The sequence below is a fragment of the Sceloporus occidentalis genome, unplaced genomic scaffold, assembly GCF_023333645.1.
Source record: "Sceloporus occidentalis isolate IW3139 unplaced genomic scaffold, rSceOcc1.0.p SCAF_13, whole genome shotgun sequence".
NCBI lineage: Eukaryota > Metazoa > Chordata > Lepidosauria > Squamata > Phrynosomatidae > Sceloporus > Sceloporus occidentalis.
Genome location: NW_028316993.1, coordinates 12,442,614 through 12,503,561, shown reverse-complemented (window position 1 = coordinate 12,503,561; position 60,948 = coordinate 12,442,614). Strand labels below are relative to the sequence as shown.

Genomic DNA, 60,948 nt, shown 5'->3' with positions numbered 1-60,948 from the left:
AATAGCTTCGTGTGTGCAAAGTTTTCCTCATCCAACAAGAATGTCGTAGAGGTATTTGAGTTCACTAATAGTAAACAAAAAATGTTAAGCTTTTTATACTAAAGTTCCAAGCTCTGCTCATTCACTGTATGAATAGAACCCAAAACTTAACCTCTTTCACCCCAGTCCTGGGAACAGAGTTCCTTGTCTCCATAGTTTTTCACACTACCCAACTCTAGCATTTTGATCTCACTTTGACTGCTGTGGCTGCATCCCATTGGGATATTGGGTCTTTGCAGTTTGGGGAGGCACTAAAAGAGCCTTTAGGCTGAACATTCAGCCTGAAGGAAGCAGAAAGGAAAAGAGGGGCTTGTGCCACTTATTTGCAGCCCCCCTTCCCATCCCGCTTGGCTCAGATACTTTGAGCTCACACACACATGCACACACACACCAGCTCAGAGGACTCCCTGCTGGCTATCTAGGGCACCGGGGCACCATCTGTCCGTGGCAAGATTATTGCAGATGAAATAAGAAAAGTCTTATCCAGAGATTAAATATTTAATAGATGTGCCTATTCCACAGGGAGGAACTTGCTTCCAAGGAGAGAGCAGGCGCATTGCACGTTTGGGCGAAGGGCAGTGCTACTGTCTTGTCACTCCACTCCACCTGGATTTCTCTGGCATGTTGCTTTTGCAAGAGGGTCTCATGTTCAATGTCCAGCATATGGGTCTTACTTGGGATGCTCAGGTGAACTTCACATTCTTCTACTCTGTCATGGGCAGTGGCTCTTTCCTGATCTCAGAGGTTCTGGGTGCAAACCTGTCTGGAAATCCCGCTTGCATCCCAGATAGAAGGCAGCTGAGGCAGTGTCATTAGTGAAGGTGTTGGACTCTGGGACATATATGCAGGAACACTATTAACTTGTGCCTCTGGTCCAGCTCCGGCCGAATGCTGCAATCGCCAGGACTGAGCCTGGCTGCGAATTAGTCCAGGTGCCAGGCAATCCCAACCTGCCACTCTGTTGTAGTCCTGTTTATATCTAAACTTGTAAGAGAAAAAGCTTGTGCAAGTTTACCAAGAGCTTACCAGTATTAAAAGATTTGAAAATACCAAAAGGATCCTTAGCAGTAGTTTCCCCAGCCAGCTGTTTTCCGCCTTTGCGACTTCACCTGGAATCGGGCATCCATCTGAACAAATTCTACCATGAAAACCCCATGATAGGGTTTTCACTTTAGGATTGCCATAAGTCACAAATGACTTGAAGGCATACAACCGCAGCAACCCCACAACAAATGCAAATGAAAACCAGAGTGGGCTATATATACTGTTGGCCGAGAGGAAGAGATTTGCATGTTAACCTGTGTATTGTTCTGTTTCTGAATGGCAAGGCCTACAGGTGTCTATTTAGTTAATGATCCATAGAATCATAGAGTTGGAAGAGACCCCAAGGGCCATCCAGTCCAATCCCCTGACATGCAGGGAATCTCAAAGCATCCCCATTGACAGATGTCCATCCAGCCTCTGTTTAAAGACCTCTAAGGAAGGAGACTCCACTACACTCTGAGGAAGGAGTTTGTTCCACTGTCGAACAGCCCTTACTGTCAGGAGGTTCCTCCTAATGTTCAAAAGAGATTCCGCCTCAACATTAGGAAGAACTTCCTGACGGTAAGGGCTGTTTGACAGTGGACCAAACTCCCTCAGAGTGTAGTGGAGTCTCCTTCCTTAGAGGTCTTTAAACAGAGGCTGGATGGACATCTGTCAATGGGGATGCTTTGATTGAGATTTCCTGCATGGCAGAATCGGGGTTGGACTGGATGGCCCTTGTGGTCTCTTCCAACTCTATAATTCACCCAGCAGACAATGGATCATTAACTAAACAGACACCTGGACGCCTTGCCATTCAGCAACAGAACAATACACAGGTTATCATGCAAATCTCTTCCTCTCAGCCAACAGTATATATACCCCACTCTCTTCCATGCCACCATTCTCTGAAGATGCCATCCACAGATGCTGGCAAAATGTCAGGAATAAACTCTTCCAGAACACGGCCACATAGCCCGAAAAACCCACAAAAAACTATGGAATTCAGCCATGAAAGCTTTTGACTTCGCATTAAACAATGATACTTTTATGGGGCCAACCAAAATGTACATTGTACATGGTGCAGGCTTTTGAAGCGCCACTGGATTCATCAAGGAAAGGCATTAAAAATGATATGGAAGGAAGGAAGGGAAGGAAAGTAAAAAGAGGAAAAGGAAAGGAAGGAGAGAGAGAAGGAAGGAAGGTGGTGAGAGGGAAGGAAAGAAGGAGGGAAGGAAGGAGAGATTAAAAAGGAAGGGAGGGAGTGAGAGAAGGGAAGGGGAGATAGACAGACAGGCCATGTTATTCATAGCCATGCGTTTGGTCAAAATGTTGCAGTTCTACCCAGCACTGTCATTCATTCCTCATATGGAAACTTGAACTTATGGTGATTTTGGAGTGACTTAGTTAAATTTTAATGATTTTATTTTTAAAAAGAAAAACATCAAAAGGAACTTGTATTGTTGAAATCTTTGGTTCTGACAATGGGCTTGGACCTGGCACAGCCAGAAAGCCTGGGGAGGGAGAGGTTTTGTGAGCGTTGCCAAAACTGGCTGCTCCTGAAGACTGGCACTAGTGGGCACCAACGCACTGCTCCTGCCTCTGCATGGAGACTCCTCATGCAGGGAGGTGGCATCCTTCTGTCAAGCCCACACCGGCTTGGTTGGGTTGAGGAATGAGTGTGTTCTTAAGGTCAATGAGCAGGAGAGGAAAAGTGGCTGAGGCTGGGGGAGAGAGAGAAACATTGGCAGGGAAGAACAGCTGGGATTGCAAGGAGGAGGAGGAGGAGGGGAAAGAAATGGACGATGCTACGCCAAGATGCGGAAAAGCCACCTTCCTCCGCTAAGCTTGGAGCCTGCAAAAGTATGGCTGCAATGCAAGAGCCAGCATGGTGCAATGGTTTGAGGGGTGGACTACCACTCTGGAGACCAGGATTCGGCTGTGAAACCTGCTGGTTGACACTGGTCAAGTTACACTCTCTCTGCCTCTGAAGATAGCAGTGGCAAACCATGTTTGAAGAAACATGTCAAGAAAACCCCATGATAGGTTCACCTTAGGGCCACCATAAGTCAGAAATGACTTGAAGGCACACAACAACAACAACGCAAGGGGAATTGGCAGGGTTCTAGTGTCTCTGGTCTCCACCAGACTTGTTCTCACAAAAGTGGTTCTTATCAAAACACGCTGAATGCAAAATGGATGCATAACCATTTGTAACTATCCCATACCTACAGTCCCTACATAACCATGATCATGGCATGTCCAAACCTTATTTCCTGGGCAGGAGATGTTCTGAGGGAAGAAGGTCCATTCTGCTGGTGGTCAGGGATGATATGTCCTCCCATCCCACCAACGAGAGATGCTGCAGCAACCAGAAGGAGGATCCCATTGTGATTCCTCATTCCAGTCTCGCTCCTTGGAGCAAAAGGCATGGAAACATCCTCTGGCCATGCCTGGTCACCATCCGAACAGGCCTCCATTTCTTGGAACAGCTGCTGTCTGGTAAAATAGGTTTGGGAGGTCAGGCCGGGATATGCTACTTAGTTAAGTATACTTAACGGATGTAGAATTTCCACCAACGCTTACAACTTGCTGCACAGCAGCTGGAATAAAAGAAGCATCTGTAGTACAGTACTATGAGAATATTGGTCTGCCTTAGGACCATGCCTGGGATCCTGTGTCCAGGTCTTGGCAACGCAATTTTAAAAAGAGATGTTGAGAAGCTGGAGGGTGACCAAAATGGAGAAGGGTCTGGAAACCATAAAGCCCTCTGAGAAGCAACTTTAGGGAGACTGGCGTGTTTAGCTTGGAGAAGAGAAGGTTAAGAGGTGATATGCTAGCCCTGTTTAAATATGTGAAGGGATGTCATAGTGAGGATGGAGCAAGCTTGTTTTCTTCTGCTCCAAAGAATAGGAGCAAGGGATTCAAACCACCAGAAAAGAGATTCCACCTCAACGTTAGGAAGAACTTTCTGATGGGAAAGAGCTCTTTGATGGTTAAAGATGCTGCCTTGAGTTGAGAAGGGAGTCTCTTCTATTATTTTAAAACAGAATGGTTTTTTGTGGGCTTTTCACGTTACATGGCCAAGTTCTAGAAGAATTTATTCCTGACGTTTCATCTGCATCTATGGCTGCCATCTTCAGAGAGTCAGCCCTCTTTATCCACAGATTCTTTATCTACAGGTTCAAGCATCCATAGCTTGAAAATGTTCTCTCATACACACACACACACACACACACACACACACACACATATATATACACACCAAAAAGCAAGCCTTGATTTTGCCATTTTATCTAAGGGGCATCATTTTTACTATTCCATTGTGTATAATGGGACTTGAACGTCCTCAGATTTTGGTATCCACAGGGGTCCTGGAACCAAACTGCAGCGGATGCCAAGAATCCACTGTAGTTTGCAGTGTAAGGCAAGGCTAAAGAGGGCAAGTGGGAGGTGGGTGAGAGAAACCAGGACATTTTATTAATGTCAAACCAGGATAGTTAGAGGATATGCTAGACATCAACGGTTTTTAATGTCTCACCCTTTGTAAGGCTAGAAATGTGAGGGCTGAAGGATAATTCCATGGGAGGCTGGGTTCTTATCTGGGGGGCAATGCCCTCCTTTGCCCTGCTATAGCTATACCCCTGGCTTCTGTATTGTAGGCCCCATGCATGCCAGCTGCAGTTGGATCTGCCTCTATGGCTTCTTGGTGCCTTTCCTTCCCAGACGGACTTGTCAGCCCACTCTGCGCTTGATCCAACATGTCAGTCTCATGATGGCGGCGAAGCCCACGGGCGCTGCGAGGCCTCGGCTGCCAGTTTCTGTCCAAGGATCTTCCTTCCCCCTCTTGCTCCGGGCTCCGCTTCTCCAGACGAGAGCTTCTGAATTTGTAATTAAAAGCTTTTATCGGAATCCCTGGTAACAGGCCAGGCTTGGCGAGGCGGCAGGGAGGGCGACGGAGGGAGGCGCGCCTGGTCTCCGCCGCGAGGGGAGTGAGTCAACCCGTTCTTCAACTCCCCAAAGCATCTGGAATGCTTCCCTCAAACATGGTCCCCGCATGCTGGGATTTGCAGCAGAGGGCCTGGCTGTGAGAAACCCCAGAGGGGAAAGAGTTCTTTCGCAGGGAGCGGATGGCTTGGGAGCGGACAGCTTATCACCCATACCGAACAAGGGCTGGATGCTAACTGGCAAAAACAAGGCATATCACACACTTCTGTGGGTTTCATTTAACTTCTCCGAAGTGTCACCCAGTATGGTCCGTACCCCCCGCACTCCCCAATGATGCCCCGGTAAGCCAAGGCCAGCACACTTTGGACTGTATTGATAGTCCTTCGGGGGTACCAAGAGCATCACTAAGAAGGTTGGGTAGTAGGGGCTTCAGTGGGAAGTGCAGGGGATGTGGACCACACCGTGTGACACCACAAAGGGGGTTGAACATCCAGTCGAGCATTGCTCCTGTCCATCCCAAGGCACACACCACTTGTTGTCGGAACAGATTGTGTGTTGAGCACCTTATCAGAGATCGAGGAACAGAGATATAGGGGCTGTGCAGACAGCCCCGAAGGTATGGCTTCCAGCCACCCTTTTTGCAAAACTGAATGGATAAAGGCATTTGCTTGGTATTCCTGCTATATTTGTCAACGGCAACCGCACGCCACAGCCCTGATCTGGCCTTTGCTAGCCAGATCCTTGGTGCATGAGGCAGACCTCTAGTACTAGAATCAGTATTCACATGGACAGCTTTGCTAACCATATCCCTAATGCATGAGGTAGTCCTCCAGTGACAGAGTTGATGTCCACATGTGCAGCTTTGCCAGCTGGATTGCTAGCACATGAGTGACAGAGTCAGTATTCACAAGCACAGCTTTGCCGGCCAGATCCTTAGCGCATCCATATGACTGTCAGGAGAGAAGATATTGGGAAGTGGAAGGATGTATTTTAATTCTTAAGGTATTTCCAAACTTGCTCCGACAACCCGGTCTAGTCGTTTGGACCAAGCCCGGCCTTGCTCCAAAGCACGGCCGCCATTTCTGCAAGTGGCACATTGATGCCCTGTTTCGGGGGGAAGGAAGGAAAGGGGGAAAGTGCAGACAAGGAAGCTTTCTAAGCCCCTGAATGGTTGCCATGGGAACCAAAGGAAAAGGTTACCATGGTCCCCATGGGAACGGCTGTCGTCAGACACCCCCTACCACGGTTGCTGCGCATCCCACCCCTCTTCCTTCATCATGCAAATGGGATGGAGAAGGGGGCAAGCGGTTGACAGCGGAGGGGAGAGACAGGGATAGAAAGAGGGGAAATATACCTTCATAAAGCAGAGATGAAAAGGGGACGGGGCTGAGATTTTGGGAAGCTATGAACAAATTATCTGCGATCCAAGACTATGCAATGGTCCCCGTCTGCACATATCTTCATGGTTGTAACATTTTCCATGTGTCAACCAGGCCTAAGGGCTGCCGCCTTTTCTGATGCAGAAGTTGCAGTCGGTCCTCTGTATCCACCATGTCAAGCATCAAAATAATTTAAGAATATATAAATTTTTAAAAACCCTTGATTTTGCCATTTTTTAAAAAAACAAGGGATACCATTTTACTACGCCACTGTATCTAATGGGACTTGAGCGTCCACAGAAGTATTGCCAAAGTTTCCAGGAGCAGCAAATTGCCGTCCAAATGCTACCTGTATATACACATGTATAAGTCGAGGGCAGGTTGTAGAGCCTGCGGGTTTTGTTGTAACGCGTGGATACGTAGAGGGTAAAATTTAGGGCCATGTCACAAAATGAAGCAAACAAAAATGATGCCAAAGTACTTGCAAGATTCTGGCAAGCAAAATTGTTTCAAAATATAGGTTCCAAAAGGCAGGAGGCCTATTGAAAGAGTGAATTGCTGCTTCTGGAGGCAACACACCTTCTCTTTCTCTTTCAGCCAGAAAATGAACAGTTTGGGGAATCCCTAAGCCTCAAGGGCTGCAAAACAAGCCTTGGAAGGTTGCGCATGGCTGGCCTAGCTGCATCCACACTGCAGAATTAATGTAGTTCAACACCGCTTTGACTGATGTGGCTCAATGCTATGGGATTATGGGATTTGGAGTTTTGCAAGATATTTAGCCTTCTCTATTAGAGCACTCCAGTGCCACAACAAACTACAAATCCCAGGATTCCATACAGTCAGCTCAATGTCAGAATGCTTTAATACTACAGCAGCAGCTCCAGTCCAAACTGGCTACATCTTGGTCCTGGTACATGGCCTTCCTTGGCTCAGCTTTGTCATATGATGTCTGTCTCTACTGGTGCCGAACCCATATCCCTCAATTGTCCTGAATTTGCAGGGACAGCCCCAGTTTATCCTCTGCCATCCCAGTTCCTCAGCTGCTTTTAAAATGCCCCAGTTTCTCTCTCCCCTTCCCACCTTTTCCCTTTGTCCTCAGCTAACTTCAATTTGCTGCAAAGCGGCTTCAAAACGCAAAAGTAGTTTGCATTCAATTGAAGGAAGAATGAAGAGGAATGGCTGTAGTCTTGCGTTTCCCAGTAAACTCAGGCAAAAGCAAACCACTGCAGCATCCCTTGATAGTTTGATAATTTTTGCCATCTTGATCATAGTCTGAGCTTGCTTGGCCACACAAGTCCCAGTATTCATCTGTGAAATGTTGGAAGGTATGTTGATCCAGCAGAGAGCCAGGGTTACGTAGTGGTTTGAGTGTTGAACTATGACTCTGGAGGCCAGAGTTCGAATCCTCACTCAGCCATGTAAAGCCATTGGGTAGCTTTGACCAAGTCACACTCTCTCAGCCCCAGAGGAAGGCAATGGCAAGCCCCATCTCTGAAGAAACTTGCCAAGTAAACCTCACGATAGATTTGCCTTAAGTTGGAAACGACTTGGAGGCACACAACGCATCATCTCCCTTGAGAATAAATCTCATCTCGCTTAAACCAACAGGCCTTAAGCCTTTAATTTGGATCCCTGTCTCCTTCCCGGAGTGTTCTTGGGGAATCCACCCACCTTTTAGACTCCAAATAAGACTTTTCCCATCCTTTCCCTTGGCAGAGACACACTCTCGCACACAAACCCACACAGAGAGAGTGTTTCTCATCCGCCTCCTTTTTTCGCTGCTCCATTCCTCTGACCCAGAAAAGCCCTTGATCCAAGCAAGTCTCTGTCGCTGCCGGTTAATTTTCTTTTGTCTAAATGCGATGGGACACTCGGGAGAAAGGGATTAGGGGCGCGATGCACAGAGAGACCCACTCAGACACAAAGCTCTTGGAAATATTATATCTCCGGCAGCATCCGCTCCAGACAGAAGCCGTGCCAACGAAATCGGGGAAAGCGGAGTGCCCATCTCTCCAAAGGCCTTCTTCCCATGCAATGTTGGACCATAATGGGACAAACAGATCACAAAAAGATGCACTGTTGTGGTTTTCAAACTCTCTTAAAATGGCCAAAATGTTGAGACCCATTTTTCTTTAGAAAGAAAGGCTAAAGGCAATAAGGGATTTTTTTACTCTGAGGAAAGAAATGGATCTCTAGAGCGGAACCTGTGACAGATGCTTATAGTATTAAAGGTGGCATGAAGAAAAAGGTATTTCCCCATAGATGAAGTGGAGAAAAATATTGTCTAGGGGGATTTTGAGACTCCAAATAAAGGTCAAGTTTCCCCAAGTTTTGTTCTTGGGATCCCCCTGGGAGACTCTGGGAGAAATAGGGTGCATCTACATTGTAGAAATAATGCAGTTCAATGCCATTTTAACTGCCATGGAGCCATCCTACCGAACCCTGGGATTTGTAGTTTTTTTGGCCACCAGCACTCTCTAGCAGACCAGGATAAACAGCTTGTAAAACTACCAATCCCAGGATTCCATAGGATGAACCTACAGCACTGAATGAGATCTCAAAGTACATTATTTCTGCTTTACAAATGATTGTGATATTTGAAATCCAGATTACCTCCCCAAATGTGCACGCTGGCCAGGTTGTCATAACCAGAAAGGAGGAGAAGGCACCGCAAGATGTACCTTCAAATGTAGGGCATGACAAAATAAAAGATCAGAACACTCATATAAATGTAAGTGCATGCTTCTTAGTCATGCTCAAAATGGAGGATGTTTAGGAATTCCTCCTAGACAGAAATGCAGGGCATGTCCTGGAAAAGGAGGGCATGTGATTGCATTGTGAATGTGATCATCAGGAGGTTTATGGCAAAGAAAGTTTGCCTCCTGCCCTACACTTGATGGGATTTATGGAACTCCCTGCCACTGCAATAGGGGCTGTGGATGGCTCCCAAACCTGAGTAGCTGTAAAACCAGATTGCACAGATTAATGGCAACCAGCAGCTATTACTCATCGTTCTCATTGTTCGTTCATGTTCAGAGGTGGTCTGTCTTGCAAAACACCTGGCTGAGAGCCACCCTCCGTCACTGACGGAGCTTACCTGTCTTGGGCTCACCTTGCTTTTCCTTCACCCAGCCTTGCCCAAGTGCCACTCTCCTCTTCCTTCTCCAAATTCTCGGTGCCAACTGACTCAGCAGCCACTTGCCAGGTCCTTGAGACAGGCAGGTTGTGACTCACTTCCCACCTTGCCACGGTTCGGAAGGTAAAAGGCGAAAGGTAGAGAGATGGAGGTCAAAGCGTGGGAACAATAATGTCTATGTTCTTGTCTGCAGAGGCCACAAGGTCCAGATGTCTTAACAGTGAAGGAAGATGCAAAATGTAGAATCCAAAGATATAGCCATATTAGTCTGTAGGATCAGTACGTAGAGAGATCTTGTAGCACCTTCAAGACTAATTGGAATAAAGAAGTTGGCAGCAACTTCAATGCTGCCAACTTCTTTATTTCAGTTAGTCTCAAAGGTGATACAAGATCTCTCTACATGCAAAATATAAGACGTTAAAAAAAATTATGGGACATTCACTTCTTTCCCGTTTATTTTTTTTAAATGCAATATACAGTATATTGCTTGTTTTAATGCAAAAATAAATATTTTCCGCAGAACACGTTTTCTGTACAGAAAATGCACACAACCCTACATGTTTTTTGTCACCGACCAATCATCTGGAGCACTTTGAGACCCTTGAATAGGGTGCAAAAAGCACAGGAATATGTGGGGGGGGGGGGTTCACCCAGCATAACTATTCATCTGCACAGGCGAGCAAGGATAAAATAGTCAATTTGCATCCTTATTCCTGAGTAAGATTCAGAATACCCAAAGAAAAGGCAAGGTTTTCCTTCTGGGGATTGCTCTCATTGCACACTGCACCTGTTTGGAGAAGTCTGCAGCCATCCCCGGCCCATTTGGCTCACTCATCGTGGCACTGAATGGCATCCGAGGGGCACAGAACCAAAACTTCAGGCCTCCTCCAAACCCTTTTGTCCAAGTTTGGGTGCAAGTCAATTCCAAAGGCCCTCCACTATAGGCGCCATCCCTGGTTACCGGGTAACCCTCTTTCTTGCCCTCTTTCAACTGCTCTGCAAACCAAAATTCCCACCCACATGAAGGTGCCAAGCCTGCCTCTGGTCCTCCGCCCCATTTCCTCTTGGCTCAAAGGAAAGAAAAATCTCTTTTGCCACATACGGCCGCTTAACCCCAGGGAGATGACCGAGAGTGACTCTGGAGAGGAGTGGTTTGGCACCGGCTGCTCTGCTGTCGCTGCCAGCAATCTGGCTTCCTCCTCACCAAAAGCAAGAGGCTCTTTCAGAAGGCACCAGGGCCATGGATCTCCAGAGGCAGAAGGTCTGCAAGGATTAGGGTTAGGGTTAAGGTGGATCCTCAGAGGCTCTGGAGACAAGGGTTCAATTTCCAGTTCGGCCATGAAACCCATTGGGTGGCCTTGGGCAAGTCACACTCTCAGCCTCAGGAGAAGGCAATGGCAAACCTCCTCCGAACATCTCTGGCCAGGAAAACCCCACGATAGGGTTGCCATAAGTCAGGGATGACTTGAAGGCACACAACACAGACATAGGAGTTTATCACACAAAGGAGATCAGGAGTTTATCCTGCGAATATCCCGAAAAAACTGCATAATTACACGAAACGATGTCACACAACGTCGCACAAAACCCACCATTAAAGTGGTCACAAAGAAGCATGAATGCACATCTTTTTACTTTCCAGGATTTTAGTGACAACGCCTTTCTGACATCGCTTTATTTGTGCCATTGTGTGTGATAATCATTTGTGCAATTACTCACTTTATTTGTGGGTTGCTTTAAATGCACTTTAATTTCTGTTTAATGCCGAAATCAGCCCCAATGTGATAAACTCCATTGAAAAAGGCAAAATCAAGGTCTGCTTTTTGGAGTGTGTGTGTGTGTGTGTGTGTGTGTGTGTGTGTGTGTGTGTCTGCCTGCTTGAATCCACGGATTAAAAACAACAAGCAAAAAGATGAGCATTTGTTTAGGAAAGTGAAGACAATATGCCGTCAATGCAAAATGTGCAAAACTGCACACCAATTCTCATCAAATGGAAGACTGTCCCTTTGAGTTCCCAGGTCTACATTGCATGAACCATTCCTGCCTCTCTGGCCTCCATTTTCCATCCTGGAAATGATGGTGGGCGAGGAGGACTCATTGATCAGGCTGGGCACATCTTCTTGCGCATGAGAGCAGAGAGAGGAATGTCTGGACCCAGGGAGGGAAGGCAGGCTTGGAAGGGATGGAAGGGAGGAGCAAGCAAAAAATGCTCAGCACATGCCACTATTGGAAGAAGGAAGGAGGGCCAGGGAGATTCAGCAGCCAGACCACCCCACAGCCCCCTCCCCATAGCCTTGTTGATATTCTGGGCAGGGACGATGGGAGATGCAGAAACCATGGATATGGATGGCTGGCGCCTGCGCACAAGCAACAAAAGGGGACTACATCCCTTCCCCTCTCATCATTCACAATGCCAAATCTCTCTTTTTTCCTCTTTAAGGAGCACATGCCTTTGGTATCAGGAGTGGCTGGTAGAAATCAGAGGTTGGCCACATTCTTTTGTTTTGGATGACAGCTCCCAGAATCTATTTATTTGCTTACTCTTGTATTTATTTTATTTTATTTGTATGCTGCCTTTCTCCCAGAAAGGACCTAACAAAGAGACCCAGGCCTGATTCCCACCACCTTTTAAACCGGATTGCAAATCGGTTTGAATCGGTTCAAATGACTCTGGTTCGCACTTAAACCGAATCGCTGAAGCAATTTGGAGAGGGGAGGGTCATGCGCTAGACCCATTTAACCTGCGTCTTTTTCAATAAATCGATTCCGCGCAAGTGTGAACCAGATGCGGATCAGAATCGATTTAAATCTGCCCTTTGACTGGCTGGAGCAGGTCCATTCTGAATCGATTCATTCATGAATGTGAACCGCAAGTGGGTTATTTTACAGTGGGGAAAAAAGTTATCAGGGCAAATGTAGTGCGAACCACACTCCGCTGTTGAACTGATCCATCGATTTGGATTGTAAGTGGGAATGAAGCCCCAGGTTCTCCAATTTGCATGGAAGTTGCTGTCCCTGATAGTAACATTAGAAATGACCAGTGAACATCAAATATTTTTGCTAGCGGTCTGAGCATAGGATTAGTACTCTGGAGATTGGGGTTCGATTCCCCACTCAGCCATTCTTGTGTCCAAAGTCATTTTTACAAGACTCTCTCAACCAATGGACCGAGCTGTCAGTCCAAGGCCTCCATTTGAGCCGGGTTTTGTCTCCTGCCTCCAGCCTCTTTGGTCCAAAGCTACAAATAAATCTGGCCTCACAATGCAAAGCCTGTCTTCTTGCGCAGAGCCTTGGACCTCCTTTGCTCCTGAAAGAAGGAAACCGAGACAAGGCAGCTGCTCCTTTGGAAATCCAGGGCCGCTCTTCTTGGACATGACGGCATTCTCCCTCTCTGAGGCTTTGGCCTCTTTCTGGACTCAGGAATGTGGCTTCCCAGTCCCAGGAGCATTCGGCTCAAAGGCACATCATCCCCGTATACAGCCTAGGCAAGGAACGGCACACACAACCACACACCCAAAGAGACACTCTCTGAGTGTCAAGGACAGAAACGGACACCACGCCACGTCCTGGAGGCATGGAAGGAAACACACTGGTCACCGAGAAAAAATATCTCACCAAAGTCTTATCTGAAAAGCCAGGAGACCCAAGTTGAACCTGTATTGATTTTTAAAAAATTAAATGTATTTATTTAATGGATATTCTATCTTTCTCCCAGTATGGTGGCCTATGGCATAGGTTAAAAAAAATGCCTTTAAAAATCAAGAAACGTTGTGTGTTGTTTGCCTTCAAGTCATTGCTGATTTATGGCAGCCCTATTACAAGGTTTTCGTGGCAAGCTTCTTCAGAAAGGGTTTGCCACAGCCATCCTCTGAGGCTGAGAGAGTGTCACTTGCCCAAGTGGGTTTCCATGGCCAAATAGGGATTCGAACCCTGATCTTCCAGTGTCCTAGTCTAACGCGTTTAATTCAAAACGAACAATATGAAAAGAAACACTGGGTGCATCTACACTGTAGGAAGAATTATTATTTATTACTTATAATAATGTATAATTTATAATGCAGCTTGACTCCACTTTAACTGCAATGGTTCCATGCCACAGAATCCTGGGATATGCAGTTTGGTGAGGAACCAGCACTCTATGACTCTCCTACAATAGCCATGGCTGCAGTACATGCACCGAGGTGTGTATTCTAGGACAGCACTAGAACTCTTCGGCAGGAGATTCTGAACTTCAGATCCCAGGATCCCATTTATTATTTTATTTCCAGTATTTATATCCCATTCTTCATCCCTAAAGGCTCTTAGAGTGGCTCACAGATAGTTATTCAGACGGTTCCCTGCCCATGAAGTGCAACCATGGCAGCGATGTTTGCTGTGTCAGGATGAGAGCGGTCACTCTTCCGTGTGGCCATGCCACCAAGCGCTGGTGGGGAAGTTGATGGGACATCTCTGGCTGGGAGCCATCTGTTGGGGTCCTCTAATCCGGAGGATTAGTGGCTGAATGGCAGGTGCGCTTTGGCCGCAGGTAATCAGCCGAGAGGTGGAAGCCCTCCCAACGGCCGCCAATTATGGCTAATCCCGCATCTGTGCCTGACCCAAGGAAGCTCATGCCCTGGTGCATCCAAGGGTGGCCAGGGACGGTGGCTTCTCTGCTTGCAGAAGGAAAGGACAGAGTTGCTAGGAGATGCAAGGACAAGGTTTGCCTTCCCCTTCCAACATGGGAAGCTTGAAACCAGTGCACGGAGATGTTCTTGTTGTGGTGTGCCTCCATGTCGTTTCCAGCTGACGGTGACCCTAGGGAAACCCTAACTTGGAAACCCTAAATTGGACCCTAAATTGGAAACATGGAGACAGTGCAGTTAGCCCCCAGCCCCATTGCTAGTGATAGGGCGAATCCACTCCCAGGTTTTGACTGTTTTCACAATACTGAGCCTGGTCTCCAAGATGTGTTCAGCATCCCAGAAAGCTCCACTAAAGTTCAGACTTCTATCTGGAGTGGATACCCTACTAAAAAGGAAGCCACAGATTGCAATGGCATGTCGCCCAAGGCATGCGTACCTTTTCCCAAGCTCTCCTTTTCCTGGTGTCAAGGAGGCTGCATGTGGTCCAGGAATGGTCCTGCTCCACATCCTCAATGACCTTGTCAAGGATTAGGGCACATGCTTTCCGAGTCAACCCTCACAGGCCTCTTGGGGCCACCAAAGGCCAGGTCTTCTCCTGTAACTCTAGTGCACACTTTGAAGGTTCGAAGCGCGTGGAAGGAATTATCCTCGAGGCCAAGCGTTACAATGGCCCTGTTCCCAGACTTCCCTAGCCTTGAGCCATGTCTGCTAAAGTGGCATCAAACTGCATTAATTCTGCAATGTAGACGCAACCTAATAGTGATGTGCATTGCCCACAAGTCTATGAAACCCATGCTATAAATTATTTTGCAAAGGTGCTACAAGATTCCTTTGCACGGTAGGGATATAATTCTTTGCTAACATCATCCTCCAAGGAAGCAATTAGTAATTTCCCCTATATTCTTCCCTGGAAATGTTCACTGCTTGTAGAAGCTGGCTGAGATTGAGTAAAATGCACACCCGCACATGTACGAACAACACGACATGCACACTTCTGAGTCCTCTGCCAACCTCAATGCCCAGCTGCTACCCAGATAGATTCCTCTCTCCTGTCTTTAGGGCAAGGCGAAGGGAATGTAGCCTTTCAGAGACCACGAGGCCAGACCCTTGGGGCCTGGGCTATTCCTGAAGATGAGTCCAGTGCTTTTAAAGACAGGCTTGGACCCTCCTGCAAGGAGACATTGAGCAGACAGGACACTCAAGGACTGCTTGCAAAACCAGCAGGAGAATGATGTTCCCTGAAACAGCTCTCTTTGTGGTGAATTACATCCTCGCTCGGTATGTACCCCCAATTCTTTTTCACAGGGACGGAGGGCAGCACTAAATCCCAGAGCCAATTTGCCACCTGACTTTGGAAGGGACCACATGTAACAGCTTCATCCTTTGCCCTTCCATGACTTTCTCCCTCTCCGTCCTCTCTCTCAGGAGGCCTCGGACCCCTTCGCCTCACCGGGTCTTTGCAGAGATGCCTTGGAAGAGGCTGGCCAGCTTGCACCCAGCTTCCTACTCCACCCACCATGGCTTGCAGGACTACTGGATCAGCCCCCAGCGGCGCTATCTGGCAGGCAGCACATGGCGCACCCCAACCAGGCGGGTCTTGGTTCTTCCCGGGAGCACTGGGGTGTCTGATGTTGAATCCACTCACTGGCCAAGTTCAGGCCAATACAGGCACAACCTCATGTGAGTAACTAGTTCGAGAAGCCACATGCTTTGGGACCACCCTGTACCACTGTTTTTTCTCAGAAACCTTCTCAAAATGGCAGCAGGGATTGACGCGGCATCACATGCAGTTGCCATTTTGAGAAGGTCTCAGGTGAAAAGAAAGATATTAGGAAGCACTGGCAGGGGGGTGTAATGGGCGAAAGAAACTTCTTGCACTCTATTCAGTATCTGATAAGTTCCCAGGGAGCATTGCTACAGCCATAGAATTCATTCATTTATATCCCACTTTTTCTCCAACAATGAGACCCAAGGTAGCTGACAACTTATCAGCAACCATACAGATTAAAAGCTATACAAAAGCTTCATTTTAAAGGGGCTATTCTTTAATGGTCATGGAGAAGAGGGGATTTCAGCAAGGGTTCCTTGCTACACAATTGGATGACAAACAACCCCGGGATACAATTCCTTCTACCTATAAAGGTAGAGGAACCTTCTTCAGGTTTAAATAATGCAATCCTATATGTGTTAGCATTTATGCCTTTATGCATAAAGAGAGATCTTGTCACACCTTTGAGACTCACTGAAAGAAAGAAGTTGGCAGCACAAGCTTTTGTAGACTTAAGTCTGCTTCCTCAGATGCAAGTCTAGAAAAGCTCATGCTGCCAACTTCTTCCTTTCAATGAGTCTCAAAGGTGCTACAAGATCTCTCTACATACTGATTCTCCAGACTAACACGGCTATATCTTTGAGTTCTACCTTTATGCACAAAGGTGCATTCGAGCATCTTTAAAGGACAGCATGACAAGAGATTTTTGCAAGAACTTGAAAGGACAAGAGGTTTTTGCAAGAAGATGGCTGCAGGTGCAACCAACACCCCAAGGAAAGACCCCACCTTTCAGGTGCATACAAAGACACCCCTTGCTTTTCAGGAGCCATCCCTCCATTGCATGAAATGCATGTCAGGCCTCTCTCTCTCTCTCTCTTGCTAGCCATGCGCCGTCCACCCTCCGCATGAAGGAGCAAATTAGCACTAAGCAGTTGCTGGGTAACAGCATCCTGCCTTCCCAGGCTCCTCAACCAATGGGTGCTCATCCTGGTGATATCATGGTCGTCATTCAGGCCACCCATTGGCCATTCTCCAGCTTGCATTTTGAGATCCTGGCTGGGTGGTTACCTGGGAGAAGTTGGGTTCTTGGCTGGGTCCATCTGCAAGGGCTGGCTGCAAGTTGGGAGGCACAGTTGGTGATGGCTGCATCCCTCCCCTTCCCCAGGGAAGGACCAAAAGGTTGCAGAAGCATCCCTGAGCCATGCATGCATGCACATAGAAGCATGCACCAGGAGATTTCAAAGGAAATAGAAACACTACACCACCCGGCCTGTAGTTTATCACACTGGGGCTGATTTCAACATTAAAGAGAGATTAAAGCGCATTTAAAGCATCTCTCAAATAAAGCGAAAATGGCGAGTAATTGCACGAATGATTATCACACGCAATTGCACAAATAAAGTGATATCGGAAATGCATTGTCGCTGAAATCCCAACAGTAAAAAGATGTACTTTAATGCTTCTTTGTGACCACTTTAATGGCACATTTTGTGCACCGTCATGTGAAATCGTTATGCAGAATTACATGATTTTATCCGGGATATTCATGAGATAAACTCCCAATCTCCTCCGAGTGATAAACTCCAATGAGTGAAACGTAGACCCAATATGTGCTGCAGAATTAATGCGGATCGATCCTGCTTTCACTGCCGTGGCTCGGCTCCATGCTAGGGAATTCTGGGATTTGTGAGAGATTGAGCCTTCTCTCCCTTGGAATTTGAATCCATTGGTTTTCACTCTCTAGAGCAGCAGAAAACAAGTTTGCTCCATCTTCTCTATGACATCCCTTTAGATCATAAGAGATGCCTATCGTGTCACTGAACCCATGTGGTGGAGGACTAGGACTCTGGAGATCTGGGTTGTTAGTTGTTGTTGTTGTTGTTGTTGTTAATTTAGCTTCCTTCATAGAGATTTTCTCAGCAGAACTCGCTCTTGCCTTCCTTCAAGGCTGAGAGAGTGTGACTTGCGCAAGGTCAGCCAGTGGCTTTCCATAGCCGAACAGGGATGATGTGGTGATGGGGAGGTCTATTTTTATTATTTGGGCCCCCTTGCCAGGCTTAGCAGTTCGGCTGGACGGAAAAGGGCCTAATAATAAAGCCATGGAACAGGTGGCCAGCTGGTCTGGCGGTCAGCCGTCAAGCTTTGGGAAGAGAGCAAGAGAGCAAAAATAAATCTCAGCCTCTTCCTTGGTTGATCTTGTACTCTTCTACCCTCCCTTTAAAGCTTTCCTTCCCACCTAAACCAGCCCCTCTTTCTCCCCGGGCTCTTAGTTGAGTCTTCCTCCTTGTCTCTGCTCCTTCTTTTCCCTTTTAAAGGCATGATTTCCAATCACAAATACTTCTACCTTTCCCTGTTGCTACTGCCTACATGGCTTTGGGTCCCAACTGAGCTCCACTTTCTCCATCTGAATCCTCCTTTCATAGGACTTTATCACACGGAGGCAAACTGGTTAAAACCCGTACAGAAACAGGAGTTTCAGATTCTCTTTTGCGGGTTGTTTTTCAGATGCGTCATCGTCAATGAGAAACAAAGCGACATCAATCCGAACGCAAAGTCAACCAAACGCACTCCTTTTTACTTTCGGGATGTTCCCGAAAGTAAAAAGGAACAGGTTTTGTCAACTTTGCATTTGGATAAATGTTGTATCGTTTCTCATTGATGCCAACATAACCTGAAAAACCCTGTATTGGTGCAATGATCAACATTTTCTAATTACATCCAAACCTCATTCTTTTTCCTCTCTTTCTCTGGAGAACTAAAGATGGCAAGTGGTATATTTTGCTCTATGGCTTCCCTTGCTTCCACTCCTTGAGCCACTGAACTGCCATTGCATCAGTTCACAGGGCTTGACAGCTCCTGGAAAAAAGAGATGGCGCTGGGGATTATGGGATCAGTTATCCAAACATGTCACTTTCCCTGGTTCCAGGGGATTGTGGGATACGTTGTCCAAAAAGTCGCCTTTTGCTTGCCAAAGCAGTGAATGTGCCCTGGCATGATGCTCCTGGGCACCTGTCTTTCCCCACCAGCCTTGGTAGGCCTCACTCCGCTGGGCAAGAAGGCTGGCAAGAGGCCACCAAGACTCAGTGGCCCAAGGAGAGAAAGGGAGCCGGGGGTTTTCCATTTTGGCATCCCAGCAGCACAAAAGCAAAGAGGCTGCCCAGGAGAGCAGATGGCTCTTATTTACTGAATTACGGCGCCGGGTGTGGCTCAAGGAGCGCAGCAGATGGGCCAGAGGGGGAGACGCACAAACAGAGAGGGAACTTCGCTAAGCCAGCTCCTGGGGCTTCCTATAAATACTTTGCCACCCCTCTTTACGCTTTCTCCAGTTATGAAATGGGATTCGTTCCACTGCTGCTACCACCCATGGGGAGGAAAAATCCCACCGCCACGCTGCAACGAAGAAGGATGGTGCATCCCTCCCTCTTGGTGGTTCATCAATTTTTTATTCCTGGAAAGCATGCGCTTTTTCCTCGGCTGCAATCCTATGAGTCTCTCCTGCAGGCTGGAGATCCCCTTCTGAAGCTGATGGACATTTTTATCCAATGCACAGCAGCCATATTTAGTTGAGAAGTAGAATGACGCATATGGTGTCCTTTTGCACGGCTGCACATTGTGCATCAAGGTGCAACGTACTTTCAGTTGCGCATCATTGCAATTGTCTCACAAGGGGGCACAGCGCAACCACAGCATATCTCTGTGGGCATGAAGTTGCACTATGCCTTATCAACATAGGATCTCATTCCTTTTCTCCAGAACTGTTTCTCTAGCAATTTTGGGCCTGTTGGTTTTTCTTTTTGGTAGTCCATGGTACTCTCCTCCAGCTTGTTGCTGTTGTTGTTGTGTGCCTTCAAGTCATTTCCAATTTATGGCCACCCTAATGCAAACCTATCGTAGGGCAAGTTTCTTCAGAGGAGGTCAGAAACGACTCGGAGGTACACAACAACCACTTCTTGAAGAATTCTGGATATAAGCACACCCATGCACCCCTCCTAAATGTTTCCTTTCGCGATGGAGCGCTGAGCCAGCCTTGCCCTCTCTATGCCCCACCAAAACAAACACAGATACCTGACTATTTGGTATTTTGTACCTGCTCCAAACCGCCACTTGAAGGCTGGCAGGTGGAGAGAAATCGGAACCCATGGAGTTGCCTTTTCAGCACAATGTTTTCCCTGTTGTTTTTATTGCTGCGCTTAAAGAAATAATCCCTTCCCATTATTTCTTGGACAGCTTTTCTGAAGTTCAACCTAAAACCCAGAGCAAGTTCACCGCTTGTCTTCGATGCCACTGGCTGCTCCCTGGTTGAAATGTTCTTTGCTATTCCATTGCTGCCATATATATATATATATATATATATATATGGCTTTGGTATGGATAAGAGATGACACAAAACTGGGGAAACATCTCCCCCTTTAAAATATCTTGAAATGTAACTTTTGAAAGGTAACTTGGAGATGTTAGTAATCATGCCAGCTTCCTTCCCATTTGTTACACTGCTTTTGAAAATGTGGCTTTGTGGCAATGGAAAAGTAACTTGGTGCAAGTAACAACATTACATGCTAACGTACAATAACCTCCAAAATCCACAAAACAGCAATACCTTTAATTGACTGTCCAAAATGCACAAAATACATGATGCACCATGTATTGTGTGCATTTTGCTTGGTCAGTTAAAGGTATCACTATTTTGTGGATGTTGGGTGTTATTGTATTTTGCTATATGGCCAACATGGCTGCCTCTGAATATATTACTTGCAACAGTTGGCAGATGGCAACCATCCATGTCAGGAGATGTCAGGAGCTGTTGGGAATCTGCTCTGTGTTTTAGTCCAAACTTTGAACGAACTATTCGAGGTGCTGAATTGTTAAAAAAAAAACAATCTCAAATTGGTTCAGCATCTTTTTTTGGACCTTCAAAGTTTGGATTAAAAGCCAGAGCAGATACGGTGGCTGCGACCCAGGAGCCACCAGCAGCCATGATCTGCGTCAGTCAGTCTGTAGAGTCACCAACCCTGGTTCCTTTCATACAAGGTACCTTTTATTTTATTTTTTGCAGATGGAAAAACCGCTGGCAGTACCTGAACCATCACTACCTGGGCAAGAGACCCCAGCGCAGGAGCCACATCCTGGGCTCGAACTTCTGAACCATGCCCCAAGGGCCACGCCCTCCAAGCCTCCGGTAGGTAGAGAAAGTTCCTCCGCCTTTGGCCAAAAACCTCTGGGAAATGGGGACAGATGGAGCCCAGGATATCCCTTGTGTCAATGGAAGGTGAGAAGAAGCCCCAAAGGAGACAAGATGCCCTTCCACCCTCTGCTTAGAAAATACAAATGGCCTTCAATTCCTTTTCTCTGTACTTCTCTATATTCCTGGGCTTAGAGACCCTAAAAGAAACTGGATCTCCTCTGATCTTGGAAGCTAAGCAGGGTCCACCCTGGTTAGTCCTAGGATGGGAGACTGCCAATGGCTGTAAAAGCTCTATGCCAGAGGAAGGAACTATCCAAAACCACCTCTGAGGATTCCTTGTCTAAGGAAACCCTATGAAATTCATGATACACACACACACACCTAAATATTTTAAAGGTACCAGATCCCATCTGATCTTGGAAGCTGAGCAGGATCAGCCCTAGTTAGTCCTTGGATGGGAAACCATCTCAGAGTATTCCTTGTCTAAGGAAACCCTATGAAATTCATCAGGTTGCCCTAAGTCGATAGGCAACGTGAAGCCATATATGTACACACACGGTCTACTATACTCAGCAGTGGTCTGTTTTGTGGTCCAAAATAGATGTTTGGTTGGGTTAAACCAGGATAAACCCAGTTGCATAAATCAGTATATTGACACATGTCGAAAGCTAAGAACAGCTGGAGTATGTCGAATTTCTGCTCTTGCTGGCATTTCCGCCACAAATTGGCCTCACTTCCTAGCAAAAATAGGTGCATGTTGCATGAATTTATTTATTTTTAAACCGCAAACGGTCCCACACTTTTCTCACATGCCGTCCTCGTGCAAATGTTTTGTAAGCCCAACCTCAGTCTGACGCAGAGGGTTTCTAGAGGCTCTTTGCGCAATTTTGGGGACCCCGGCTTTGTGCGAAAGGGGAAAGCGAGCGTCTTGGTGACCTCACCAAAACCCAAAGGATGTAACGGAAAAATGCCAACACCACAGGAAGTGTTGCGGAGGAGTCTCCCCGACGCAGGAAGTCAGGCGACTGTAGGGTTGTCGCTATACAGTGAACACAACTGTATTTGCTAATCTGCAAATGTCACACATCTGCCAGCCCAGGGCCAAACAGAGGAACAAACTCTACCGGTTGAATTGGGAGAAAGTTCAAGGGGGATGCCACGCCAACTGGCTTTGTTTGCATAAATCCTAATTTTAGAGTCTATCCACGCTGCAGAAATAATCCAGTTTGATGCTGCTTTAACTTCCATGGCTCAATGCTATGGAAGTCTGCAAATGGTAGTTTGTTGTGGCACTAGAACTTTGTGTATTCAAATACTGTAACCTTTTTCCTTCTTTCCTTCCTTCCTTCCTTCCTTCCTTCCTTCCTTCCTTTCTGACTTTCCCTTGATCTCTTTGCATGCTCAAATGTCTTTCCTTTCCTTTCCCTTCCTTTCTTTTCTGATCTCTTTGCATGCTCAAATTATTTTCCTTTTCTTTCCTTTCTGATCTCTTTGCATGCTCAAATGCCTTTCCTTTCCAACTCTCTCTCCTCTTCTTTTCCTTCCTTCCTTCCTTCCTTCCTTCCTTCCTTCCTTCCTTCCTTCCTTCCTTCTCTCTCCTTTCCTTTCCTTTTAATCTCTCCCTCTCCTCCCTTCCTGCCTTCTCTCTCAGTCTCCTTCCTTCCTTCTTTCCTTCCTTCCTTTCCTCCTTCATGGCTCACTCTGATCCTGGTTTCTGATGCATAATATATCCATTTGGGAGCAAAAACCTAGCCAAGGAAGGAGGGAGTTCCTCACAGGTCATGGTTGTGCCATGTGCCATGCGCCAGCAGCTGTTAGGACCTGCCCGCTTGCTGTCGCTGCCTATGAATGGCTGCATTATATTCCGCCATGCCTCCTTTCCCCTTCTCTCCCTCACTCTGTCCGCCCCAGTTTTGCCACACTGTTATTTTGCACTCGTGTGCCGTCTTCTGTCTTCTTCTCCATTTTCTTTGGTATGTTTGATTGTTTCCCTCGGTTGGTTGCAGCTGCACCTGCTGAGCGCCAGCGGAGGGAAGGAAGGGGGGCCAGGAGCAGGTGGCCGCTGTGTGTTGACTTGCCCTGCCCAAAACCCAGATTATCGATAGGCTAAACGGCAAAGAAAGAGCTGGGCTTGAACATGACCGTCGGGCCAGTTGCCATTTTGATAGAGAACATGCGATCTGCAAGATTGCATTCCTCAAAACGGTTGCATCTCGGGTGGCCGTTTCACCAGCCCTGAGGTTTCCAAGCCAAAACCTGAGATTTGGGCCTCATCCACGCTGCAGGAACAATCCAGTTTGACCCCACTTTAACAGTCATGGGTCTATGCTATGGAATTCTGGGAACTGTGGCACCAGAGCGGAGCTTAAAGACAAACCCTGGGGGATGACATTAAGCATGATGCATACTACTAACCACAGTTGCTTGTCATTCAAACACACAGACACAGAGCATCTTCTCCGGTTTGGAAACTCAGAATGTCTTCGCTTAAGGGGCTGTTTCCAGAAGGAGGTAAAATTAGGGGATTCATCCGTTTCACTTCTTAGAAAGACAGGATAAGGACCATTTATTGCACTGAAAATGATAACAGGCGGGTAGAGAAAGAATGGATGATGAAGCCAGCGGTGCTTCAAAAGCTTGCAACATGTATAACATTGCACACTTTAATGGGTCAGCTCGATAAAGGTATCCTTGGGTTTTGGATGATGCCGTACTTTGCTATATGGCCAACGCGGCTACCGTTGAATGTGTTCTTTTGGGTTTCTGCCATCTCTTCATACCAGAGGCTTTTGCTTTCCCCATTTCACTGCCCACCCTCTTGACACAAACACTCCATCCAAAGCACATCTGTGGTTCAAACAGATGGGCCCCTTTCCCGGCTCGCCATCCCCATTTCCTTTTCCCCGTCCCGGCCTCCAATTCCCAGGCCTTCCTGCTGACCCTGGAATTTTTGCAAGCTGCTTTCCTGACCTCAGTCCACCCCTCTTCCTTCCCCTCCCTGTTTCCTGCCTCCGCGGATTTCATTTCATTTCAAGGCAGAAGAAGGGCTCCCATCTAGTCTCCCAGTTCCTTTGCCCTCTCCCAGTCCTAATATTTGGGTATCCTCCAACCCACCCTCTCTGCCTGCCCTTTGCTCCCTTGCCAGGCAGGACTGGGATCAAACAAACTGGTGCTGCGTCCACACTGCAGAAATAATCCACTTTGACACCACTTTAGCTGCCATGGTCTGGTGCCACACCAAACTACAATCCCCAGAATTCCATTGCATTGAGCCTGGGCAGTTAAAGCAGTGTCAAACCAGATTATTTCCGTAGTGCGGATACAGCTCAGGTATAGCTGGGTGGACTCCATTTGCAGCATACACAGAATTTATCCCAGCAGCATTGGGGAACTTGGCTTGCTTAACACCTGGGGCATCCATCACAGCTGCACAAAGTATGCCGGACAAATAAAAGACGCCAAGGCTAATAGATAAAGGAAACATGTATCTGGGCAGACTTTTCAAGATAGCCCTATCACCCTGAGATTCCTTTTGCTCTGCAAAACCCAGACTCTCAGATCAACAAAATATAATTTTTAGTGCAAAATAAGTGATGCAAAATAAGCCAAACAAGTTGAATTATTCAAGTTGCGTGGTGTTATAGTTTGGGTGTTGGACTACAACTCTAGAGATCAGGGTACAATTCCCAGCTTGGTCATGAAAACCACAAGGTGCCCTTTGGCAAGCCACACTCTCTCAGCCTCAGGAGAAGGCAGTGGCAAACCTTCTCTGAACAAATCTTGCCAAGAAAACCCTGCGATAGGTTGCCCTTAGGCTCTCCATAAATCAGAAATGGCTTGAAGGAACACAACAGCGACAATAGCCAGCTCAGTGTGCATGAGTTATAGCAGTGGTATGACTCTCTTTGTGGTGACATTGGCCTCGCTTGGAGACCCGAGTTTTGCTTTAAATGTGATTCCTTAAGAAGGAATGCACAGAATCCTTTCTTGTCCTGGGAACGTTTGGGTGTTTCCAGAAGCAGCTCTGCTTCTCCCCGATCCAGCCCTGGTTGTGACCCTGCAATTCCTGACGGCCGCTTCAGGGTTCTGTGGGCTTGGCTCTGGGAATGTGCCAAGTTTTGTTTTATTGTGTCAACAGTGTTTCCGGCTTTACGGGGTGAACAGGGACCGGCGGAGGCTGAGTTCATGGCTCTGGGTGCGGTGACTCACCCTCCAAACCTGGGAGGGCCAAACGCAACCCGCGCAGGCATGCCCGCCAGAAGCACAATGCCACAAGGCAGCCGCTCACATCAGGAAGGAGACTCATAGGCCCACAATGTTTGGCGCAACCGGGGCAAGGATGAGCGCATTCTTGGGTCATCTACGCTTTCCTTTCGGCCTTCAGGAACCCAGCTTCCTTCCTCTGGTTCTAGCACCCATCCGGATGCCCACCGCGTCCGCTTCCCTGTTCCCTCTTCACCACCCATTTCTAACACTTTCCCCACAAAAGATGGAGGTCTATAGCAGAGGGCAAAGTGAGGCCCATGAGGTTCAGATTTCACAATTCTAGATGATGGAGACTTAGGTGTTATAGATTTTTGTGAGTTTTTCAGGCTATGTGGCCATGTTCTAGAAGAGTTTATTCCTGATGTTTCGCCAACATCTGGACACAACTTTAAAATGTTAGAAAATGTCCACATATTTAGCCCTCGGTGGAAGTGAGGCTAAGAAGAGACCCTTGTCGATGGCCACCGATTCAACTCCTAGCGGAGGGGAGATTCAGGCCAAGGAATTTAAATCATTTGCTGGTCAGTTTCTTAATCACAATGCAACCCTAGCTATTGTGTTTCTTGGTTTCCTTTTCCAGCCAGCTAGTAGCACAAAATTGCACTCTGCACATGCTCCGTGGTACCCTTTCTATTATGGTTTCAACCAGTTCCAGTTTGGAAGCACTCAAAATGAGATTTCTAGGCAAACCTGAGTCTCACTCTCGTTCATTTTCTATGGAAGCAGAAGCAACGGGGCAGCGGCGTTGATGTGCCAGGCTCTCTGCGCCCTGATCTGCGCATGACTCTCCTGAATGAGTTTATTCTCCAATGCAATGGTTTGTGTGCCACTGGTTGTCCCTGCAAGGACTTACTTACAACCAGGAGTGGCATATCCTGTCTCCCTGACAAGTAAATATTTGCTCAAATCTAAGGTGATAAGTATTCGAGAGAATTTTTAAAGTCTGTTTACTAACACCGTGGCAAAAGTACGCAGCGTTGTGGACTGAAGCCACAGCAGAACGACACAATGCATGATGGAAGAGATGTTGGTGAAGCCAGCTGGAGGCAGCGTCTGCACTGCAGAAATAATCCAGTTTAACAACACGTTAACTGTCATGATGGCTCAGTGCTATGGAATCCTGGGAGTAGATCCATAATTCTAGGTCTGTAAGTGCAACGCAGGATGTTAGATATCACTCCGTTGGTTTTCCTGGTTGTTGTTATGTCTGGTCATTTCATTCTCTCAGCCTCAGAGGAAGGCCAAGGCAAACAAATCTTGACAAGAAAACCCCATGATAGGTTTGTCTTAGGGTTGCCATAAGCTGGAAATGACTTGAAGGCACACCACCACAAAGTGGGACAACAGAAACCTTGGATACTAAAACTGAGAGTGACTGCAACAAATATTACAACCTACTAACACTTTTTCCCTTTCTGGGGAAATCTTAAATGGAATAATAGCAGTAGAACCTGGTTAGGGTGATCCAGTAGATCAGGAAGACGGTGGAGAGCGAGGAGTGGCTATGTTCGCATGTGTCCATGCGCAACTGGTGACATCATGTCCTTCCTCCTCTTCCTCCATGCTGTCAAATCTTGGATCAGGCATGGGTTAGAGGAAGGTGAGGCACATTTAGCGTGTTCCTGGTCTGGAATTCAGGGCTGCTTCCCTGACATTGGCAAGACTCTTTAAAAACTAACAATAGTTTGGCTAGACATACAAATAGGGCATAGAATCATAGAATCCTGGAGTTGGAAGGGACCCCAAGGACCATGCAGTCCAATCCCCTTTTCATGCAGGAATAGAAGCTAACACATTCCCCAAAGATGCCCATCCAACCTCTGCTTGAAGCCCTGTTTAAATATTTGGAAGGGAGGTCAAGTTGAGGATGGAGCAAGTTTGTTTTCTGCTGCTCTAGAGACTAGGAGATGGAGCAATGGATGCAAGCTCCAGGGAAAGAGATTCCAGCTCAACATTAGGAGGAAGGTCCTGACAGTAAGAGCTGTTCAACAGTGGAAGATGCTGCCTTGGAAAGTGGTGGAGTCTCCTTCTTTGGAGGCTTTTAAAAGGAGGCTGGATGGCCATCTATCAATTGGTATGCTTTGATTGAGAGTTCCTGCATGGCCCTTGGGGTCCCTTCCAACTCTATGAGTCTATGAATTTACATAGTACAACGTGGCTGCTAGTTTATGATGGTGACTCAGAAATCCAGCATCCATTAGTAGAGGAACCAAAGTCATTTTCTTCCCTTTGCACAATAGGGTCATGCAGCCAAACAACCCAAGGCCATTCCTTGAATGGCACTGGTGCAGGTGATGGGCTATAATCTCTCTCCAACCTCCCATTGCTGCTGCTGCTGTTGTTATTGTTGTTGTAGGGTTAGGGTTATGGCCACAGCCAATTTTCACCCTGTACCACTTTGCTAGATTGCACAGCCACAAAAATAACCAAATAACAGCAGCGACGTGCCTACTGTACTTAATGCCCATTGCGGATCATTTGTTAAAATACACCCTTCCTCTCTTCAACAGCATTTTCTGGGTCTGGTGGAGCTGCTGGTCAGGTAGGAAAGGGAAGAGGCTCACTTTCTTTCCACTTGGGCAGAAGACCCAGAAGGCAGCCCATTCCCAACCATGACCGCTGGTGGAAATAGGCTGCTGCCGCCACCCCCAACCTTTCCAGAAAGCAGAGGCTGGATGGCCAGAAGGTTGGGGATGCTTTGATTGTGAGTTCCTGCATGGCAGAAGGTTGGACTGGATGGCCTTTGGGATCTCTTCCAACTCTATGATCCTAGGTCTGGTGGAGTTGTGACCAGGTGGGAAAAGGAGGAGACCCATTTTCTTCTCTCCTGTCTAGCAGACCATCCAGACCTGGAAGGCAGCATCTTCCCACCAGTGCACCAGGAATGTGTGAGATGTCACACGATACAGTTCACATCCCCAGCACTTCCCTAATGACGCCCCCGAATAACCAGATTTTCATTCGCCTCGGGGGTTTGTTTTACCTCTTTTGGTCCTCTTCTTCTATTTCTGAAGGCCTGCAAGGTGAGCTTGTTGGAAGCAATATAAGCCCAAACACCACATTTTGGTGTCTTTTTGCAGTGAGGGCAATTTTATTTTCTGCCCCCAAACAATCGGTCAATGAAGCAATGAATTGATTTCTGTCCTGCTTTTCCTCCAAAAATGAGACTCAAGTAGCTCCCTGAATAAAATAAGATACAAGCATGTTTTTAAAAATCACGCAGGTAAAAGCATACCAAAAGTTAATATTAAACTGTCTATTGAATTCAAACGTTCAAAACGTTAATTTAAAAGCATAGATAAAACAAAACAGCCCGAAAACAGGAGTCCCATTATATAAAACAATCAGGCCGGCATCCTGTTCCGCAGTTACAAGATTTTAAGATGGACTTACGATCTCGTAACTGCCAGGCATTTGTCTTTACGGTCGCTAATGATGAAACACGATCTCATAAACCTACCTTTGCAGCCTAGCAGCACCCGACCAAAGCACTGGAGATCAAGAGGGAGAAAATAACATCTACAGCAATCTTCTGTGTTTAGAAGGTGCCGCATCAGTTTTGGCAGGACCCAGGTGGTCTCTCCAGCAATTCCTGTGCAAAGGAATCATCGCAGCATAGTCTGGTGCTGTGCCAATTGTGCAACCCTTGCAAAAGGTGTGGGACCTGTGGCAATGATAGGGTGAAAGCTGACACTTGATAGTTCTGCAGCTGAGAGCAAAACCCGCCTCAGGGTGAGAATGATAGGAATAATGGTGCAGCTAGTGCCGGAAATGACCAGAAAAGAGTTTGGAGCAACAGATATTTTGGATATTTAAAAAAAAAACCAACCCTGAGAACTAGAGCAATGAATACTGCAGCCTCCAGCAGTATCTGCTATGTCCAGAGGAGGCCAAAAGGATTAAATGGAAGTTATCTTACCTTGGGCATACCATGAGATGACAGTGGAAAAAACAATGGTTGGCATTGTGCTTGGAGTTTGTTGTTCTTGTTGTGTGCCTTCAATACATTTCTGACTTATGGTGACCCTAAAACAAACCTATAACGGGCAAGATTCATTGGCAAGATTCATTCCGAGAAGATTTGCCATTGCCCTCCCCTGAGGCTGAAGCATGTGACTTGCCCAAGGTGTCACCCAGTGGGTTTCATGGCCAAGCTGGGAATTTACGTCTTTGTAAATGCCTTTTCATGTCCACAAAACAGAATTGATTAATTTCGGAGTGTCCATGCACACCTAGGGGCTGCTGTGATGCTACAACTTAAGAGCATCCTTTGCACAAAGGTGGAGTGACTGGTGTGGCCTGATGCTCAGTGGCCACTGATGCATGTTGGGATGCCCCCTCAGGACTGGAGCACAAAAGTAGCACCTGTTGTGCATCAGAAGTGCCCAATGCACATCCACAGAGCCTGGTACACATTAGAGCACTCTTGCCTATGCCCAGATGTGCACCTTTGCAATTTGCTAATCGGCTTTCATTGCATTTCCGCAACGCAGTTACAAATTTGTAAAGTTATGAAACATAGACTTTGATGTAGGATCTCAGTCAATAAAGCTGAGAAAAATGGGAGGCTTCAGAAAAAGAGGCAGGCCACATAACAGATGGGTGGAGCCAGTCAAGAAACTGACCCATGGCCCCTGAGTTTGCAAGAACAGAGCTGGGGTGTGAATGAATGACTTTAAGGCCTTGCATTCACAGTTGAATTGAAAACATGCAACAACAAAAGTGTGGTTCTGTGTGTTGCCATAGAGGGGCATATGCCTGCAACCTGTTCAGACATGCACACGTATTGTTTCTGCACATAAATGCATTTCACAAGGCATGCATGGAGGCAGAGCAGCAGCTTCCCTCTCCGCCTCCATGTGCTTGTCTGTATGCAGAGAGCATAAATGCACATGTTCCCAGATATGCACAGACAAGTGGAAGCAAACAGCGACAGAGAAGGCCACAACGCGTGCACATGGCAACACGTAGGCGCATCTGCGCATGAGAGGCCACGCGGGTCTGGCGCTCCCATCCCCTCCTGGAAGGGCCCCTCCTGCTGTGCACGGCCACATTTCCACAGGACAAAGGAAATGTCTCAGCCCGTTCCAAGCCGGACAGCTGCCAAGGGGCCTCGCTCAATTCCCCATTCATCAGACAGAGGATGGGACTTAAAGGGACAGCGGGCTGTTTCTCTTGCCAGCTCTCTTCCCTGGGAGAGCCATCGTTGCATTCAGCTCTCCCCCTGGCCTGCATCAATATAAGAGCAACATAGAGCTATATGGCGTGCTTGGCACAGATGATGGATCGATGCTGCGCATGCACCCGTAAATAACACTTTATTCTTCCAAGGCCAAGGGCTGCAATTTGGGGGTAAAAGAGAGCAACTAGAATGGGAGATATCCTTCTAGTTGTTGCTGTAGTTGTGTGTCTTCAAGTGGTTTCCAACTTACGTCAACCCTAAGGCGAACCTAATGACCACAAAGGAGCTGCATAAATTCAACCTAGACAATGAGGAAATCAAAACAGTCAAACACTGACATTGTTTACCTTTCCTTCATCCTTTAGATCCTTTACTAAATGCCCCTAAGTTTTACCCTCGACTTATCCATGAGTCGTATCAAAATCCATAGTTTTGGCCCCAAAACCTGCCCTTGACTTATACATGAGACCAACGTATAGTTGAGTATATATGGTTCCTATGTGTTCAACAAGTGGTTGAATGGGATCAATCTAGCTGAGACTAACTAAAAAGATCCCAGCCATTGCTTTTTTTTAAGTGAAAGTAGAAGTGAGGAAGCCAACGTGAGAAGCTTTTGCTCTTTTGTTTTTAAATTCTATGGCTTCTGATGTAACTTTTGCCAGTTTTCGGGTCTCATTCTTTGCATTTGGACATGGAGAGGGAGACCTGGCAAGGATCTTGGATAGGAACTGACTCTTGTGTGTTTTTTTGTCATTTCAGCCTGGAGTGGATCCTGGAGGAACCCATTGCTGTGCACAGCAGAACCGCTTGCCCAGATCCACCCACTCCTTGGCTTTCGTGTGCAACTCTCTGTGCTGTGAAACAATGCTCCTCTCTTGGAAACGCTCTTCTCCCTGGCTCTGCTTCACTCACTCCTGCTAGCAAAACGGGTTGGAGGGATGTCCCCTGCGGATCTCCTTCGCTGCTTCTTCCTTGGCTGGTAGAAAGATGGAAGGAGGAATGTGGGATTAGGCTGGGAAACGGGGAGGAGAAAATGCATCCTGTGGCCCATGCACTCCTTTCTTTGACCCAGGTTCAAAACAAAAGGATACTGGTGCATGTGTAAGGGTCTTTGGCATATAGTTGTTGGCATCAAAAGTCTCCTCATTGCTCAATTTCATTAGAAGGGTATGCAACCATGGACATTCCCGATCAGAGGAAAATGTCCCCTTGCTTCCATAAGGATACTGATACATGTATAAGGGTCTTTGGAATAGAATTGGTGGCATTAAAGGTCTTCATCTGAGGATGAATCCTCATTGCTCAATTGCATGAGAAGGGTATGCAACTTTGAACCAAGCATGGACATTTCCCATCAGAGTAAAATGTCCCATTGCTTCCATAAGGATAATAACGCATGTGCAAGATGCCAATGGGATTCCATCCAGAATGTAATACGGGGTGTTTGGCATAAAGTTGGTGCCATCAAAAGTCTTCATCTGCAGATGAATCTTTATTGCTGAATTGTATGAGAAAGGTATGCAAACTTGAACCAAGCATGGACATTCCCCGCAAGAGGAAAATGTCCCATTGCTTCCATAAGGATATTGACACATGTGTAAGGGTCTTTAGCATAGAGTTGGTGGCATTAAAAATCTTCATTTGAAGATGAATCCTCATTGCTTGATAGGAGAGTCTTGGAAGGCTGCAAAGTTTCTCCTGCAGAGGTAGTAGTAGTAGTTGTTGTTGTTGTCTCAGCTTTGCCCTTTCTGATGTCAGATTTGCATCCATTTCTCCCTCCATGGAGAGACTGGCTTGTTGTTTGTCATACAGTCGAAAGAAGGACATGGCTGGCAGATGGTGGCATACATTACGCGGGAAGCGGAGCCAATGAATGAACTGCCGATGTTGTGGGTGACATTATTAAGTCCTGTAGTAGCAACATTGCCAGCACTGAACACCAAGACAGATTGGGTTGCCATCTGGGTTGGATTCAGGATCTGGCCCTGGCGTTTGTAGCCTTGTTCTATGGTTTGCTCTTGGATGCAATTGCTATTTTATTTTATTTTTTAGGGGGGGATGTCTATCAGCAATATGGATCTACCATCCAAATTCATACAACTACAGCTGCATCTACACTGCAGAAATAAAGTCTTTTGACACCACTTTCACTCCACTTTCTCCGTTAATTAATTAATTTATTTCATATCTTTTTAATGCCGCCTTTCTTCCAAAAAGGCACCCAAGGCGGCTCACATTAAAAACATACAGCGCTTTATTGATGATGATGATGATGATGATGATGATGATGATGATGTGTGAGAGAATGGGCACAAGTGTAGGATATCCCACCCCATAAGAATTCACAACATTGTGAGAATGTTGTTTAGGAATGAAATCCTTTGGAACCAGACACTCCTGACTTGGATAATCCCGATTCCTGAAAGGATGGCAAGTCCAAAGATTGCTTGGTTTGTTTACTTTATGTACCAGACGGAAGGTTATTTCTGAGTTTCCCGACACATCTCTCTTCAGATCTGGTTTTGCACGCCTCCACGGAACAGGGCCTTATTGTTATATACAGGCTTTGGCCTTCGCAAATTGTTAAAGTTCAGCTCCAGCTTTAATCTATATTTTTTTCGGAAGCGTCCCTTCCAGTTTTCTTGGCAGCGGGAGCAACGTTAGTCATCCACATTGTAACCTAAGAAGTCAGCTTTGCTCCAACAAAAGAGAAACATTTAACAATATTGGGGAAAATGATCCCATTGTTGTACTTAAAAAAAAACACAGGGAAGATGCTTTTAACTTATCATTAGGGTTGCATCTGCACTGCAGAAATAATCCAGTTTGACACCGCTTTAGTTACCATGGCTCTGTCCTATGCAATTCTGTGATTTGTAGTTTGTTGTGGCACTAGAGCTCTCTGACAAAGAAGGCTAAATGTCTCCCAGTTCTTGGCCAGATTTGTTCAGAGGGGGTTTGCCATTGCCTTCCCTTGAGGGTGAGAGAGTGTGACTTGCCCAAGGTTACCCAGTGGGTTTCTGTGGCTGAACTGGGAATTGAACCCTGGCCTCCGGGGTTGTAGTCCAATCCTCCAACCACTACGCCACAATGGCAAATGCCTAGTTCTAATTCCCATAGACGTAAGTCCACTTACAAAGACGTACATCTCTAACAGCGTAAAAAATGCAACTGCATGTGCAAGGAAATTTGCACAAGTGTGGGACATCAACAGGATTCCAGCCATAAGAATTCACAACATTGTGGGAAAGTTGTTTAGGAATGAAATCCCTTCGAACTAGATATTCCCGACTTTGATTGTACCAATTCCCGAAAGGATGGCAAGTCCAAGACTGCTTGGTTGGTTTATTTCTCCACTTTAACTCTCACGGCTCAATTCCTATGGAAGCCTAGGATTTGTGGCTTGCGGTCCAGTCTCTGCCAGAACCGAGGGAGTTCTAGTGCACTCCCCCATTCTGAATCCCTTCCTTTGCCGAGCATTTTGGCTGGTAGCCAGATCTGATCCTCCAAGCCCAGACAGCGACTGAGCGGTGGCCAGTGAACTGTCAAATGACGGGGAGCTGCATTAGCATTCTCCCATTGTGCAGGCATTAGCACATGGCGCAATGGGCAGACACACACACAGTGGACGGCACTGGGGGTGTGGAAACATCTCCCCTATGCACCTTTGCATCCATCCCAGTCCCATCTGGGGCAAAGATATGCATGATATGCAGTGTGCTGCAGACTCCGGTTGGGTGTTGCAAAGCTTATTTGCAGCCACACTCCATTGCCGGAGTCCTCCTTATTGCTGACCAATGGCTTCCGCATCAGAGGTGTAGTGAACCCACACTGGCTCTTATGGCAGACTTTAAAGGCTCTGTCCAAGGTGATGAATATATTTGAGGATAATGTTTGGCACCTTGGATTACTACCCACAGTTTCCTTACCCACGGATTCAAGCATCCACAGCTTGAAAATATTTTTAAAAAACTATATAAATGTCAAAAAGCAAACCTTGGCTGCTTTGGATATTGGACACCGTTTTACTCCATCACTGTATTTAATGGGACTTGAGCATCCACCAATTTTGATATCTATAGAGGTTCCTGGGACCAAACTGCAGAGGATACTACTTGAATGCCAGAGGACTCTGGTGCCACAAGAAACTACAAATCCCAGGATTCCATAGGATGGAGCTGTGGCAGTTAAAGCAGTGTCAAACTGCATTAGCTCTGAAACGTGGAAACAGCTTGAGCATGGATTCACTAAACCCTAACATGAAAATCGTAACCTTTATGATGCTGCTGCTTCATTTACGTTCAGTTTTGCTCATCCTTTCTGTAGTCCTTCCACAATATAGAATTATAGCACTATGATTCCAGTTGAACTCCATGGCTGCGTCTTGGGATCTGTAGCTGGGAAATCGTAAGGCTGTAGTGTAATTGTGCAGTGTGTGTGTTTGATGTGTGTGTTTTTTGGGACACAACATCTCGCAATCCATTGAAAAGAGATCTCTAGCGTTGTGACACTACATCAAGGAGACAGAAAGTAACTTAACGCTGACGGAGATCCGTGTTTGCGCAGCCATAAACTGCCGATGGTGGAACAGCATGAGCAAGCAAATGCAGAACCCACAATTTGCAACACATCATGCACACCTGTCTGTTTAGTTCCTGATTGTGCATTATGTGCAGCAGGACTCCATGAGTTTAAAGGGAAGAGGAAAGGAATGCAGAAGGAAGTGCCATTCACCTGTTCCTCTGGACTTTAATAGCACTGTACTTTAAGGATTTCCACAAATTATGGTGGAAGTCCTGGGGTGACACATTGGAAAATGCCTTGGCGATGTTGGATAATATGGGGTTGTAATGCCCACTAGGCCTTAGTGACCTGTTTGGAGGCACTGGTGACCAACTTCATTCTTCCATAATTAAAATAATTGGAACAATGTACTCCCCGGCACCTATCATTACGCATATTATACCCACCTATGGGTGCCCTACTTGTTTTTATCTTCCCATTGATGGGGAAGGTGAGAGAGTAATGTATAGTTTTTCCAAATTAAAAGGGGGTAAGACTTTGGTTGCAATGACTCCCAGGGCTTTTTTTACTGCAAGGAAGCCATCTTATTAAAGAGTTGCCAACTGTCGGTAAGAGTTGCCAACTGTCCAGGAAGAAAACACGATGGCGCTTCTGCCTGTTGAAGGTGCTGGAGAGACACAAATCAGCAAATGGACCTTAAACCTAATTCCTATAGATTAGGAGTGCTTCTACATTCCAAAATCATAGTGCCACGATTCCACTTAAACTGCATCCGACGGAGTCCTTGGATTTGCAAGGTCTTTTGCCGTTTCTGCGAAAAAGAAGTGCTGGCGCATCACAAAACTAAAGCATCTCCAAAGCTACAAATCCAAGGATTCCATAGGATGGCGCCACGGCCGTTAAAGCAGCATCAAACTGCATGAATGTTGCAGTGTAGCAGCAGCCTTAGGTTAAATATACTTAACTATGTAGCTGATGCAGAATTGCTGCCCAAGTTTCTAGATCTCAAGGCCCAATCTCAGGTTGTCACAACCCAACTAAGAAAAACCCTGACATTCCCTAGAATGCAAAAAAGGAAATTATCTGTCATTTCGTGGTTGTTTCTTTTCTTTCTCCTTCTTGGTTTTGGTGGAGAGGAAGGCATGCCTTTAGGGGGAAAGGCAGTAATAGTGGAAAAACAGGCCAGGCTGGTAGGAAAAGACATTTTAGCCCAGTCATTGCTGGATACCTTTATTTTTCCTCTCCTGTTTGCTTCCACCTTTGTTTTCCAACCAAGACACCAAAATAAAGTGGCCCGGTGGATCCCAACTTCTGTCCTACACCCGTTTTTGAACGAAGAAATAAATCGGAAATGCACAGTCTTGCCTGGTAGAAAAACAGAGTGTGGTTTATTGTGAGTTTTATGCTCTGGATTCAAATCTCACCCGTCAGCCTCTCAATTCCAAAGCAGTGGCCATAGGCAGAACATGCATCCCTCCTTCCAAATCCCAAACTTGCTCATAATCCATAATCTGGGCTTCATAATCCCAAGCTACTTTACAGGGCAGTTGTAAGGAATCCTGAAATAATATCTGTGAATCATTTCGAAGGCTCGCAATACTTCTTGTTGTTGTGCGCCTTCAAGTTGTCTCCGATTTAAGACGACAAACCTTATCTAAAAGCAAATTCTAAGCTCTGTAAACTTCAAATCCCAGATTTCCGTAGGCCGGAACCATGGAAGTTAATGTAAAATAAAGGATCTACAGTTAGACTTTTTAAAAACGTGTTGGAAAGCCCTGTGCATGTGTGTGTGTGTGTGTTGTTTGCCTTCATGTTGTTGTAGGAGTTTATCACACTGGGGCTAATTTCAGCATTAAAGAGACGTTAAAGTGCATTTAAAGCATCCCGCAAATAAAGTGAGACTGGTGAGAAATTGCGTGAATGATTATCACACACAATTGCACACTTAAAGCGATATTGGAAAGGCATTGCTGCTGAAATCCTGAAAGTAAAAAGATCTGCATCAACGCTTCTTTGTGACCACTTTAATGGTGGGTTTTGTGCAACGCTGTGTGAAATCGTTTCATGTAATTCGCTGTGAAAACCCCGAGGGTGACCTTGGGCAAGTCACACTCTCTCAGCCTCAGAGGATGGCAATGGCAAACACCCCCTGAAGACACTTGCCCAGAAAACCCAATGATAGCTTCACCTTAGGGTTTCCAGACTTGAAAGCAAACAGCACACAGGATAATGAAGTAACAGAGTTGGAAGGTTGGAGAAAAGAACAGGGAGAAAGAGGGAAACATAAAAACATGAAGAAATACATTTATTTAGGATACCCTTTTGTTCCTTTTTGGTGTCCAAGAAACCTTCACAGCATACGTGGGTTTTTTGTTCTGTGATTTTTTTGAGCAACATAATGTGCATTCTGCACATGATGCAATTCATGCAAATGCTATGCAAAACTTGGCCTTAGGGGGATGCTGCCAGTTTCCACATCAGTGCTTAAGAAGCACATTTTATCCTTGTCTTAAAAAAGCAGATTTGTTGGTCCACGGTTGTCGAATTGTACACATGCGGTCAATGCACAGGAGAACAAGGTGGGTTGTATACCCCCAACCCTATTGCACAACCTTTTAATGCATGGGGTGTCTTCTGAATCCCCTTCTTTTTATAGTGTTTTTTGGAAGGAATATACTGCCTTCCTTTCCTTTCCTTTCCTTTCCTTTTCTTTCCAAGAATTGCATTGCTCTGAATTGCATCCTCTGAAGATGCCAGCCACAGATGCTGGCGAAACGTCAGGAACAAACCCTTCTAGAACATGGCCACATAGCCCGAAAAACCAACAACAAAACTATGGATGCCAGCCATGGAAGTCTTCGACTCCACGTCTCCCATCCTTCTTCCCGTCAACCGGCCGCCCTCTCCATCATGTGGCAGTGAATCCCGCAAGTTCATTCCGCCTTGTGTACAGACAGGCCTTTCTTCGGCCGACAATAAACAAAAAGGCTGGCTCTGTCCTGCCCCTGCCCCATCCTCTGTAATGTTTCACGAACAGGACAATCTGCTGGCTCACAAGGAAATAGAGATAACATTGTTATATCTGGAGGAACAACAGTGAAATGACCCTGTAAAACTGGAGCCGGAACAGCTCAAAGCACTGGGACTGTGTAACCCTTGCAAGACCGGCTTGCATAAAGAGAGTACCGTCGTATAGAGGAACCTTTGCATTATAAAACTTACAGGTTTGCATCTCTCCAGCAAGAGACATTTGGCAGGGACCGTCTTTTCCATCCCACTTTTCCAGCTGGTTTTAAAATGTCCCAGTTTCTCCTCATCCTCCTCTTGCTTTCGCACTTTGCCATCCGCTTACTTCATGTCCTGCAAGCTGAGTTCAAAGTGCAAAAGTAGTTTGCATCATATTGATTCGGTGGAAAGGAGAGGAAGGGGCACAATTTTGCTGTTCCCAGTAGCTTTTAGGCACAAGCAAACTGCTGCAGCCTATCCCATATTGTGTGTCCTTCCACATCACATTGGGTTTGCCATTGCCGTCCTCTGAAGCTGAGAAAGTGTTACTTGCCCAAGGTTTATGTGGGTTTATGTGGCCGAGACAGGATTCGAACCCCGTTCCCTGGTCCTAGTCCCGCACTCAAACCACTACGCCATGCTGGCAATAATGAAAGGTTATTTTTTTACTTCCAAATGGTGAGACCACTTGGTTCATCCCAGCTAGAGTAGATCCAAGCAATCGTTGAAGGGTGAGTTAACACAACCGGTTCAGTGGGTCTACTCTAGTCAAGACTTAGGTCTGAGACACATTCCTTGAGGACAGGGATCGGTCCGTTGCTAGTGGCTTGGCAAGTGAACTGGAGCAAGCTTCAGTATCCCAGGGCAGTCTACCCTTGCAGTCAATGCATCAGAAAGAGCAAGAGAGATGGCCATGGGGAAGACTGTTGCTATTATCGGTCACCATCCAGCGTCCATCCATGCAACACAGCTGCTCCTGATGGATTCTCTCTCCCCCTTCCTCCCATTGCACCATGGTGCCACACAGGGCACTCTTCCGTGCAAGGCAGCCACAAATGAATGACAAGCTGTGTCCAGTGTATTAAAAAGCAATGGAGAGGAATGAGGTCATCTGCCGAGCTTGGCAAGAGAAGGGCTGCTGTCTGGGAAAGACAGCGCATCGCCCCACTGCTCTGCACCACTTTGGAAGCAACAGAATTAGTAAGGATGGAGTTACAATCGAACCATGGCTCGTCCATGGTCCAAAGAGATGGCTGAAATGTGGCCCTGAAGCCTGTTTTTGTGGCCTTCCAATCCTGAGAACCAGTGTGCTGTCGCAGTTTGAGTGTCGGGCTACAATCCTGGACATTGGGTACGATTCTTTGCTCAGCCATGGAAACCCACTGGAGGGTGAGCTTGGGAGAGTCACACTCTCTCAGCCTCACATGGCTTTAGGGTCACCATAAATCAGAAATTACTTGAAGGCACACCACAACAACAAGGAGCATGTGTCTTATCCAAGATCACCCGGTGGCTTTTCATGGCCAAGCTGGGATTTGAATCCTGCTCTCCAGAATCACAATAATAATAACATATTTAATAATAGTAACTACACACAAGAAAAAGCACCTCTCATATCCAAAGATGTTTGCAATCGTGTTTATTACAGAGTGTGTGTGTGTGTTGTTTGCCTTCAAGTCATTTCCAACTTATGACGACACTCGGGTAAACCTATCTTGCCAAGAAACCTACCAAGAAAACTTGCAAAGAGGAGTGTGAAGCCGAAGGCTTTTGTGGCCAGCATTCATAGTTGCAAAGAGAGGGCTTGCCTTTGCTATCCTCTGAGGCTGAAAGAGAACGACTTGCTCATAGTCACTCAGTAGGTTCCATAGCTAAGCTGGGATTCAAATCCTGATCTTCATAGCCCAATGTTCAAACCACTACTGGCTCACTTTAAAAAAAGATGCCCCAAATATGCTTTGGGCCACTTCTATGTTTTTATTTTGGTATTTTTGGTAGTCTTTGTGGTCCCTAGCTGGTCCCAAGGTGCGTAAATTTGGTCCCTAAACCTCTAATACTTGCCCATCCCTTGCAAATATGCTTTTGAATCCAAATTGTGGAGGCTGTGAATTCAAGGAAGAGGGAAGAACTAGAATCGGAATGTCTCTGTGGATCTTCTCTTCCCACTCCTTGCAAAACAAGCAAAAGATGGAGGAGGCCAGACAGTTGGCTTCAGGCATTTCTTTGGAGTATTCTGGGCTGGAGAGAAGAAAAATATCTTCTTTTTATCTCCTTCCTGGCTTTCCTCAACCCGTGAGAGATAGAAGGCTGGGATTGTTGAGGAAAAGAGAGACTCCTCAGTGGAAGTCAGAAGGAGGTCGTGCATGCAAGCCAAGATGTGCGTATCTGACAGAATGGGGCCACTGGTGTGTCAGAAGGAGGCCACGGATCTGGGTTTGTGTCTGTAGATGCAAGCAAGGGCTTGGGAAGAACGAGGGGGAGGCAAGAGAGAAAGACAGACTGGATGCGTTTAGTTTTTACATTTGGGGGGAAAGATCCTCTTCGAGCAAGTGGCGGCCATCTCAGTGGAGCGGTGACTCTGCCCAAAGCCTTTAAAGGAGACGTTCGACCTTCATAGGTCAGCCACTTTGAACACCTCCTTTAAAGTCTGTAATAAAATCAAGACCCGATTCACCATCCGATTGTCAAGAAAGGCTGGAATTTTCTTCATGGTACTTGAAGTACACTGGTACTTTTCTGAACATTGTGCAAGGCACCTTCTTGTGCAACAGTTTCCAACAGGTTACTGGCATCACTTTCTCCATTCCTCAAGTCTGAATATCACTGATATTTGATCTGCAGGTCTGGAAGGGTGGAGAAATCCAACTGGGCAAGGGCAGAGTGACCGGACGTCCTCCTTTTCCGACATTTCAACCTTCTGTCCAGGAGGGATTTCAAAATGTCCTTCATTTTGAGCAGGACTAAAGATGCATTTATGGTTAGTGTTACTCACCATGTCTTTGGTCAGGACCTCCGTTTTTCTGCAGCGTCCTATATTTTTCAGTGTCTTGTCTTTCTTTACGGTGAGGACATCTGGTCATCCTGGGCAAAGGTGGTGGAGAAGTACCTGTGCTGGCATTTCCTGGCACCCCTTGAATCCAATAAGTGACCAATCGGACTTTGGGAATGGAGAAGATGAAGCTGATAACTTGCACAACATCCAAAAAGCACTTGTTTTGGTGTAACCCGCAATTGCACCAGTCATGAAGAAGATGCCAGCTTTAAGATGCACAGGATTGTTGCAACCACAAGCGTCTTCCATTGTTGTACGATCCTGGTCGCAGAAACCCTAGCGAAGGAAGGGAAGTTGGCAACTTGGCCAAAGGCAACCAAACACCGAGAATCATGTGCCCAAGGTGGTCCTACTGCTTGGGCCAATAGGACCATGGTCCACTTCACATTCCAAAGCAACCCAATGGTCAAAGTTAGGGGACAAGGTGCATTTAGACATTGCAACTGGGTAGTAAACCCAAAGTAGTGGCCTCCCCCTCGGGTGATTTGGGCCTCCTACTCACTACTCCTGGTGGGCCTGAGTTGCCACAGGTTGTGCCGCCTTAAAGACAAACAAAACAGCCAGCATAGCATAGTGGTTCAAGTGTTGAACTAGGACTCTGGAGTCCAGGGTTCAAATCCCAGCTGGGCCATTCAAACCCAGTCACACTCTCTCAACCTCAGAGGATGGCAATGACAAACCTCCTCCGAGAGGAAACTTGCCAAGGAAAACCCCACAATAGGTTCTCCTTAGGGTTTCAATAAGTCAGAAACAAAGTGCACAATGACAGCACCGCATTATCCATAGGATATCGAATCCTAGCTTCTTGTGGTAGAACCTGAATAATGGAGGGTCCGCAATTTCAATGTCAGTTATTGTCTGCTAAGACTGGGTAGACCTTGGGCAATAAGTCACACTCTCTCAGCCTCAGAGGAAAGCCAAGGCCAACCTCCTTTGAACAAATCTTGCCAAGAAAACCTCAGGATAGGATTGCCTTAAGTCAGAAATGTCTGGAAAGCACTCAGTGCACACATACAGAGGGAGAGCATGGCTGTTTTTTTGCAAGAGGAGGCAAGCATGAGAGAGAACGTGGCCCAGTGTGAGTGTGGGGGTGTGACAAAGGCTGTGTGTTTGTGTGTGTGAAAGAGAAAGAGAGAGAATGAGAGAAAGAGAGAGAGGGAAGGAGGGCCCTCATAGGCTGGAGCCTGCATTTCATGCATTTTTTCCCAAAGAACAAGGTTAGTGGGTCACTCCAGCGCTAGAGGGTTTGCTCCAGCTCAGTTGCTTTGCTGCCAAAGCCACCGGGGCTAACAGCTCCTTCACCACCAGCGGACGACAGAGGGAAGAGCCACAGAAAGAGAGCTGGCATCACCCACAGAGCCAGCCTGACAGCAACACCAGCTGGCATTGCCCACCGTGCAAAAGGCCAGGCGGTCCAGTTAAATAGGAATACTCCTGCAGTTCTCAGCTACCTCTAGGCCGCATTCCCACTTACAAATATATCACTTTGCAATCCAAATCAGATGGATCGGTTTGGCAGCGGAGCATGATTCGCACGACATTTGCCCTCATCACATTTTCTTGCTGCAAAATAAAATAAAATAACCCACTTATGGTTCTCATTGACGAATGAATCGATTCAATTTAAACTATTTCCTGTGGGACAGTCTCTTGATTCTTGATATCGATTCCAATCCGCATCTGGTTCACATTTGCACAGAATCGGTTTATCCGAAAAGATGCGCGGGGGGGGGGGGGTCGGTGTCAAAAAGACGTGGTTAAACGGGTCTAGCACATGGCCCCCCTCTCCGAATCGGTTCAAGTGTGAACCAGGGTCATTTAAACCACTTCAAACCAATTTGCGAACCGGTTTAAAACGTAGTGGAAATGAGGCCCTAGAATCAAAGATTCATAGAAGCATAGGATTGGAAGAGGCCCCAAGGACCACTCAGTCCAACCCATTCTGCCATGCAGGAACTCTCAATCAAAGCTCTCCCAACAGATGCCTCTGTTTAAAGACCTTCAAAGAAGGACATCTCAGGGGCACGCTTCTCCTGAGCATATGCAGAGGTACCAATGCACCCCTTCTCTTCCTTTCGGGAAGCTTTTAAGTGAATGAAGCATTGCATGCATAAAGGAAACATCCGGAGAATCTAGGAAACATCTGGCCCACGGGTGGGATGTCGTTTCCTGGGGAAAGGGGACCCATTCCCAGGATCTGGACTTGTCCGCATGCCTTCATTTCTGGGAGTTTTTTGCTAGGCTTATAATTTGAACTGGTGAGAAGACTCAGGATGTATAAAGGAGACTGCATTTCTGAAATGAGCCCAAACGCCTTTGGACCAGAATGCATTTGAATGGCCTTCCTAAGGGGGAAACAATTTGGAAGATGATCTGCAGGGATTGAGAAAAATGCGCTGAGTTGACTTGTAAAATTAAATCTTCTTTTATACATCCTGAGACGCTGAGCTCTTGCACATTGGAGTTCTCAAAACACGGCTGGTTGGGTTTCGCTGCTTGTTGTCGCTTCCTTGGCTCCTTGTTCCATTCTTTTGGGGTGGGTCTGTTTGCAGCACTTCTAATATGTATTTGTTTTAGGGTTAACTAAATTTAGAGCACGGTTGGCCGATCCGACGATCCAAAGAACAAATTTGGACTTCTCTGGTTTTTAATATCCCCCCCCCCCCCCCCCAAGAGTTATATTATACTTATCACACTACACTGTTAATAGCGCTGTATTCCACTTTTATTGCTGTGGCAACATCCTGTGGGATCCTGGGATTTGTAGTTTAGTGAGGCCTAAGAGCATTCTTGCTAAGACTTCTAAATGTCCTTCCCTAAACTGCAAATCCCAGGATTCCTTTGCCATGACAGATAAAGTGCTTTCCACCGCCATTTGATTCAATGCATTTGCAGAAGCAGTCCCATATTGCACAAAATGCTGGAAATAAGACACTTCTGGGAAGGCTCTTTTCTCTGTCCTACTACCTAAAAGAGTAGGTAGGATGCATGTGGTCAAGCGTGTGGTCAAGATAACTAAAGTCAAGATTTGTAGCAGATTGCTTTTGCTTGAGCCTATAGAGAAGGGTAAGATTCTGCTTCATCCTCCTCTCCTTTCCAAACTGATGAGTTAATGGAGTGCAAACTACTTTTGCACTTTGAACTCAGTTTGCAGCAACTGAAGCAAGCTGAGGACAAAGGAGGAGGAAAGGGAAACTGGGACGTTTTAAAGGCAGCCGAAAAAGCAGGATGTCAATGGATTTATTGGGAGGGTCATTTCCAAGTAAGGACTGTTGAAGGGTATACCCCCAGCATGCACTTCCTGAAGCAGCTGCCTCATTTTGACACTCACGGTCAGGCAGCCCCTGCATTGCTACCACATACATGCACGCTTCAAGGCTTTGGTCCAATAAATAGCTCTGGGACTCATCTCAAAAACAGCTGGGCCACCATCACACCGGCCTCATACTGGTCCCACCCTCATGGTGTTGGCTCAGTCATCCTTCCGCAGCCGAGAAGGAGCAGCAGATGAAAGAGGGCCGCGGGTTAAAAGTTAGCCCAGCAGACAATGTGGCGCTGACACGGCAGCAACCCATGTGCCCAAAGTGTTTTGAGCAAACAAGGTGGACCTTTATGGGTCCTGATAAAAGGAACAAACAGGCACACTAGCAAGCAACAGAGTGGCCCTGGAGGCCTTTATCCTCCTCCTTGTAGCTGCTTTACCCACACAGTAGTAGTAGCTCCAATTCCCACCCCTTGTGGGGTTCCCGCATGCCTCCCAGCCCCTGGAACAGAAGCACCTTCATTTCTACACATTTGCACACATAAAGGCATGCACGCATGCATGCATGCAAGCCACCTCCCTGCCTGCGCTTTCTTCCCGTCCACTCCAACCAGCACGTACACAGACAATTTGGCATGCGCCTTGGCAAAGCAAAAGCATCTGCAGCCCAAGTAACTGGGTGTTTTTTTTTTTTAAAACCCACCTCTCCGATGCATAAATATACATGCACTTGGGCGCATCATATCTGCCGATGGTTACGTCAGAGTGTGCATGTGTGTGTGCTCTCCCGCAGACTCCGACGGTTCTCCTTGGATAGGCACAGATCTAGTTATAAAAGGGCAGACAACTGCCACGTAGCCTGGTCCATGATGAAGAATGCTGGGCATGGTAATACCATCAACATCAGGTTTCTCGCTTCTGGCACAAGGGCTGCACCTGGAAAGTATGCTGAGACCTGGAGTCTTGGACTTCGGCTGCAATACACAGTGCAGAAATAATCCAGTTTGACCTCACTTTAAACTGCCATGACTCAGTGCTGGGAAATCCTGAGATTTGTAGTTTATATTTTACAATGTTGGGGAGCATGTGTTTCCTGCATTTGCATTAGCAAAATTTGGCTGCTGGGTACGCTTTGGAGGTGCATGGATTGGACCCATGCCATGGGGCCCAAAGGATCATTGGAAGCCACATTGGGTCTCTTGCCACCCTTAACTGCAGAGGCACCCACCTTGCCTTGCAATGTGTGAATGTGTGTGTGTATATACGCACACACATACATGCACACACACACACAAGCATATATACATACATATGCGCACGCGCGCGCACACACACACACACTTTATCCTAGCTCCTTCCTTCTTTTCCTTCTTCCTTTCTTGCAGTGCTCCCTCCACTGTGCTTGCTACACACGTACACACAATCACACACCACACACCATACACACACACACACACTTTCCTTCTCCTCTTGCCATCCTGGAACATGAACATCCACTGTTTCCATGGCGACGGACATCCTCGTCCTCTTGCCAGGGATGCTTCCCTCTCCCCAAGTTTGCAAAGCAGACCGGAGATGCTCTCTCTCGCTCTGTGTATGTGTGCCTATAAAGAGATAGGAATCTTTGCTTTGTAGAATGACTTTGGCCTTGGGTTCTTATTAACTGAAAAAAGCAAGCTGGGCTGGGATTTCCAGATAAAGCGCCCAGCTGGAGCCTGGAAGGGAGAAGAGGCCTTGAGGTCAATCTCAGGTAGCAACTGAGATGCTCCAAATGAAAGCCAGGCTGCCCAGAGAAGACATCCCTCTTGTCTAAGGAATGAGTGTGGCATGAAGAAATTCTCTGAAGATGCCAGCCACAGATGCCAGTGAAATGTCAGGAATAAACTCTTCTAGAACATGGCCACAAAAATGCCCATAAAAAACTATGGATGCCAGCCATGAATGCCTTCAACTTCACATTATGCAAATAGATGACCAACCCATTTCAGGTGCAACACACAAGACAGGAGATGTTCATTCATTTCTTCAAACATGCATTCAGTTAATCCGGGACCCTGCTGGTGTCCTACAACTGTGTTGGCCATTGTGGAAGAGACGTATTCAGTTCATGTTTGCAAAAGTGGATGCGGTCACCATGCACCAAATGTTTGCAAAATGCATTATGTGTAGGATTTGGATGGACAGATGGATGTCCTAAGTGCCCTGATTTTGGTTTGCTGCTGGATGCCTTCCAGTCCTTTCCTACTTATGGTGACTCAAAGGCGACTCTATTTCTTGGCAAGATTTGTTCATGGGGGTTTGCCTTCCTCTGAGGCTGAGAGAGTGTGACTTGCCATGGGTCACCCAGTGGGTTTCCATGCCTGAGCGGAGATTTGAACCTTGGTCCCCAGAGTCCTAGTTGATTGCTCAAACCGCTATGCCACGCTAGTATTCAATAATATACCTTTACTCTGGAACAACTTTGTGATGGGGAGTTTGGACTTTAAAATTTAGCACTGGTTTTAAGAATGCGCAACCTCCAGAGAAACAGTATGTAGAGAGGTCATGCAGCACCTTTGAGACTCACTGAAAGAAAGAAGTTGGCAGCATGAGCTTTCGTAGGGCTAAGTCTACTTCCTCAGATGCATTTGGTAAACTCATGCTGCCAACTTCTTTCTATAGTCTCAGAGGTGCTACAAGAGCTCCCTACATACTGATTTCACAGACTAACCTGGCTATATTTTTACATTACTCCAGAGAACCAGTTTGCTTAATTTGCATCGATGACTTCAATGTGAGTTTGAGGATTAAAACCAGTTTAAAACAGAGCCAGCATGGTGCAGTGGTTCACCTTACGGTTGCCATAAGTCGACTTATGGCAAACTTATGGAAATGACTGGAAAGCACCCAACAAGAAAATGGCCCCTTTTTAAGGGTGTGAGGTGGGTGGGATAGTGGGACATTGTCCAACTGGTTTGCTTGGAAATGGCCCTATGCATTCCTAAACTCATTGCCTTTGGAGGAATGACACCCCATTTCCTTGGTGGCACTTACCTTCAGGCAATCTCTTCCAGGTCCCAATTGTTTTCTGCTGCCAGAGGCCTGAGGTCAGTTTTTCTTTCAGCAATAACAATGGTGCTCTTTCCCAACTCTCATTCCTTGCCCTTCTGTGGGTGCCTCCCACCCATTCATCTGGAAGATAACCTTAACTCTGCTCTTTTTCTTTTCGGTGGTGGAAACATCTGACATCATTATTACACACTGCACTAAAGATAACTTTCTGAAGGGCAAAAGGATTCTTTCATGGAGAAGGGAAGAAACCACACCAAACCCCTAGCAGAATGGCATTTGCCTTTATCTGGGGGAAGACTGGATGGCACTTGGGTAGCTTGCAGAATTAGGTATGTCTTCAGCATGCGTCTAAAAATAAACGGACAAGATTCTACATCATGATCCATGTTTCTCAACTATATGAATCCGTCTCTACTTTGCAAAAATGCAATGAAACCCTGCTACTGAATTGCAAAGATGCATAGGGCACCCTCAAGATTGGTCTGATGTACATTGGACCTCTTCTCCCTCTTCAGTTCAGTATGTAAAGAGATCTTGTAGCACCTTTGAGACTCACTGAAGAAAGAAGTTGGCAGCATGAGCTTTCCTAGACTTCAGTCGACTTCCTCAGATGCATTTGGAAGTCGACTGAAGTCTAGGAAAGCTCATGCTACCAACGTCTTTCTTTAGTTAGTCTCAAAGGTGCTACAAGATCTCTCTACATACTGACTCTACAGACTAACACGGCTATATCTTTGAACTCTTCCGTTCAGTGAACGCAAACTCCTTCTACATTTTGAACTCAGTTTTCAGCAATGGAAGTACAAAGGGAGCAGAAGGGGAGAATGTGAGATGAGAAACCAGGACATTTTAAAAGCAGCTGGAAAGAGGGATGGCAGAGAAGGAACCAGAACCAGCTCTGTCGAATCAGGTATGCCTGCGGGATACAGATGTAATGCATTATTAGACAAATAAGCACAACTGTTTTTGTTGGGGAACTTAACACCTGCACAACTCAGGATGCCTGCCATGATCTCAAAGCAGGTGATTATGACATTGCTGGTTTACCTGCAGAAAAAAACAGAATATAACAGAGATGGCTGGATTCCTGGAAATTGGAGACTTTCTGTTCCCAAAATAAAGGTGGGGGGAACCCTGTTTTTCTCCTAAAGAATGAAAGTGCTCCTCTTGACTGTCCCAAATATGCATGAGAGCAGAGTGTCTATCACAGGCCTTATGCTCCCCAAAAAGTCCCTGCTTTTCCAGAGATTATTAATGTGGCAGCCTTTGACCGCGCATGGTGCTTTCGGTTTTGTTTCAAAAAGGGAAACTCCAGGAAATGCACCAGAGCTGGAGAAGAGGCGGTTTTGCCAGGAATTTACAATCCAGTTTCTCTTCTTAGCTTGATGTGTGTGTTGTATGTGTGAGTGTTGCTCAGAAAGACAAGGGCCATATTCTGAACCAAACATTGTGTCTCCCCCTCCTCCTCCTCCTTGTTGTTGTTGTTGTTAATTATTCCAGTTGGTTCTTCATACCCATGGATTGTTTATCCACAGATTTAACCATCCATGGTATGCAAATATATAAATTCCAAAAAGCAAACCTTGATTTTGCCATTTTATAGAAGGGGTACCATTTTACTACGCCGTTGTATTTAATGGGACTTGAACATCTATGCATTTTGGTCTCCGCAGGGTGTCCTGGAACCAAACCCCAGCAAATGCCAAGGGTCCGCTGTATTAGCTGAGATGCTACATCACAGTCTGCATTTCATAAAGACACAAGTCTGTAGCTGGCGAGGGGTTTGGGTCAGTGGGCGCCACAGGTTGCATGATCGAAGCCCTACTTTTTTGGGTTTAGACATCAACTGTCAGACTATCGTGTCGAAATTCTTTCCACAGAGTTACATTGTGCCTTCCGTTTGTGATACAGATTGTCCCATAATGTTACCCAGGATACACTAAATAGGGCTGTTTTTCCCTTTGCGACTGGCCTTGTTGTGTTGTTCAGTGACATTTTTGTCAACGGTATTTTTAGACCCATTTTCGGGTATAAGAATTAAGTGGAAAAAGACGAGAGAAAGGAAACTTGGATTGCTGGTGCAAAGCCTGGCCATTTCACATGGCTTGCCTTCTCCTTTGCTCTTAGCTTTGGCCAAAGCTTGGCTTGCCGGCCATACGTCAGGCGTATCATGCCCTTGCCCTGTTGTCTCTGCCTTTCCTCTCCTCCTCCCTCCATCTTCTGTATAAACCATCTCTCCTTCTTTCTCTCTCTGCCTTCTCTCTGGAGCCATCAGATGTTGCAGAAACGGAACAATGCCGCACATTGTCTCCTTCCTCTCATGGGCTTCCAAGCCCAGCAGCAGCGTGACACAAAAAGACACATTGACTCTGGAGGAGAAAGGGTCCCATAGATCGCAGCAGAGCCTCATGTGGGGCTGGTGGTGGGGAAGGGAGCCACTGGGTTTGTCCCACATCTCAGCATCCATTTCCCCCAGACACCCCAGCCATTGCTTCTCCAGAGCAGAAGTTAGCTTCGCACGGTCCTGAAGGAGGGTTCCTCAACAGGTTTTCAAGGGAGAGGCTGGTGAAGTGTGGCCCTGGGGTCCCTTGGCAGCTTCCAGGGCCACTTCTGATGCCTTCAGTCCCTCCAGACTCGCTGGACGTTTGTCCTTCTCTTCCTCTGAGGCTGAGAGAGTGGGACATGCCCAAAGTCACCAGGTGGATTCCCATGGCTGAGTAGGGATTTGAACCTGAGTCTTTCGGAGTCAGAGTCCAAAACTGAAACCACTACCCCATACTGCCTCTCATTGGCATGAATTTGAATAATTGCGATTGCCGTTCTCTGAGGCTGAGAGAGTGGGACATGCCCAAGGTCACCCAGTGGGTTTCCATGGCTGAACAGAGATTCGAACCTGGGTCTTTTGGAGTCGAACACTGAAGCCACTGCCCCACGCTGCCTCTCGTTGGCATGAATTTGAATAATTGCCATTGCCATCCTCTGAGGCTGAGAGAGTGGGACTAGCCCAAAGATATTAAGTTCACTTTAGTCAGAATTTTAAAGGAGTTGTCCAAAGTGCCAATGCCTATTCCTCAAAACAGCGTTTGCACATTGGACAGACTCTTTCTCCATCTCAAAGAGACAGGACTAGTCGGGTGCTTCATGGTCCTGGGGTTGTTTAACATCTTTATAAACGACGCCTTCCGCACTGCAGAATTAATCCAGTTTGAAATCACTTTAAACTGCCCTGGCTCGGTGCTATGAAGTCCTGGCATTGGATAAAATAGGAAAAACCAAGGTTTTCTGTTTTGGAATTTATATCTTTTTGGAATATTTTCAAGCCGCGGAGTCAGATCTATGAATAAAATAATCCATGGGTATGGAGGGCTGACTGTATGTTGAGTGGTTTTTCCCCCCAATTTAACTGTTTATGAATTTAAAAAGAAAATTAAAGTAGGGAACTGCCTCCATCAATTGGCGAAACAGAAACCAAAGTGCCAAGAGACTTCCGCGACGACCCTGCCAAGTTGGAGCAAGCGGAGGCAGAAGGAGGGAAAAAATTAAATAACTCTCCCTTTGGCCTGAAAATGGGCTTTTGTTTCCATGATAAGCTTCCCATTGAAGAAGGAAGGAGAAGGCCCTGCGAATGAACTCCACATCTTCTGCCCATCTCCTGCCAAAAGCTGACCAAGCAGCTGCGGCCTTGACTGCAATGGAGTCCTCCAGTCCTCCCAGTCTGACTTTCCAGTCCATCCCTGCCAGCTAGAAAGTGCCTCCCCATTTTCTCTCTCCTTTCCCCAAATCTTGGCCCATAAATGCCCAAGCATGCCCTGCACCCACAAGGCCTTGGTCGGCTTTAGCTTTTTGCAGAAGGAGCCGAGTGATAAAAAGGGCGTGGGAGTGGAAAGTCCCATCGGAAGGACAGCTTGCTCCAAGGCTTTCTCTTCACTCAAGGTTAAGGTCCTTGCTGCCAAGCAAGAATAAGCAACAAAACGGACAGATTCTGCATCTTATGAGCTTCTAGGTTGGTTGGTTGGTAAGTATTTGATATTCATGGTCCTACGTAATATTATGACTGGTACGTTGGAGCAACCAGGAATATTCTGAACCATGTGCCAATGTTTAAAGATGATGATGATGATGATGATGATGATGATGATGATGATGATGATGATGCATTGTATTTATAGCCCACCACTCCCAAAAGGATCGACAGTCAGTGCTTGAATGATAACATAACAATACTTATAATCACATTGCAGTGTAACCGTACTTATGTTTGGGTGAGTCCATGGTCAGCGCTTGCAATAAAGTATTGGTAAAATAGATAATATCTGTACTTTTTACTTATGGAGTTCATTTATTCTGTTTTTACGCCTGCAAAGAATAATAATAATAATAATAATAATAATAATAATAATAAATTTATTTATATCCCACCCCTTTGAGGTCAATCGGGGCAGCTGCACACTTTTTCTGGAGCGCGAGTGGAAGGAACAAAATCCCGCCCAAACGATCCGTACACTTCACCGTTTCATCCGCCGCAATTTCTGCGCTGAGTCAAAACTGCCGGTTGCTCAATAAAAGGAAATATCCCTGAACTGCGACACACACCCACCATGCTAAAATGCAATATTTGACTGCCCATTGTTTTCAATATCCAGAGTTTGCATCTCATCTCCGCCAGAAACTCACTCGAGGCATTTATTTAGTCACGTTCAGTGCTGCTTCCTGCATTTAACAATGTAAATAGCACCATAAACTCACCAGATCTTGTCTGATTTCTTGTCTGAGAAAGACTGGCCTGTGGATTAGAGGCCACCAGGGATGCCCAGGAGGAAATCCCCAATGCAAAAAATCCCAGTTGAAACTCTGCAAAGCCACGGCTGCCGGTCAGAGCTGACAATAGTGACTCAGTGGACCAAGGTTGTGACTCAGTTTAATGACATCTTCCTATGTTCTTGTGTAGAAGTTCCTATGCTTAGCATCTCCAGTGGAGAATCGTGCCATGGTTGCCAATCAGGGCTGACAATATTAATCTAGATGGACCAAGGTTCTAACAAAATCTAAGGCAGCTTCTTCTATTGCTACAATAACCTAGAGAAGATGACTAGTGAAGTAGCCTCAAGCAAGTCCATCTTCCATGGAACCATAGAACCACAGAGTTGGAAGGGGCCCCCAGAGACCATGGAGTCTAACCAATGCTCAATCCATTGATAGTCTGAATAGCTATCTGTAAGTTGCTCTAAGAGCCTTTAGGGCTGAAGAGCGGGGTATCAATACCATAAATAATTAAGAAATAAATAAATTCAGGATCTCAAGATAAAGCATCTTCAGCCTCTTTCTGAAGACATCCAGAGAAAGGAACCCCATCATCTGTCTTGGCAACTGGTTCCATTGCCAAACTGGTCTAGTTCTCAAGACGTTTCTTCTAATGGTTAATCAAAATCTACTTTCCTATAACTTCAAAACATTAGACCAGATTTTACCCTTTGGGGCAGCAGAGAACAAGCCTGTCCTCTTTTTTCTGGGACAGCCCTTGAGATATTTAAAAAGTGCTACCATGCCACTCCTGCGTGTTCTCTTTGCCAAGCGGAACATACCCAACTCTTCCAACCTTCCTTCATATGTTTTGTCCTCCATCCTGCTTATCATCCTAGTAGCTCCTCTCTGACTGTGCTCCGATTTGACTATTTGTAGTCGTTATGTGCTTTCAAGTCGTAAACCTGCCTAAGGTCCCCCGGTCAGTTTCCAGAGTCATCATACAACTTGTCTATATCCTTCCTAAATTGAGGTGCCTAGAACGGAGCACTTCCTTCTGTGTCTGGAAAGACCTATCTCATAAGGCTGTTGTAAGGATGAGTGAGGACACCGTGCTTTGAACATTCCCAAACCTAAGCCAAGTACGAAATACAGTGGGCACTTGGCATCTGCTGGCATTGGTCCCAGGACTTCCTGTGGATACCAAAATCTATGGATGCTCAAGTCACATTACATGCAGTAGATAGTCAAATGGTGTCCCATATATATTTCCAAACCATGGATGCTTGAATCCGTGGATAAAGAATAAAAAAATCCGCAGATACAGAGGGCCGACAGTATTGACCGCCTCTATGTGAGGCTCCAGTGCAGAAGATGCCCCTGCCCCAAGGAGCTTGCGATCAACCTTTAGCAAGACTTGGGGGTCCACTTTGGGGAGAGGAAACCCAGCCCTGCAAAAGGGAAGGGGCTTGGGCTATGGTTATTTTTCCCTACAACTGCCTGCAATCCCTTTCCCGGTCTCCCCTTGTGCTTGGAAACTCCTGCAGCTTCGGCTTTTCCTTCCTCCCTGCAGGAACTCACTCCCTGGAGAGATCTAATTAGCTAATTCCCTTGCTATTTTTAAATCTAAACGGAAAGGCACCACGCTCCCCAAGTGTCAGCGTTCGTGTAGGCCATTCCTCTCTCTCTCCCTCTCTCTCTTGCCAAGTCCCAGACACTTGGGAAATAGCACCCACGATGATGGCGGCGAATAAATCAATTGTCTAGAGAAGAGAAGGGATGGGATTTTTTATATATATAAATTAATTAATTAATGGCCAGCTCCATCAATTAAGAAAGGTCAGCGATGGAAGGGAGGCGCTTGGCTTTCGATTGTATTGGCCATCCATTTCAATTTCTCTAAGCTCTTTAGACCTGGAAGGGGGAGCGACTGGCTCATCTTTCTCTTTGTCTGGCTTCTGGGCCGTAGTAATCTGGGATGAAATGGCCATCGGAGCAAAGAAAAACATCAGGCTACTACATCCATCTTTTCCGCAAGGCCTTGGGTTGAGAGAAGTGTGGGCCGTGGAATAAAAAAGCAATGATGGAGATCTCCGGGTCTTTGCTTTATTTCTAAATCTTGGAACACCTGATTTAAGAATGTTTTCCAACCAAAGACAATTTTTCAGAAGAGATAGAAATTGAATATTTTTCCAGCGTTCCAGATACAGACCACAGTCCAACGTCAAGTTGATGGAGTGTAACTTTATAGGCAAAGGGTACGCATCTCTATTTAGCAGGAGCAGTCCCAAATATGTAATCTTGGCCTGATTCCCACTACCTTTTAAACCGGATTGCAGGTTCAAGCAACCCTGGTTCCCACTTAAAACCAAATCGCTGAACCGATTCGGAGAGGGTGGCCATGTGCTCGGCCCATTTAAACCACTGTTGTTTTTGCGTCTTTTTCAATAAATCGATTCTGTGCAAGTGTGAACGAGATGCGGATCAGAATGGATTTAAATTTGCCCTTCGGCCAGCTGGAGCGGGTCCATTTTGAATCGATTCATGCATGAATGTGAACCACAAGTGGGTTATTTTGGAGGGGGAAAGAATGCGATCGGGCCAAATGTAGTGTGAACCACGCTCCACTGTTGAATCGATCCATCGATTCAGATCGTACACCGATTTATCCGTAAGCGGGAATGAGGTCCTTGATTTTTTCCATTTTATATAAGGGACACCATTTTGCTCTGCCATTAACGGGGCTCAAGCATCTATGGATTTTGTTATCCTGGAACTAAACCCCAGGGCCCCACTGTATCAATACTTAATATTAATTATTGATACCAGTTTTGCCCGCTGTGCTGGGAGGAGGAATGTGTGCTTTGGAGGGGAGAAAACGATGAGCCACGCTTTCTCCGCATCCAGTAAAACGAAACCAGGGATTCTCACTTCTTCAAAATAAAAAACTGAGAGCGAAAGAGAAACAGCGTTTCTGAAATGCCAACCGGGGAAAGTGGAGTGTTGTAATCTGAGTTACGGCATCCCAGAGCATGAAAACCCCACTGAATGCAATCCCCTGATTCATCCCTTCCCTCCAATCCGCTACTATAGCCTGCCCAGCTGCATTGGGCACTGAAATCCAGTTTCTCTTTGCAGAAAACCACAACAAGCAACATGGGGAAGTACCAAGAAAAGGGGAATAAATCCAAAGCAGAAGACCTCATTCAACCCAACAGCCACAGATCCATTTCCGAAGAAGTTTGTGGGTGCCACTTTCTAAGGACAGGCAAACTACCCTGACGTGGTTTATCTAAGCTGGAAAGGCCTTCCAGAGTCGAGAAGAACGATGGGATGCGCAATCGGATGAGCAAAAGCATTTTCTTTTTTTACTCCGCTCCGGCAAGAAAGGCAAAATATAGGAGTTTATCCCACTGGGGCTAATTTCAGCATTAGAGATTAAAGTGCATTTAAAGCATCCCGCAAATAAAGCAGAAATGGTGAGCATCACATACAATTGCGCAAATAAAGCAGTATCAGAAATGCATTGTCGCTGAAATCCCAAGAGTAAAAAGATGCACATTGATTCTTCTTTGTGACCACTTTAATGGTGGGTTTTGCTCGACGTTGTGTGAAATCGTTTCGCGTAATTAGGCCATTTTCCCGGGATATTCACGGGATAAACTCCCAATCCCTTTCGTGTGATAAACTAAATAGCCTTCTGGATAAATGAAACACAAGCTCTGGCTTCTTGTTCCCCAGAGTTGGCCTTAAATCTTGAGAAGGATCACCCCTGGAGTGTGCAAATGGTCACCCAAAAAGCAACCAAAGGAGAAGGAAACACATGTAGAAGGGGTTTCCAAAATGCAAGATTCGCTCCCTCCAAAATAAGAACTCTGCCATTTCCTAAATGAAATTATCCTTCAGCCCTACATTTCTATCCTTGCAAAGAGGGAGACCTTGAAAACCCTTCACACTTAGGACTCAACTTATGTTTTAAGTTAGTGCAAGGCTAGAAATTTGGGGGACTGGGGAAATTTCATATTGGGGACCCCAATATCCTCATTTTGTGCCCATAGCGGTGTGGGTTGTGCGCCTTCCAATTGTTTCCGAATTATGGCGATCCTAAGGCAAAGCAGTGTGGCATAGTTGGGCTATGACTCTGGAGACCAAGGTTCAAGTCTCTGCTTGGCCATGAAGCCCAATGGATGATCTTGGGCAAGTCACACTCTCTCAGCCTCAGAGGAAGGCAATGGCAAACCTCCTTGGAACAAATCTTGCCAAGGAAGCCCCAGGATAGGATTGTCATAAATTGGAAATACTTGAAGGAACCCTTTTTGTGTAGCAGTTTGAGTGTCGGATTAAGACTCAGGAGATGATGGTTTGATTCCCAGCTCAGCCACAAAACCCATTGGGTGACCCTGGGCAAGTCACACTCTCTCAGCCTCAGGGGAAGGCCATGGCAAACCTCCTCCGAACAAAATCTTGCCAAGGAAACCCTTTGCCGTAGGGTTTCCATAAGTAGGAAACGACAATGCGCATGACGACAACAAGATGACAAACCTCTCGTGGGATCTTCTTGGCGAGATTTGTTCGGAGAAGGTTTGCCATGGCCTTCCCCCGAGGCTGAGAGAGTGTGACTTGGCCAATGTCACCCAATGGGTTTTGTGAGCAAGCGAAGAACCAAACCCCTGGAAATAGGAGGAGGAAATAAAGCCTTAGCGGGTTGGATTGGGTTGAGTCAGGGGTCTCTCACCCTCTTAGCAGTCCCTCTCTAAGCCGCAGAAAAACAATGCAAGGTGTTGCAATGGCTGGGATTGTCCTTGGAATCTGTTAATCAGTTTCCACCGATAAATTAATCAACCCAGTGGCCATTAAGTCATGCAAATCCCATCCTGGGGGTGCGATCTGACAACCTTCCAGCATTTCAGAGGGGAGGGGCTATGTCAGACCAGAGTTCGGACACGTTGCCGGAATCATCCCCTCCGCAGCCGCGGTATCCGGGGGGATTCTGGGATTTGCAGTCCCCAAAAGAAGCTTTTCTGAGTTTGGTTTTGGATGCCAAGACAGTAAGCACACAATGGCACAAGAAGAGTATCCCTTGCCTTGTCTCTCCTGGCCTTCTCCCTTTTCAGTTTTGGATACACTGCTTTGGCTGGAGACCAGGATTCGAATCCTGGCTCAGCCATGAAACCCACTGGAATATAAAGAGTGTGTGTGTGTATGTGTCAGGGGTCTTATCAGAGAAGAAATACACTTAATATATAAAACGTTGAACCAGTCTGGCGTAGTGAGTGGTTGGACTACGACTCTAATAATAATAATAATTATTATTATTATTATTATTATTATTATTTATAACCCGCTCCTCCAAACGATCGAAGCGGCTTATGTTAAAACAACCCGACACAATACAATCAAAATATAATATCATTATAACCCTACCCTCCCTAACTCTCCCATCAATAATAGTAAAATAATAGTAAAATAATAGTAAAATACAACAACATTAATAATGATTAAAACAACCATTCGATTCCCTGCTTGTCCATGAAACCTTGGGCAAGTCGCACTCTCTCAGCCTCAAAGGACAGCAATGGCAAACCCCACTCTGAAGAAACTTGCCAAGAAAACCCCACAACGCTTTGTTGTCGTTGTTGTTGTGTGCCTTCAAGTCCTTTCCGACTTACGGCGGCCCTAAGGTAAGTTTCTTCAGGGAGGGTTTGCCATCACTGTCCTCTGAGGCTGAAAAGGCGTGACTCTTTAGGGTCGCCGCAAGTCGGAAACAATTCACACAACGACAACGACAACCAACCGCTTTGGTCCACAGAGGCGCCATGATTCCCAATGCGGTTTGATGGAGACCTCTGCCCTAAAGGAAGTTGCCTAATCCTTCTAAGGCTCCAGAAAAAGCTAGCAGCCTTTCTGCAAATCCTGGGGGCAACGAATGACACAACTGGATGACAAAGCGGTGACTAAAGGTTGTGAAAAGGTTTGGGATGTTCGCAAGAGGTGTTTGCAAGCGGAAAGGGTGATCGCAAATGGTGGACCCGGCTCTCTTTCTTTGGAGGTTTCCAAACAAAGGTCGGATAGGATCAAAGACATGCAAAGGTATGGATCACCACCATCAGCAAAGGATTAGACTGGATCACTCCTGGGGATCCCTTCCAGATCTATACTTTATGGGTGATCTCAAATGCAGTAATACTACAAAATGCAGTTGTGTGTTTTTGCGTTTTGTATTTTGTGGTATTACTGAAACGTGGTTACTTACATATAACTATATGATCGTTGTCTATATGGTGGAGTTGTGGTTTCGTTCCTTTGGGGCGTTGTTGTGATATAGTTGTAATCTAGTTCGATATATTGTAATGTAATATATATATATATATATATAGTGATCTCAAACTGGTTTATTTCTGTAGTGTGTTTTGGACCTAAATTACAATGATGTCCCATATATACAACGATCATATAGTTATATGTAAGTAACTACATTGCAGTAAATACTACAAAACACAATTGCGTATTTTGCATGTTGTAGTTTATGTTTTGTAGCATTACTGCAATGTAGTTACTTACGTATAAGTACATGGTCGTTGTATATTTCAATTCCTTTATCTTTCACTCTGGAATAAGTTGCATTTCTAATTTTCACCCCAGTTAAAGCAGTATCAAACTGGATTATCCCTGCAGTGTGGAAGCCTCAAAGTCCTAAAGTGTCACCTTTTTTACCTTTCACTTTAGAATAACTTACATTCCTAGTTGCCACCAGAGGTTTCCCCAGTGAACAAGGGATGAATAAAAGGCTCCTGGCAGATAAAGCGGTTTTAAACCGGATTATCCCCGCAGTGCAGACACAGGGATGCTCCAAAGCTCCATAGAGAATGATTGTGAAAAGAGGGGAGGGGTGAGAGCGAGGGAAAGAGGCCACGCCCCCTTAACCGCCCGGCCTTTCCTATTGGACAGAGGCGTTCTATGCATGGCCACGCCCACTCCGCCACCGAGGCTTTAAAAGGGCGGCTCCGGGCGCTCGGGCTGCAGAAGCCAAGCGGCGCTCGAGGAAGGCGCAGGGTTTGCGCTAGTGCGGCGGTTTTATTTTTGACCCGATAAGGGACCCGATCCCAGCCTTTTGGATCGGGAGTAAAGGGAAGGAGGACCCTTCTCCGTTGTTGCTCCGGAGGAAAGGCTTGCATTGGGGAATCCCTGAGCGCAGCCCCACCTTTTTGGAGGGCCCCGATCCTCCATTTACTTTCCCTTTACTCTCCGGTTGCGCCTCTCCGTTGGCCATCATGGGCAGCCATAGCTCCAAAGCCTCCAAGGGGGACGCAGTGGTCGCCTCTGCCTCCCAGGACGCCGCCAACGCCGCCGACGCCTCGCCCTCCAAGTCCAACGGCCAGGTGGGTGCCTCCGTAGAGTAGACCCATTGAACCCAATGGATTTACTCGCGGTGTAAGGAACAATTCAAAGGTCCGGGAGGGCGTTGGATGCTTTTAGGATAACACGTGACTTTGGGAGAGGGGGGCCCGATCCTAGCAGACACATGTCTTTGGGAGGGGGGGTGAGGATGGGGGGTCCCGATCCCAAACCGAACTGAACCCATTGCAAAACTTACCTTCTGGATCCTATTATAAGTTTTGCAACCTTTAGGATCCGACCCGATTATTTTGTTTGTCTCTGAGGATTCTCACGTTCGGGCTAGACACGCGTGTCGGCCCCATAAGAGCCTAGTGGGAGGAACAAAAGGGGTGGGGGCTCCATCAAACCTGGGGGGGGGGGAATGGAGGTTCCTAAGTTTTTAATTTGGGGTGGTTTTATAACCCGCGTCTCGTGTGAATGCGCTCCCTGGCGGCGCTGACGCGTGTCTTCTCCCTGCAAGACGGCGTGGTCCGCCTTTGTTCGCCTTTGGCTCCTGGAGGAAAAGAAGAGGCAGCGAGACGCACCGCCCCCCGAAGCCCCCTCCTCCTTTTCTCCTCCTCCTCCCTCCATCCTTTGCTCCAGAACAAAGGGACGATCCCGAGGCAGACCAAACCCGTGCAGACGGCAGACCCTCCCTTGCACCCCTGGACCCCTCCTTTCCAAAAATAGGGGGCACTTCCCACCCATTTGGCGACCCCAGACCCTTCCAGAGCTGCAGGAACGTGTGAATGGGCTCTTAAGCCCAAACCGTGTCTTTTTTTGGAAGGGCTGGACCCCAGTTTGTCTCCTTTCCAAAGAAAAGAGGGGATCACCCCCCATTTTGGGACCCCAGACCCTTCCAAACCTGCCCAAATTGATGCAGGAACGTGTGAACGGACTCCTAACCAAACCCGTGTCTTTTTTTAAGGTGGGGTGGACTGCTATCTTCTTTCCAAAAGAAAGGGGATTTCCCACCCATTTTGGGACTCCAGACCCTTCTGAAACCTAGATAAATGCAGGAACGTGTGAACAGGCTCTCTGCGAAACCCGTGTCTAGCATGGGCTGAAATGGGGTTGGGTGGAATGCACTGCTGTTTTTGCACACGCAGAAAAACACACGGGTTCGCAAAAGAGTTGGGGGGGGTCAAAATCCGTGCAACCCGTAAGAGACAGGGGTTGCATTGCCCAGAAAAAGAGCCCAATGCAGAACCCACAGACACAAAATACTCCAACCTTTTTGCAATCCTAATGGTGACAGAAGTGGGAAAGTGTGTGTGTGTGTGTGTGTGTACACACACACACATATTATAAGGAGGGGAGGGAGATGGCGGTGCATCCCCCATATATTTGCAATCCTTTCTTTTTGCAATGCAATCCCTCTCCCATTCATT

The 60,948-nt window shown here is 46.5% G+C and overlaps 2 protein-coding genes across 2 annotated transcripts in view; both read left to right on the top strand.

The window, feature by feature from the left end:
• The first annotated feature begins 15,270 nt into the window (after window positions 1-15,270).
• On the top strand, window positions 15,271-32,265 carry LOC149305009 (uncharacterized). The gene is made up of 4 exons (XM_089478973.1): window positions 15,271-15,425; window positions 15,573-15,827; window positions 20,969-21,091; window positions 31,305-32,265. Exons 1-3 carry the CDS (start codon window positions 15,376-15,378, stop codon window positions 21,054-21,056), a joined length of 393 nt encoding a protein of 130 aa, XP_089335099.1. The 5' UTR covers window positions 15,271-15,375; the 3' UTR covers window positions 21,057-21,091; window positions 31,305-32,265.
• Window positions 32,266-59,214: 26,949 nt separating this feature from the next.
• The window catches only part of MARCKSL1 (MARCKS like 1), a 5,857-nt gene continuing 4,123 nt past the window's right edge, over window positions 59,215-60,948 (top strand). Inside the window, exon 1 of the mRNA XM_089478728.1 lies at window positions 59,215-59,559. Coding sequence (XP_089334854.1) covers window positions 59,452-59,559 — 108 coding nt within the window. The 5' untranslated portion in view covers window positions 59,215-59,451. The remainder of the gene's footprint in view (window positions 59,560-60,948) is intronic.

Excerpts from the sequence above, each read along its gene's own strand:
- LOC149305009 (XM_089478973.1), top strand. The coding sequence starts at position 15,376 with ATGATGTTCCCTGAAACAGCTCTCTTTGTGGTGAATTACATCCTCGCT. Across the intron at positions 15,426-15,572 it reads GTGAATTACATCCTCGCTCG|GAGGCCTCGGACCCCTTCGC; the intron begins GTATGTACCCCC and ends CCTCTCTCTCAG. Across the intron at positions 15,828-20,968 it reads CAATACAGGCACAACCTCAT|ATGGAAAAACCGCTGGCAGT; the intron begins GTGAGTAACTAG and ends TATTTTTTGCAG.